At 46.9% G+C, this 71,697-nt stretch overlaps 4 protein-coding genes and 1 long non-coding RNA gene across 8 annotated transcripts; 2 read left to right on the top strand and 3 right to left on the bottom strand.

Annotated features, from left to right (window-relative positions):
• Window positions 1-13,657: 13,657 nt before the first annotated feature.
• On the bottom strand, window positions 13,658-14,274 carry LOC127330491 (uncharacterized). The gene is made up of 2 exons (XM_051356686.2): window positions 13,934-14,274; window positions 13,658-13,849 (listed from the first exon to the last, which is right to left on the bottom strand). Exons 1-2 carry the CDS (start codon window positions 14,234-14,236, stop codon window positions 13,658-13,660), a joined length of 495 nt encoding a protein of 164 aa, XP_051212646.2. The 5' UTR covers window positions 14,237-14,274.
• A 256-nt stretch (window positions 14,275-14,530) lies between these two features.
• LOC127329212 (uncharacterized) lies at window positions 14,531-19,978 on the bottom strand. The gene is made up of 3 exons (XR_011751074.1): window positions 19,839-19,978; window positions 14,811-15,350; window positions 14,531-14,709 (listed from the first exon to the last, which is right to left on the bottom strand). It is a non-coding gene; the product is annotated as an uncharacterized lncRNA (long non-coding RNA).
• Window positions 19,979-33,316: 13,338 nt separating this feature from the next.
• Window positions 33,317-36,329, top strand: LOC127335179 (omega-hydroxypalmitate O-feruloyl transferase). Its single transcript, XM_051361774.2, has 3 exons — window positions 33,317-33,441; window positions 33,548-34,018; window positions 35,289-36,329. The coding sequence occupies exons 1-3, from the start codon at window positions 33,439-33,441 to the stop codon at window positions 36,153-36,155; spliced, it is 1,341 nt and encodes a 446-aa protein (XP_051217734.1). The 5' UTR covers window positions 33,317-33,438; the 3' UTR covers window positions 36,156-36,329.
• Window positions 36,330-40,275: 3,946 nt separating this feature from the next.
• On the top strand, window positions 40,276-50,900 carry LOC127335177 (probable inactive ATP-dependent zinc metalloprotease FTSHI 3, chloroplastic). Of its 4 annotated transcripts, none has more exons than XR_007872634.2 (6): window positions 40,276-41,342; window positions 47,238-47,561; window positions 47,646-47,946; window positions 48,746-48,958; window positions 49,804-49,862; window positions 50,455-50,900. XR_007872634.2 is itself a non-coding variant. In XM_051361771.2 (5 exons), the coding sequence occupies exons 1-4, from the start codon at window positions 40,434-40,436 to the stop codon at window positions 48,940-48,942; spliced, it is 1,731 nt and encodes a 576-aa protein (XP_051217731.1). In that variant the 5' UTR covers window positions 40,277-40,433; the 3' UTR covers window positions 48,943-48,958; window positions 50,455-50,900. The 4 variants fall into 4 exon arrangements, 2 of the variants coding, with proteins under 2 accessions (XP_051217731.1, XP_051217730.1); XR_007872632.2 differs by having other exon boundaries at window positions 50,402-50,900; XM_051361771.2 differs by lacking the exon at window positions 49,804-49,862 and having other exon boundaries at window positions 40,277-41,342.
• Window positions 50,901-55,109: 4,209 nt separating this feature from the next.
• On the bottom strand, window positions 55,110-55,759 carry LOC127330490 (uncharacterized). Its single transcript, XM_051356685.2, has one exon. It carries the CDS (start codon window positions 55,658-55,660, stop codon window positions 55,436-55,438), a length of 225 nt encoding a protein of 74 aa, XP_051212645.1. The 5' UTR covers window positions 55,661-55,759; the 3' UTR covers window positions 55,110-55,435.
• Between the last annotated feature and the right edge of the window lie 15,938 nt (window positions 55,760-71,697).

Here is a 71,697-nt window from a genome sequence, read left to right as displayed (position 1 = left end):
CATAGTGCCTAGTGTCCGTAATTGGTACTTTGATGATATTGTTGCAACTTGTTATGCTTAATGCTTGTCACTAGGGCCCGAGTGCCATGATCTCAGATCTGAACATGTTATTGTTTCATCATGATATTCACTGTTTATTGATCTTACCTGCAAGTTGTATACACATGTCGCTGTCCGGAACCGATGGCCCCGAAGTGACAGAAATCGGGACAACCGGAGGGAATGGTAGCGATGTGAGGATCACATGTGTTCACGGAGTGTTAATGCTTTGCTCCGGTACTCTATTAAAAGGAGTACCTTAATATCCAAAGAGTTTCCTTGAGGCCCGGCTGCCACCGGCTGGTAGGACAAAAGATGTTGTGCAAGTTTCTCATTGCGAGCACGCACGACTATATATGGAACACATGCCTATTGATTGCTTTGTACTTGGACACCGTTTTATTATTATCTGCAAATGCCCTGCTATGATTGTTACATGAGTTTCTCTCATCCATGCAACGCCCGTCATCCGTCCCCGTGCCTACAGTATTTTAATCCTGCTGTTTACTAAAATCACTACTGCTGTCTCGTTACTCGTCGCTGTTATTTCACTATCAAGTATCGCTATAAAATCGTTACTACTGATAAACTCTTGCGAGCAAGTCTGTTTCCAGGTGTAGCTGAATAGACAACTCCGCTGTTAAGGCTTCCAAGTGTTCTTTGTCTCCCCTTGTGTCGAATCAATAAATTGGGTTTTACTTCCCTCGAAGACTATTGCGATCCCCTATACTTGTGGGTCATCAAGACTATTTTCTGGCGCCGTTGTCGGAGCATAGCTTTATTTGGAAGTTCACTTGGATTAATATTGTTTGCTGCAAATTCTCCATCATGGGTAAACCTCGCGATACTAAGATCGCCATATTACCATCCACTACAAGAAAAGGTACAATCCTGAGTACCTCCGCTACACTTGATTCACCATCTGTGATTGATAAACTTGTTTCACCGCCACATGCTTCACATGCGGGTACTTCTGCTGAATCTGAAAACTCTCATAATATTGATAATATTTCTGCTGTGCTTGATGATAGTGGTTCTTTGGGATCTTTTCTAGATGCTACAATTGCTAGGTCTAGACAAATTAAAAATACTGAAACTCCTAATGCTACTACACCTGTTAATTCACCTGAACTTGATTATTTTAGTGATGATCCTGATGAAGATTATGTGGAGCTTAATGATGATTTTATTGAAAAATGCAATGCTACTACTGATGCAAGAAAAATTAAAAAGTTGCTTGCAGAACATGCTGTTAGATATAAACTGTCTCCTGATCCTAAGTTTGCCACATCTCCCATAAACATTAAGGATAAAGATTATGATTTTTCTCTTGATCTATCTCATATAGCTATTGTTGAGAAAACACCCTTTTGTGGTACTGAAAAAGAAAGTGTTGTTGAACACATGACTGAGTTATCTACTCTAAGTAGCTTGTTTTCTGATGATGTCAAGATGCGTACTTACTTTGTTGCTAAAATCTTTCCATTCTCATTAAAGGATGACGCTAAAACTTGGTATAATAGTTTGCCACCTAATTCTATTAAAAGTCCAAAAGAATTGCTTGATGTTTTCTTCCGTAAATACTTTCCTGCTAGTGCTCAACATATTGCTTTGCAGAGAATCTATAATTTTGACCAGGGAGATGGAGAGAAATTGCCTGAGGCTTGGGCGAGATTTTGCTCTCTTATTAGAGCTCGGCCTGATCATGATTTGGAAAAGCATGATTTACTTGATATATTTTATAGCGGACTAACCATTGAGTCTAGGGCATACCTGGATAGTTGTGCTGGTTGTGTTTTCAGGAAAAGAACTCCAGACGACGCTGAAGAATTATTGGCTAAAATAGGCCGGAATCATGATGATTGGACTACGCCTGAACCAACTCCAACGCCAATATTGAAGAAGAGGGGTTTAATTAAATTGAATGATGAAGATATGAGGGAAGCCAAGAAGTCTCTCAAGGAGAAAGGTATTAAATCTGAAGATGTGAAGAATCTTCCTCCCATAGAAGATATACGTGAGATAATTCCCCCTTCATCCATGATTGAGGTAAACTCCCTTCAACGCTTTACTAGGGAAGATATTCCGTATTCGAAACCTCCTGCACAATGCTTAGATGAGTTTGATAATTATATTGTTAAGCAAGAAAATTTTAATATGAGAGTAGAGAATCATTTAATGAAAAATTCTCGAGCTATTAGTGAATTGCATGATATTGTAGAAAGAACCTCCAATGATGTTAAGATGCTTGTTAAACATTTTCATATGATTCAAACTCAAATTGATCAACTCACTAAAGTGCAAAATGATTTATTAGGGAGTAATTCTAAAGAGAAACATGCTTATGAAGTAACAACTAGAGGTGGTGTCTCTACCCAGGATCCTCTATATCCTGAAGGGCATCCCAAAAGAATTGAACAAGATTCTCAACACATTGAACCTAGTGCTCCTTCTAAGAAGAAAAAGAAGAAGAAACATAAAAATATTGTAGAATCCTCTGAACCTGCTAATGATCCTAATAGTATTTTTATTTCTGATGCTGAAACTGAAAGTGGTAATGAACATGATAAAGATAGTGATAAGAATGATACTCCTGATAAAGAAGAGGTTGAAGAAGAACCTGAAAAGCATGCTAAAAATAAAAAGTATACTAAAGAAGATTTTATTGCTGAGAAACATGGTAATGAAAGAGAACCTTGGGTTCAAAAGCAAATGCCTTTTCCTGCTAAGAAACTAAAATCAAAGGAAGAAGAACACTATAATAAATTTTGTGATTGGATGAAACCTTTATTCTTGCAAATCCCTTTGACTGATGCTATTAAATTGCCACCTTATTCAAAGTATATGAAAGATATTGTTACTAACAAAAGGAAAATCCCCAATGAGGAAATTTCCACTATGCTTGCTAATTACTCTTTCAATGGCAAAGTTCCAGAGAAGTTGGGCGACCCAGGTATACCTACTATTCCTTGTTCTATTAAGAATAATTATGTTAAAACTGCTCTATGTGACTTGGGAGCCGGTGTTAGTGTTATGCCTTTTTCTCTTTATAAGAGACTTTACTTAGATAAGTTGATACCTACTGATATATCTTTGCAAATGGCTGATAAATCTACTGCTATTCCTGTTGGTATATGTGAGGATGTTCCTGTTCAAGTTACTACTAACTGCTTGATATTAACTGATTTTGTTGTGTTGGAAATGCCTGAAGATGATAATATGTCTATTATTCTTGGGAGACCTTTTCTTAACACCGCAGGGGCTGTTATTGATTGCAATAAAGGAAAGGTTACTTTCAATGTTGATGATAGGGAGCATACCGTTTATTTTCCCAAGAAGATTGAGAAAGCGTGTGGAGTTAATACTATTTCTAATGTGAGAACTATCAAAGTGGGAACTATTGATTGTCCTATATATGAGCCTAAAGAAGAATATCAAACTCTCGTGATTGGATCCATATCAATACAATTCAAGGTAACATGATTGATTTGAGGTTTATTTCTTCTTATGCTATGTAAAATTTATTTGGTGGCAAGACTTGATCAACCTTGTCAACAAATACTTTTTATATGCATAGAGGCGGTAAACAACATCTCTTTCTCACCCCACTTGTCTTACTTGCTGTAGCACTTTTGATTTGCAAAGTTCCTTAGTTAATTGGAGATTTCAAAAAATTTCCTGGCCAGTAATAATAAATTAAATACCCAGAAATGTGCATTTTTCAAAGTTTTCAAAAATTCACAAAAATTATAACGTTGGTCCTATTTTTCGACGAGGCACCTGGGAGCACCAGAGGATGACCTGTGGGGCACCAGAGGGTGCCACACCACAGGCCGGCGCGGCCAAGGAGGGGGGCGCGCCACCCTGTGGTGTGAGCCCCTCCTTGCCCCACTTTGCCATCTCTTTCTCCCAGCACATTCTCTCTCCCGAAAAAACTCGTACCAGGTTCCTCTCACTCGCGTTTTTGCTCAAGAGCTCCAGATTTTTCGATCTCTTTGTTCAGCCCAGATTTCTTGCTGAAATTTGGCACATTTGCTCCTTGGTATGTGACTCCTCCACCCATCCAAGTAGAATTTTGTTTGGTTGAGTATATCTTGAATATTTTGCTGCTGTAGGTAACATGTTTAGTGAGCTTGCATGCTTGCTCTAAGTTGTATAAACTAGTTTTGATGCATGATTAGTACTCTAGCAAGTTCCTATGGTAGTTTCCCTCAATTATATGTCACCAAATCAAATTTTTTATATTGTTTGTTGAAAATTTCAGAGAAGAGATGAAGAAGTTCAACTTTGGAGAGTTGTTCAAGAAAGGAACAACCAGCACCGGGAGGCCTTCTAGGGCCGCCACCCGGCTTAGGCGATCGTACAACGAGGATATCATCGCGCCTAGCTTCGCACCCGAAGAGGACAACGGGGCTCCTAATGCTTCATCTTTTCCATGCTATGATTTTCTGAGGAATGCAGGGATATTGGAGGATTTCTCCACCCTTGTCAACAGGGCGGGCCTAACCACCTATGTGGGAGATGAAAGGGAGCAATACTACATGCTCACCAAAATCTTCGTTGAGAGCTTCAAGTTCCACAACAAGCAATATGAGCCGACAGTTGCATTCAAGATCTATGGTAATCCTGTTACTATGGGATTGGAAGATTTTTGTCGTGCCTTGGATATTGCCCCTGTAGGTACAGCAAGTAGGATTGATGACAACCCCCGGGACTTGTTGGAGCTCTATCGAGGGATTACCGATGATGATTGTCGCACCATTCAGCGTGGCAAGATAAGGAACATTCAACTCCCCGCCATTAAGTATTTTGCATATTATATTGCTACTAGCATTCTTGGTAGGGAGAACACTAGCAATATTTCTAGTTATCATCTTGCTTTCTTGAATATTGCACTTACTGGTCGGACATCTTATCACCTTGGTTCTCTTATTGCTCGCCGCCTGTCTAATAAAGGGCCTATTTTTGGAGGAACTATTGCACTGCGTGTTTTAACTTATCTAAGGCTTCCTCTTGATCCTAATGATGTGCCATTGGCCCCTAGGAAACTTGATATTGCTGCTATGAAGAGTCATCATTTTGTTACCGCTGATTCTACTGTAGATAATATGGTCTATAGAATGTTGTTTTCTGACGGGGATGAGAAGGAAATCCCTCTTCCCCAACCAGGTTTGTTCAGTATTGACAGGCAATCATGGTCGTGCACCAAGGAGGAGGTGGATGAACATATGAAGATACAAGACTTCCACCAGCAACATGACTCCGAGGACGCCGAGGCCTCCCACGACTACACCGTCACGTATCCGGGTGCTTCTTCTAGCACATACCCGGAATACGATCCATCTTCGTCATAATACGGAGATATTACCTCATGGGATCGATGGGATTGAACTCCACTTAGGCCAAAAGCCTAAGCTTGGGGGGAGGTATACCGGCATCACTCATTCTTTGCATATTATGATTGCTGGATACTTGTACATATTTGTTTTGTTCGTTTGAGTGGTTTTCTAATGAGAGGAAGATGATATTTGGGGAAGTGCTGCCTGAAAACAGATTCTGGACTGTTACTAGAAAAATTCGTGCGCACAGCCAGAGCGTTATTTTGAGCTGCCAATTTTTGTGCAGGTTCCCCAGGTTGTTATCTAACTTTCATTAGTTGGACACTTTTCGAGCTGAGCAACGTAAGATTTTTGTAAAAATCGATTTTTGTACTGCTGTCAGGTTTTGGCAGATTTCTGCCATCTCGCTTTTCTGTGTTTCTTTTGGTTTGCTATTTCTTGTTTTTGCTTTGTTTCTTTTCCAAAACACAAAAAGACCAAAAATATTTCTGTTGTTTCTCTTCACCATTTGTTTGCTTTGGTTTCTTGCATTTGTTTTGCTTTATTTGCTGTTGCTAGTTTGTTATAAGAAAACCCAAAAAGATTTTGCTTTGTTTGTTTGTTTCCTCTTGTTCTTGTTCTTAAATTCGAAAACACCAAAAATATTTGCTGTTCTTCTTTGGTTTTGTAAAGTTCATCTTGAGTTCAATGGTCTTCGGTGGCTGGAGCGTGGTTTTCATTTCATATTATCCAAGCTACACAAGTGAAAAGGCAATAATGACGATCTACGACAATTTGATTGTGGTGAGAGGCTGGTATGAACTCTATTTGTTTTCATTTTTGTACATATACTCATCCATGTGAGCATGCTTAGTTGGTTCATGTGAGGTATATGTTATTTGAGAAAGTCTAGTAGTTTATGATCTCTCATGTTTAGCTCCAATCTATTAATATGAGTGGCATGTCATGGATGTTTGCTTGCATTGTTTTATTCATAAGTAAGTATGGCATTGTGGTATCCTCCTCTGAATAATTCATTTATATCGACTTGGCACATGCTCACGCATGCATATGACTGAACAAAAAGTCAATTAAGCCTCGATGATCTATATTGCTTCAGAGTTCTTGTATCACTTTTATGCCTCCGTTAATTTATTTTGCCGCAAGCATGATTATGACAGTTACTGCTCTCTTGATTTGTCACTCCCTAGTCTATTGCTAACCTTCACTTGTACTGAGCGGGAACGCTGCTCGTGCTTCCAAACACCTGAAAACCAAGTTGTTCCAAAGTGTCCACCATAAATACCTATGCATGGCATTTCAAACCATTCCAAGTAAATTCTCATGCGCTACCTTTAAAACCTTCAAAATGCTTCTCAATTTGTGTTTATGTTCCATAGCTCATGAGGAAGTATGTGGTGTTTAGCTTTCAACCTTGTCATTTACTTTTGACGGACTCTCACATGGACTAGTGGCACATCCGCTTATCCAATAATTTTGCAAAAAGAGCTGGCAATGGGATTCCCAGTCCCGAATTAATTAACTTAAATAGACACTCCTCCATGGTTTGTGATTGTTGGACGGCACCCGAAGGATTCGGTTAGGCATGGCTTGTGTAAGCAAAGGTTGGGGGGAGTGTCATCATCATAATAAAAATAAAATAAAAAGGCACTCCTTCATGGTATGAGATTGTTGGCAGGCACCCGAGGATTCGGTTAGCCATGGTTTGTGTAAGAAAGGTTGGAAGGAGTGCCAAATAAATATGCAATAATTCATGGGAGCCGCTCTTGGAAGTCCGGTTGGCGAGGTAGTTAGTGTACCCATTACCATTCGTTGACAACAACAAACACCTCTCAAAATAATTTTACTCCTGATTTCAAAAATGAAAAGCTCTAGCGCATGTTAATCCCTGCTCTCTCGCGAAGGGTCAATCTTTTACTTTTATGTTGTGTCTCCATTATTTCTTTGAGCACTATCTTGAGAGCACAACTGTCATTCTTAGTATAATATGCTTGTCTCAAAATATGGTTGATTGTGGTATAACTTTGATGCTTTTATCTTTGACAATCACTACTTCTAGTCTTTCTATGAACTCCAGAGGTGCCCGGGCATTTATGTTTTGCCAATCAAATACAGGCAAGCGAGATACCACTTTATCATACTCTCTTATGAACATTGCAATCCTGCTTATATACATGATTCATGATGCTTATTATTAATTGTTGGTACCTCTCCATGATTGACATAGCTGTTAGATGATCTTATTTACATGTATCTCATTATGAACTGCTTAAGTATTAGCCATAGCATGAGAATATATACATCATATGAGCAAATGTGTTCGTGAAAGTTCTTTTATCGCTCAGTTGTTAACTGAATTGCTTGAGGACAAGCAATAAGCTAAGCTTGGGGGGAGTTGATACGTCCAAAACGTATCTACTTTCCCGAACACTTTTGCTATTGTTTTGCCTCTAATTTGTGTATTTTGGATGCAACTAACACGGACTAACGCTGTTTTCAGCAGAACTCGCTCAGTGTCTCGTTTTTGTGCAGAAATCCAACTTTCGGGAAAATCCTCGGAATTTATGCGAAGGCCCTATTTTCCCGCAGAACTGACGGAGCCAGAAGGACAAACCAGGTGGAGGCCCGAGGGCCCCACACCATAGGGCGGCGCGGCCCAGGGGGGGCCCGCGCGGCCATGTGGTGTGGCCCCCTCGGCTGGCCTCCGACGCCCTCCTTCGGACTATTTATCGGCCTCGACCTAAAAACGCACGGGGAGAAGTCGAAGTCGCCAGAAACCCTCCAGAACGCCGCCACATCGCGAAACTCCGTCGCGGGAGCCAGAAGTCTCCGTTCTGGCACTCCGCCGGGATGGGGAATTGGAGGAGATCATCGCCATCATCACCGCCAACGCCTCTACATCAACCAGCCATATTTCCCCCATCCATGTGTGAGTAATTCCCCCGCTGTAGGCCGAAGGGGATGGTAGGGATTGGATGAGATTGGTCATGTAATAGCATAAGATTGTTAGGGCATAGTACCTAGTGTCCGTAATTGGTACTTTGATGATATTGTTGCAACTTGTTATGCTTAATGCTTGTCACTAGGGCCCGAGTGCCATGATCTCAGATATGAACATGTTATTGTTTCATCATGATATTCATTGTTTATTGATCTTACCTACAAGTTGTATACACATGTCGCTGTCCGGAACCGATGGCCCCGAAGTGACAGAAATCGGGACAACCGGAGGGAATGGTAGCGATGTGAGGATCACATGTGTTCACGGAGTGTTAATGCTTTGCTCCGGTACTCTATTAAAAGGAGTACCTTAATATCCAGTAGTTTCCTTTGAGGCCCGGCTGCCACCGGCTGGTAGAACAAAAGATGTTGTGCAAGTTTCTCATTGCGAGCACGCACGACTATATATGGAACACATGCCTATTGATTGCTTTGTACTTGGACACCGTTTTATTATTATCTGCAAATGCCCTGCTATGATTGTTACATGAGTTTCTCTCATCCATGCAACGCCCGTCATCCGTCCCCGTGCCTACAGTATTTTAATCCTGCTGTTTACTAAAATCACTACTGCTGTCTCTGTTACTCTGCTGCTGTTATTTCACTACTGCTACTGCTATAAAACTGTTACTACTGATAAACTCTTGCGAGCAAGTCTGTTTCCAGGTGTAGCTGAATTGACAACTCCGCTGTTAAGGCTTCCAAGTGTTCTTTGTCTCCCCTTGTGTCGAATCAATAAATTGGGTTTTACTTCCCTCGAAGACTGTTGCGATCCCCTATACTTGTGGGTCATCATACCTCTCAAGGAGGCAGCTCAGCCGTTGGATGCGAACCTCGATCAACGGTTGACACATCTTGAACATCTTGGGCTGATGTTGGGCTTCCAACACACCTCCATGTGGAGGGACATGTCCCAACAAACTCCCCTTCCTAACATCATGGAGGGTCTCACTGCCTACCGGTAGTCATGCCGGCGAGACGATGACATATCTTGTGCTTTCCTCTTGTCACCACCATGGTCAACATATCAGCCCCATCGTCATCTGTGTGCATCTTCTCGATCTGCATTTGCTTGAAATTCAGCACATCTCGAATCAAATGAAATCATACCTAAATATGCTTCGATATCGAATGAAAACTTCCATTATTGCTTAGGTGGATGGGACTCTGGTTGTCATAAAACAACACAAACTTGTCTTGCTCAAACCCAAGCTCGCAAGCCAATTGTTTCAGCCACAATAGGTCCTTGATCGCCTCTATTACTGCGATGAACTCAGCTTCAGTTGTGTTCAATGCCACACACTCTTGCAACCTGCTTTGCCATGTCACTCACTACAAAAAAAGTTTCCATGGGCGACGATGTTAGCCTCTGACCGTGGTCGATGATGGTCCATCCCCGACGTTTTTTGCTCTTTCTATGGTACGTAGATGATCCTAAAACTTTTTTTCCTTATTTTTGAGGCCATCTAACGCCACATAATCATGAAAAATGTTGCGCATGGTCTCGCCATGTACATGACGGATGAGGATTTCTCGGGTGCACCTGCCAAGTCAACGCAAATCGCTACCCCCCTGCGGACTCTAGGGCCCGATGGCAGTGTCTCTGGTGCTGATTTTTTTTGGTCGCGCAACTTGCTGATGTTCCCTGATCGAGCTGTTTATACTGTTGGCTGATGAGTTCCCGATGTCAACCTCTCTACACAATAAACGTTATATTTTCTGGATTTACTTTTTACCTGTGATTTCTGGCTACTTGATTTTTTCTTGTGATCTTGTTCTGCCTTTGTAACGTTGGGGACGCAATTGGAAGGTGGGTCCCATATGTCAGCATCTCTGAACAATAAATATTTCCTTTCTTCGATTTTTTTACCGGTGATTTTTGTCTATTTAATTTTTTCTTTCGATCCTCTGTGGCCCTTTTACCGTTGATGATGCAGCTGGAAGATGGGTCTTATATGTCAGCATGTCTAAAAAATGAACGTTTTCTTTCTTAGATTATTTTTTACCCGTGTGGGCTACTTGATTTTTTCTTTTGATCCCTGCCACCTTGTTAAGATTAAGGGACACTGCTGGCTGATGGGTCCCTGATGTAAGCCTCTCAGTATAAGAAACTTGAGATATCTTGATTATTTTTTTACGCTTGATATTGCCGGATACTTACCTTTTCCGTCCCCTTCCATTTAATTATTGTTAACGTTGAGGAACGTTTTGCTGACTAAAGGGTCCTAGATGTTAGCCTCTCTAAACAATAAACATGTGATATTTCGATTATTTTTTACTCGTGATATTGCGGGATACTTGATTTTTTCCGACCCCTTCCGTTTAATTTTACCTTGTTATAACTTTGAAAGACGTTGTTGGCTGATGGTCCCTGTTGACAATCTCTCTTTACAATAAATTTAAGATATTTTGATTATTTTTTACCCGTGATATTGCGGGATACTTGATTTTTTAAAACATTCCGTTTAATTTTACCTTGTTATAACTTTGGGGGACGATACTGGGCAAGGATCCTGGATGTCAGCCTCCATGTATAAGAAACTTGAGATTTCTTGAGAATTTTTTACTAGTGATTTCTTGATCAAGAAGATCTTGTTGGTACCTTCTTTGCGAGCATACAACTCCTCCAATTTCTATCATAAAGTGCGTCTCATCACTGATATGATTCAAAACATTGGCATAAACCCACTGTCGAATGAACCCACAAGCTTGTAGATGAAGTACCTCCCAGTGATATTCTTTCATATCCTCGAGCATCACAGTGAAGAACACGGACTTCCGGTATTCCTTCACATACATCAGATTCTTCATCTTGCTCTTCCAAGCTCGATAATTTGTGACATTCAATGACACCATTCTGTTGGTATTCACTTCCATCTTTCACACAAGAAAATGCACTCAGTCCAAAACACAAACGTGCTGCTCTAAAACTTAATTATAAACTGAACCTCAACTCTGATACCACTTGTGTTGGGAGGCGGGGTACAACAAGGAGAGGGTGATAGACAAACTCACAGCCCACCCAGCCTGTGTGAAATAGATAAATCTCGATGATACCTTCAACTAATAGATATGCAGCGGAAAAGCAAACACAAGCGCACACACAAGTGACACAAGGATTTACGTCAAAAAACTCCTCAACGCGAGGAGGGAAAAACCACGGGCGTGGACCAACTGGTCCACACTAGCTTCACTATGAGCGATCTGGGTACAAATTCTTCTCTAGAACATCTACACTACAACACACTTCATCTCGTTGCCCACCGGCAACAACAACAACAACCACAAGAGGTAAGATATAACAAAGGCACATATATCACAGTTTTCTGTCTTTTTCGATAATTAGCAAACTTCTCTTAAACGTTAGATCCAATCAGCACCAAATTTGGTAAACAAATAGACATGAGTTCCCAACATGCTGACCGAAAATCGGCTCAATCGGATATTGTTTGTCTGGCCAAACTGATCGTCTCCTAAAACTGCTCTGTGCTGAAACTGCAATAGTCTAAACTGACTTAACCACTCTCAAATCTAATTCTCCACTTACCCAAATCTGAAACCAGATCGAAGTACTCAAACTAAGGAACAAGTTCACCGAGTTTGGATCTGATCCAAGAATGTTTGAGCTTTCAAACATTAGCTTGGAGACAGACTGGTCAGATCTTAGAAATCTGGACAGAAATCACCTCTCGTTCTTCTTCATCTCTTTTCACTTGGTTGTGGTGTTCTAGTGTGTTGTCGCACCCTCTCACAGAAGAAACCACATTCTGACTTGCTTCTTGCTCTTTGACACACAACTAGCGAGGTGGACAGGGTCTTCTCCTTTCTACCTCTCAAGGAGGCAACTCAGCTGTTGGATGCAAATCTTGATCAACGGTTGGCACATGTTAAACTTCTTGAACTGATGTTAGGCTACCAACATACCTCCATGTGGAGGGACATAACCCAATACTTACTTGTCACATGGGAAATTTAGACATGCAAATGGAAATAGTTCCAAATAACCGAAGGCAAAGCATAAAAAGGTACGTCTGACAGGACACTACGGGAACCAGCGGAGGGGCCGACGGCCGGCGGCCGTCGGCACAGCATCACCTGCCGTCGGCCCACGTCTGTGCCGACGGCCGCCGTCGGCACACCGCCGTCGGCACAGTATCGCCTCGCACGGGCATCGGCTCGCCGTCGGCCCAGCCTTTGCCGTCGGCACGGACTCCAGCCCGACGGTCAAACGACGCCGTCGGCACAAGAGTCGCCGTCGGCACGGTCAACGTGGGGCCCGCGGAGCGTCTAACGGCCGTTAGGTCAAGGAGGTCTTGTGCCGACGGCCAAGCCGTCGGCCTAGACATCGCCATCGGAGGACCAGAGGCTGCCACGCGTCCACGCTCAGAGGCTGTGCCGACGGCCAAGCCGTCGGCCAGATGCTGCCTTCGGAGGCTCAGATGCTGCCACGCGTCCACGCCGCTCCCGTGCCGACGGCCAAGCCGTCCGGCCCAGGCCCTTCGCCCAGACGCGCCGCCGCCGCTCCGCGCTGCCGCTGGCGCACGTTCTGTGCCGACGGCATAGCCGTCGGCACAGCCCCTGCCATTTGGCACGTCCAGGGGCTGTGCCGACGGCTATGCCGTCGGCACGTGCCATACCATTTGGTTTCCCGCTGCATTTCGGCCCAAGACAAAGCACGCACAGCATATATAGCAAAGTAATATACATTCAAATGCATCACAAATGTTGCACAGCACATAATCATCATCAAATGTAGCAACAACATCATCGTGATACAAATATGTGTCATGTAGCACACATAATCATCATACATCGTCGACACATGGCACACACGTATCGACGCACACCCGCTAGACACCTAGCTAAGGGAAACTAAGATCAGGGGTCCGACTCGTAAATTCGGGCGTCCGGCCTTTGTCGAGGTAGACCGAAGTAGAACCATGGCCTCGAACCATCGCCAACAGGTGAAAACCCCGAAGCACCGGGAGAATGGCGGCCGGGGTGCATCGGTGTGCCCTCGCGCGACGAACCAGGAGAGGGTCGGTTCCGCGAACTTCCCGTGCCCTACATGTTTGACAAGAGTTAGCATCTTACACATGGGAAAGGAAAGCGGTGAGAACTGGTTAGGCACAGGACTTACCGGAGTCCGTGCGTAGTATGTGGCCGCGAAAGCTTCCCTCGATGGGCACACTGGAGTCGGCCCCGGCCTAGGTGGCTCCTCTTCCGGAAGTGCGATCCTCTCTCCACTGGAAGAACGTCCTGACCGCCTGCAAGATAGTTTAGATGTCAATCGCCGCCGATATAAACAAAGGGGAGGTGGGACTTGTCATGGCTTCGAACCATAAAAGATTGGAACTTACACGACTCGTCGCCTCCTGGTACTCTTCCCAAGCCGCTCTCTTGAGGTCCCACTCTGCTACAACCGTCAAATAGTTCTCATAAGCGGCCGCGTAGGCGGCCTCAAAGTGAGCCTACAATTTCCAAGAAAAGGAGTCATGTCACTTTAGCCATTCAGGGATGAATGTTGGAAAGAAGATGGAAATGAGAAAACTTACATCCGTACGACGGTGTCGAGGAGGCGCGACCGGTGGGTCGCCGGCGGTGAGGGTAGACCTGATCTGCGTGAGGGTCCTCTGCGGCTTGATCACCCCACTAAGAAGCTTCGTGCGGCCATGCTCCGAGCCGCTCCCCGCCACCATAATCGCCGTCAAGTCGGTCTCCTGCTCAATAGGATCATCCACCTCCGGATGAAGACCCTTGAACACCGAGCAGTACTTGTCCAACTCCTCTTCGGCAAAGCCGTAGTACTCGGGCAGCGAGGGCTGAGGCTGGCTCAGATCGGGCTGCTTCAGCTTCATCTTCTGCCACCCTCCCACCTCGGTGAGAGGCTCCCCGAGTTCCGCCTCCTGCACAGCAAGATAAATGTTATGTGTATCAAGTAGTAATATGAGGGGAAATAAATGCAAGTTGTTCCATGTATATATGTACCTTGTGCTTCCTGTAGCGCTCGGTGCGGCTTCCCGCACTGTGTGTTCCTCCAGTGCCCCGGTTTGCCTTGTTGCGCGCGCTCTTGGCGTTGAAGTCGGCGTCTTCGCCAACCCACCTCGCTACCAAGGCCTCAAATGCGTCTTCCTTATTCTCGCTCTTGGTGTACACGGCGTCAGAAGCTGTCCCAAAGCCCGGGCAAGGAGCTGCCTCATAGTCCGCCCAAGTCTCGGCTAGCTTCTTCTCGCCGCCGGGGACCGGAGTGTAAAAGCCCGGCCAGTACTGCCTAATAAGAGCTCCAATCATGCTCGACGGCTGGCGAACCCCCTTGTCATATGTCCAATTGCTGCACAATAATCAAAACATTAGTATGCCAATCAGTTATGCACAATAATGAAAACATTAGTACATAGCAAAATGAATCTAAATGTTCAAAATTAAACTTACTCTTTTTCGTTCGGGATGATGAGGGCTTTCGCATCCTGGCTAGTAGGCTCCCTCCTCTCATCAGGGACTTGCGCTTCACCACGAATGCGCAACTTCTTCGGCGCCATCTCCCTCTCCGCCTCCTCGTCCTGCCCCTCCACCTCCATCTCCACCTCCATCTCCACCTCCATCTCCCCCTCAGTGGACTGTGTGTGAGCGGACTGGGAAGCCACGTCGCCAGAAGCAGAGGGTATGTCACCAAGGAAAGGTCCACCTCCACCTCGTCCTCGTCCTCCACCTCCACCTCGTCCTCGTCCTCCACCTCCGCCTCCGCCTCGTCCTCCAGCTCGTCCTCCACCTCCACCTCGTCCTCCACCTCCACCACGTCCTCCACCTCCACCTACACCTCCACCTCCAACTCCACCCGTGTCATCGTCCGCGTAACGCGAGCTGGCACGCGTTGGTCTTCCACTTCTAGTGGTCCCGGTGAACTTCTGTTGGCTCATACTCTTCAAAATGGAGTTCATGGATTGCTTGCTTCCGCTCATATTGATCAATCACCTGCATTGACAAAGAGTAAACAAGTAAGCATTCATGCCTTAATAAAATGTAGACACTAAGCAAAAAATAGATACTAAGCATAAGAAGCATATTGAAAAATAGATACTAAGCATAAGAAGCATATTGAAAAATAGATACTAAGCATAAGAAGCATATTGAAAAATAGATACTAAGCATAAGAAGCATATTGAAAAATAAATACTAAGTATAAGAAGCATATGGAAAAATAGATACTAAGCATAAAGGCATAAAGGACCCTCACCTCGAATCATCACTATCATAATGAGGCATTGGGTTCTCATAACGAGGCATTGGGTTCTCATTTTCACTATCACTATCGTATCATGTGAGTAATGAGGTTGGGTGGGAATGTCCGGTGGAGTCTCATCATTGAACCCATTGCCCTCATGTAACTTGGTGAGCATTTGTATGTCCTTTAGGTCCACCACTGTTTCACCATGAAGATGTGCCTCGTTCTCGAGGTCCTCAAGACCAATTTCTATTTCGAAATCCCCAAAGTTCTCTTGCTCTTGATAAAAAATTCCCTCGTATGTTACAGGGTCAATGTTGTTGTAATCCTCGTCGGAGGGCATGGGTAGCTTACCATGTGGTGATACCTTGAACACGACTTCCCAGCCTTTGAGGTACTCCTTTTGACATGGGTAGGGCAAATAATAAACTTGCTTGGCTTGGTGAGCCACAACAAAGACATCGGCTCCGCTATAGCAGGTTGAAGGCCTAACTTCCACTAACCCAATGGAAGGAGTGCTTCTCTGTCCAACTTGTGGGTCGAACGGTGGCATTTGAACACAACGAGATTGAGTTGTATGTTTGTCCTATTGAATGTCAGCTCGTATACATTCTCTAACCTTCCGTAGTATTCTATGTCATCGGATCCTTTGGTGAAGACCCCGTATTTATAGTTTTTGGGTTAGGCCGATTCTTCCGGTGATACTACGTATGGAAGCGATACCCATTCACATCGTACTTCTCATACATTGAGATTCTACGGTTGCAACCCCTGGGAAACACATCTCAGCTCATCCGTCATCTCAACGTTGGGATCACCTCCCTACAAATTCAGTTCAAATTGTTTCTTTGCATTAGTTACGTGTAATAAGAGGGACAAGTCACGGATTGCAAAAGTATTGGATAAAAGGGACTTGTTAGAAATTACTTTTTCGTAGAACCAATCCAGGAATTTTTTCTTTCCGGACGACTCTCTTTCAAAAGAATCTCCATCTCCGCATCGAGGGATCCGTCGATCTCGTCCAATATTCATCCTTGTATTGGCTAAAAGGAAGAAAAAACGTATTAGACCAAAATCGAGTTACTAATAGCAAAGTAATTTGTTCACCATTTTACCTTATGAATTTGAGCACTTCTTGCATGTTCGTAACCACATAAAACATTATGCAATCTTTCTCTTCCTTTGTCAAGATGCCCTTTTTAGAGGCACCAGCCTTGCCACCGTGACATTTGAAGAGGAGGAGCTTGGGGTCATGCTTGGGCTCGTCGATATTGTACCGAGATATCGGGTTATGCATAGTGGGAACATCATCCGCATAGTACGTTGTCGTGGCGTCTGCCATCTCCCGGAGGATAGTTGCCTCAGCTATGCATGCTTCAATCTTATTTTTGTTGCCACATTTGTTTCGAATATACTTGAACTCTCTCTCAATGCAAAGCGCTAACGATACAGCACCGGTCCACCCAAGAGTGCCTCGTTCGCAAGATGCACAATGAGATGTAACATCGGAGTAAAGAAACCTGGTGGAAAGATCATCTCTAACTTGCATAACAACTCCGGCACTTGATCATGCAACTTCGCAATCACCGACTCACATATCTGCTTAGCACAGACCGTGCGGAAGAAATGGCTCAACTCCGCAAGCACTCGCGGACATGCTCGGGGAGATACCTCGAACCATCACCGGCATCGATCGCTCAATCCATATATGATAGTCGTGACTCTTGAGCCCGTTTACTTTTCTGTTGTAAGATTGACTCCCTTACTCATATTCGAACAATAGCCATCTCGGGAACATAACGGCGTATTTCAGCCACATCATTGCCTCCTTCTTCTGGCGACTATCAAGCACGTAGTTGGCATGCGGCTTGGCCCAATTTGTTCTATTGCCCTCAGGAGGATGCATGTGGAGTCTTTGCCTGTCACATGATTCTCAACATCGACTCTAGCCTTGACATTATCCTTTGTCTTGTCAGGAATGTTCAGGACGGTGTTAAAAACGGACTCCCCCACATTCTTTTCGGTGTGCATCATATCGATGTTATGGGGAAGTTCGAGATCCTTGTAATACTCGAGCTGCGTTAAGCCTGGCACGTGAGTCCAGCTTGTGTGTCTCACCATATCCCACATATGTTTTGCCGGGTTCTTTACTACGCCGCAGCACGTAGCTCACCATCAACAGTTTCACCATTGAACTTTGGTATCGTTTCTTCTTCACGCACAACTTTGCCCTTTGTGAAGTTCTTTTTGTCTCCTCTGAACCGATGCCCTCTTTTGAGGTACTTTCGATGTTTGTCAAATGCGACATATTTGCGACCCGCATTCAGCCAAATGAACTCCAATCGGTGCCTGCACACTGGGCATGGAAACCTACCAGCTGTACAATGCCCGCAAAATAGAGCGTACCCAGGTAGGTCGTGCATGGAATATTGGAACCAAACTTTCATGACAAAGTTTGTCTTCGTTGCTCGGTCGTATGTCAAGGTCCCATGGTGCCAAGAGTGGTGCAAATCATCCACAAGCGGTTGCATGAATACACTCAAATTCTTCCCCGGGTAATCAGGCCCAGGAATGATCATCGACAGGAATATGGTCTTCCTTTGCATAAGGACTCCGGGAGGGAGATTGAGCGGAATAACAAACACGGGCCAACAGCTGTACGCGGATGTCGACATACCATATGGATTGAATCCATCGGTTGCTATCGCAATTCGACATTCCGAGCATCATTTGCCTTATCGTGGTGTTTTGCATCGAAGTTCTGCCATGCTTTACCATCGAGATGGGTGCCCCATGTTTAGTCGTCCCTCCGCGTCCTTGAATCTCAACCCGTTCTTATGCCACGTCATCCGTTTGGCTGACTCCTCGGACATGTAAAGCCGTTGGATTCTTTTTATGAACGGGAGATAACGAAGAATCTTCACGGCGACTTTTGTCCGCACCTTCTCACCATTAGCTACGGTTATCTCATGATACCTAGAGGACCCACACTTGCTACAATATTTGTCATCCGCAAACTCTTTCCAAAACAAAAGACAGTTTTTGGGACAACAATCATACTTCACATAATCCATGCTGAGCGCTTTCAACATTTTCTTTGCTGCATACATGGTTTTAGGCAGACAATGGCCTTCGGGCAACATGTTACCAACAGTTACCAAATTTTTTTCAAAGCATGCACGGGTGTCGTTTAACCTGGGCCTTGTCGGCTAGTACTTGCGCGATGGCATCGAGCTGAGAAATTTTTGCACCCTCGTATAGAGGCCTCTTAGCCGCAGCCATCATATCATAGAAGGCCTTTGCGGTAGGCTCGGTTCCTCCGGTTACGGCGGTTCCTCCGGTTCGGCGGTCCCTCGTGTTACGGCGGTTCCTCCTGTTCAGCGATTCTCGGCATGTAGGCATCGTGGAGATCATCTAGCAAGTATCTAATCCCATCGTCCTCATTGCCATCGATTCGCTGCCTCATCACCTCACCTCTGTCACGTTCGTACTGAGCAAAGTCGACACACGTGACGTAATCAGGCATATACCCATTCAACCAAAGATGTTTAGTCATATCATCCTTTCCGTGACGATGACGCCTCTTGCAACGAGCGCAAGGGCAACTTGGACGAACGCCTGACTTTGAACCACGCGCTAACTCCTTCACTAATAAATTGGTCTTCCATACCCACTCTTCCGTCATTTCATCGAACTAGCACGGCCACCGTACATCCACCCATTATCAGCCATCCTCTCGCTTGATTGGGAGACAAACAACAAATAGTACCATGAAATTAAATGCATCATATTTTTTTATTTTACCGGGCGAAACGCATGCATCAACCTACATCTCTACTAGGTGGGCTCCTAGCAGCCGCCGGATCCGTAGTTGGCCACGTTCTCCATGCTCTACCCCGGTCCAAGTCAGAATTTCGGCAGCACCTCCCCGCTGCTCTCCCGATACACGTCTCGGCAAAAAACCGAGAGGATGTGCATCCGGAGAACAACGGGGAGGCGCCGCCGAAATCCTGACTCGGACCGGAGTAGAACATGGAAAACGTAGACAACTACGCATCCGCCGACTGTCCCGTAAATGCCGCAAGCGTTACGGTTGAAAATATGCCGACCACTAATGCATATTTATCCGCGTAACGCTCGCGGACGGGAAGTGACTCCTAGGTTACGCAACTTTACTTGAAAAATGAATCTAGTGATGTAAAAAAAATGCGGAGAGGGGAGGCGAAGTTTTAGCTCACCCTCGGCGGTGGGAGAGAATCGCCGACGACACGGCGGTCACGACGACACGGCGGTCACGACGACACGGCGGTCACGACGGAGCGGTCGTGGTCACGACGGGGCAGTCACGACGGAGCGGTCACGACGGGGCAATCATGGCGGGGCCTAGTTAAAACAACAACAAAATTAGTTTCCATTTGCTCTATTTCTATTTGCTCTATTTACAACAAAATTATTTGCTCTATTTCTATTTGCTCTATTTACAACAAAATTATTTCTATTTGCTCTATTTACAACTAAATCATCTACAACAAATAGAAATAAAAAAAGGAAAAAATGGGGGGGGGGGAATGCTTACAAAGGAGGCGGGCGGCAGCGGGGACGGGCTCGGGAGGAGGGTGGCAGCGGCGCAGGTGGCTGGCGGCGGCCGGGGAGGAGGGCTGCCGGGGAGGGGGGCGCCGGGGAGGGGGCTGCCGGGGACGGGGCGCAGGGACGGGGCGCCGGGGACGGAGGCGGCCGGGGACGGGGACGGAGGCGGCCGGGAGGAGGGCTGCCGGGGAGGGGGCGCCGGGGACGGGGCGCCGGGGACGGGGCGCCGGCAGTGTGGTCGGGCGGCGCGGCGCGTGGGGAGAGGGCGTGCGGCCGGGCGGCGGCGCGGGCGGTGGTCGGCGGCGGCGAGGGGGCCGGTGGTGGCGCGGGCGGTGGCCGGCGGCGGCCGCAGGGAGTGGCGCGGGCGGTGGTCGGTGGGGCGGGGAGTGGCGCGTGAGGCTCGAGCCGACTCGGTCCCGCCTCGGTCACATAGGGCAGTTCTAGCCGTGGCCGACGGCCCAGCCGTCGGCATTGTGTTTTTTTTTTTTTTTTTTTTTTTAATCTTTTCTGATTTTTTTTCTCTGCAGGACTACAATCAAGTAAAATATAGAATCTGGAAACTGAAAATCTATAGGCATTTTTTTTATTTTCATTTTTTTTCCTTTTAACTGAAAATAAGGTGGTTTTGTGTTAAAAAATGACTTGCGCTAATTACCGTGCAGAAAATCTATAGGCATTATATATTGAAACGGAGGGAGTATTATTATAGGGAGACACACACATTTTGGGGCCATTCCGACCTTTCAATGCTCGATTTCTGACGAAAACCTAATTCTGTTGACCGCGCGATCTACCCCTTTGACTACATCCCACCGGGGCTCCCCTGGTGGGCATATGCCTCTATTTGATCTTGGTTACGTCATAGGTACATGTGATAACAACTATCAGCCCATATGACTTCGTTTGCTTCGCCAACTGTGCAAAACGGGGCCGCCGTATCCCAGTTCGTGAAGGGTTCTCCAAGATAATTGCCGTATCCCAGTTCCGTCTTTTGCAGTGGTTACTAGGACACATAAAATGACGCCACGCGGCTCCGCTCGATTTTTTGGGTCCGTTTGCTTTGCCAACTGCGCAAAACGGGGCCGCCGGGACATGCGGTATGGTCGTACCGGGCGCGCGGTTGCACCCGTCTGCCAACGCGCGAAACGGAAAACATTTAGCACATAAAATGACGCGTCATAGACCTAAAACCATTTTTCCCTCCATTTATTGAGCGAAGGAAAGTGTCGCCCCAGTTCAAATCCGGTCAGTTTCCAGCGGATTCAGCGGGGCACCGCAGGAAGCGGGTGGGATTCCCAGATGGCTTCCGCGCGCATATGGCATGTGATAGGTGGTGCGTAGGAGGTATCCTACCGCTGCGCGGAGGTCCCGCGCGATACTGAAATGCGCACCATGTAGCTGCTTCACAAAAAAAGCCCTTCCGGCACCCCGAAAATGGAAAAACCGTCGCCCGTGGTTCGGATTGGAAATCCGCGACCGGGGCCTTGCTTCCCATCCTAGGGCCCACGCACGTGCCAAATATGGCCTCGTTCCGACAAACTATGTGGTGAAACGGGCCGTTTCCTACTCATTTCCCCTAAAAGCCATAGAACTCCGGACGAGATAGCCCTGTTCGTGAAGGGTTCTCCAAGATAATTGCCGTATCCCAGTTCCGTCTTTTGCAGTGGTTACTAGGACACATAAAATGACGCCACGCGGCTCCGCTCGATTTTTTGGGTCCGTTTGCTTTGCCAACTGCGCAAAACGGGGCCGCCGGGACATGCGGTATGGCCGTACCGGGCGCGCGGTTGCACCCGTCCGCCAACGCGCGAAACGGAAAACATTTAGCACATAAAATGACGCGTCCTAGACCTAAAACCATTTTTCCCTCCATTTATTGAGCGAAGGAAAGTGTCGCCGATTCAAATCCGGTCGGTTTCCGGCGGATTCGGCGGGCACCGCAGAAGCGGGTTGGATTCCCAGATGGCTTCCGCGCGCATATGGCATGTGATAGGTGGTGCGTAGGAGGTATCCTACCGCTGCGCGGAGGTCCCGCGCGATACTGAAATGCGCACCATGTAGCTGCTTCACAAAAAAAAAGCCCTTCCGGCACCCCGAAAATGGAAAAACCGTCGCCCGTGGTTCGGATTGGAAATCCGCGACCGGGGCCTTGCTTCCCATCCTAGGGCCCACGCACGTGCCAAATATGGCCTCGTTCCGACAAACTATGTGGTGAAACGGGCCGTTTCCTACTCATTTCCCCTAAAAGCCATAGAACTCCGGACGAGATAGCCCTGTTCGTGAAGGGTTCTCCAAGATAATTGCCGTATCCCAGTTCCGTCTTTTGCAGTGGTTACTAGGACACATAAAATGACGCCACGCGGCTCCGCTCGATTTTTTGGCTCCGTTTGCTTCGCCAACTGCGCAAAACGGGGCCGCCGGGACATGCGGTATGGCCGTACCGGGCGCGCGGTTGCACCCGTCCGCCAACGCGCGAAACGGAAAACATTTAGCACATAAAATGACGCGTCCTAGACCTAAAACCATTTTTCCCTCCATTTATTGAGCGAAGGAAAGTGTCGCCCCAGTTCAAATCCGGTCAGTTCGGATTCGGCGGGCACCGCAGAAGCGGGTGGGATTCCCAGATGGCTTCCGCGCGCATATGGCATGTGATAGGTGGTGCGTAGGAGGTATCCTACCACCGCGCGGAGGTCCCGCGCGATATCGAAATGCGCACCATGTAGCTGCTTCACAAAAAAAGCCCTTCCGGCACCCCGAAAATGGAAAAACCGTCGCCCGTGGTTCGGATTGGAAATCCGCGACCGGGGCCTTGCTTCCCATCCTAGGGCCCACGCACGTGCCAAATATGGCCTCGTTCCGACAAACTATGTGGTGAAACGGGCCGTTTCCTACTCATTTCCCCTAAAAGCCATAGAACTCCGGACGAGATAGCCCTGTTCGTGAAGGGTTCTCCAAGATAATTGCCGTATCCCGCTCCGTCTTTTGCGGTGGTTACTAGGACACATAAAATGACGCCACGCGGCTCTGCTCGATTTTTTGGCTCCGTTTGCTTTGCCAATCGCGCAAAACGGGCCGCCGGACATGCGGTATGGCCGCACGGCGCGCGGTTGCACCCGTCCGCCAACGCGCGAAACGGAAAACATTTAGCACATAAAATGACGCGTCCTAGACCTAAAACCATTTTTCCCTCCATTTATTGAGCGAAGGAAAGTGTCGCCCCGGTTCAAATCCGGTCGGTTTCACGGATTCGGCGGGGCACCGCAGAAGCGGGTGGGATTCCCAGATGGCTTCCGCGCGCATATGGCATGTGATAGGTGGTGCGTAGGAGGTATCCTACCGCTGCGCGGAGGTCCCGCGCGATACAGAAATGCGCACCATGTAGCTGCTTCACAAAAAAAGCCCTTCCGGCACCCCGAAAATGGAAAAACCGTCGCTCGTGGTTCGGATTGGAAATCCGCGACCGGGGCCTTGCTTCCCATCCTAGGGCCCACGCACGTGCCAAATATGGCCTCGTTCCGACAAACTATGTGGTGAAACGGGCCGTTTCCTACTCATTTCCCCTAAAAGCCATAGAACTCCTGGACGAGATAGCCCTGTTCGTGAAGGGTTCTCCAAGATAATTGCCGTATCCCAGTTCCGTCTTTTGCAAAGTGGTTACTAGGACACATAAAATGACGCCACGCGGCTCCGCTCGATTTTTGGCTCCGTTTGCTTCGCCAACCGCGCAAAACGGGGCCGCCGGGACATGCGGTATGGCCGTGCACGGCGCGCGGTTGCACCCGTCCGCCAACGCGCGAAACGGAAAACATTTAGCACATAAAATGACGCGTCATAGACCTAAAACCATTTTTCCCTCCATTTATTGAGCGAAGGAAAGTGTCGCCCGCTCAAATCCGGTCGGTTTCAAATGGATTCGGCGGGGCACCGCAGAAGCGGGTGGGATTCCCAGATGGCTTCCGCGCGCATATGGCATGTGATAGGTGGTGCGTAGGAGGTATCCTACCGCTGCGCGGAGGTCCCGCGCGATACCGAAATGCGCACCATGTAGCCGCTTCACAAAAAGCCCTTCCGGCACCCCGAAAATGGAAAAACCGTCGCCCGTGGTTCGGATTGGAAATCCGCGACCGGGGCCTTGCTTCCCATCCTAGGGCCCACGCACGTGCCAAATATGGCCTCGTTCCGACAAACTATGTGGTGAAACGGGCCGTTTCCTACTCATTTCCCCTAAAAGCCATAGAACTCCGGACGAGATAGCCCAGTTCGTGAAGGGTTCTCCAAGATAATTGCCGTATCCCAGTTCCGTCTTTTGCAGTGGTTACTAGGACACAGAAAATGACGCCACGCGTTCCGCTCGATTTTTGGCTCCGTTTGCTTCGCCAACCGCGCAAAACGGGGCCGCCGGGACATGCGGTATGGCCGCACGGCGCGCGCGGTTGCACCCGTCCGCCAACGCGCGAAACGGAAAACATTTAGCACATAAAATGACGCGTCCTAGACCTAAAACCATTTTTCCCTCCATTTATTGAGCGAAGGAAAGTGTCGCCGGTTCAAATCCGGTCGGTTTCAATGGATTCGGCGGGCACCGCAGAAGCGGGTGGGATTCCCAGATGGCTTCCGCGCGCATATGGCATGTGATAGGTGGTGCGTAGGAGGTATCCTACCACCGCGCGGAGGTCCCGCGCGATACCGAAATGCGCACCATGTAGCCGCTTCACAAAACAAGCCCTTCCGGCACCCCGAAAATGGAAAAACCGTCGCCCGTGGTTCGGATTGGAAATCCGCGACCGGGGCCTTGCTTCCCATCCTAGGGCCCACGCACGTGCCAAATATGGCCTCGTTCCGACAAACTATGTGGTGAAACGGGCCGTTTCCTACTCATTTCCCCTAAAAGCCATAGAACTCCGACGAGATAGCCCTGTTCGTGAAGGGTTCTCCAAGATAATTGCCGTATCCCGATTCCGTCTTTTGCGGTGGTTACTAGGACACATAAAATGACGCCACGCGGCTCGCTCGATTTTTGGCTCCGTTTGCTTTGCCAATCGCGCAAAACGGGGCCGCCGGACATGCGGTATGGCTGCACGGCGCGCGGTTGCACCCGTCCGCCAACGCGCGAAACGGAAAACATTTAGCACATAAAATGACGCGTCCTAGACCTAAAACCATTTTTCCCTCCATTTATTGAGCGAAGGAAACTGTCGCCCAGTTCAAATCCGGTCGGTTTCCGGCGGATTCGGCGGGGGCACCGCAGAAGCGGGTGGGATTCCCAGATGGCTTCCGCGCGCATCTGGCATGTGATAGGTGGTGCGTATGAGGTATCCTACCGCGGCGCGTAGGTCCCGCGCGATTTTGACATGCGCACCATGTTTCTGATTCACTAAAAAAGCCCTTCCGGCACCCCGAAAATGGAAAAACCGTCGCCCGTGGTTCGGATTGGAAATCCGCGACCGGGGCCTTGCTTCCCATCCTAGGGCCCACGCACGTGCCAAATATGGCCTTGTTCCGACAAACTATGTGGTGAAACGGGCCGTTTCCTACTCATTTCCCCTAAAAGCCATAGAACTCCGGACGAGATAGCCCTGTTCGTGAAGGGTTCTCCAAGATAATTGCCGTATCCCAGTTCCGTCTTTTGCAGTGGTTACTAGGACACATAAAATGACGCCACGCGGCTCCGCTCGATTTTTTGGCTCCGTTTGCTTCGCCAATCGCGCAAAACGGGGCCGCCGGGACATGCGGTATGGCCGCACCGGCGCGCGGTTGCACCCGTCCGCCAACGCGCGAAACGGAAAACATTTAGCACATAAAATGACGCGTCATAGACCTAAAACCATTTTTCCCTCCATTTATTGAGCGAAGGAAAGTGTCGCCCCAGTTCAAATCCGGTCAGTTTCCAGCGGATTCGGCGGGGCACCGCAGGAAGCGGGTGGGATTCCCAGATGGCTTCCGCGCGCATATGGCATGTGATAGGTGGTGCGTAGGAGGTATCCTACCGCTGCGCGGAGGTCCCGAGCTCTAAAGAAAAGCGCACCGTGGAGCCGCGACACAAAAAAAGCACTTCCGGCACCCCGAAAATGGAAAAACCGTCGCCCGTGGTTCGGATTGGAAATCCGCGACCGGGGCCTTGCTTCCCATCCTAGGGCCCACGCACGTGCCAAATATGGCCTCGTTCCGACAAACTATGTGGTGAAACGGGCCGTTTCCTACTCATTTCCCCTAAAAGCCATAGAACTCGGACGAGATAGCCCTGTTCGTGAAGGGTTCTCCAAGATAATTGCCGTATCCCAGTTCCGTCTTTTGCAGTGGTTACTAGGACACATAAAATGACGCCACGCGGCTCCGCTCGATTTTTTGGCTCCGTTTGCTTCGCCAACTGCGCAAAACGGGGCCGCCGGGACATGCGGTATGGCCGTACGGCGCGCGCGGTTGCACCCGTCCGCCAACGCGCGAAACGGAAAACATTTAGCACATAAAATGACGCGTCCTAGACCTAAAACCATTTTTCCCTCCATTTATTGAGCGAAGGAAAGTGTCGCCCGGTTCAAATCCGGTCGGTTTCCGGCGGATTCGGCGGGGCACCGCAGAAGCGGGTGGGATTCCCGGATGGCTTCCGCGCGCATATGGCATGTGATAGGTGGTGCGTAGGAGGTATCCTACCTGCGCGGAGGTCCCGCGCGATATCGAAATGCGCACCATGTAGCCCTTCACAAAAAAAATCCCATACCGCACCCCGAAAATGGAAAAACTGTCGCCCGTGGTTCGGATTGGAAATCCGCGACCGGGCCTTGCTTCCCATCCTAGGGCCCACGCACGTGCCAAATATGGCCTCGTTCCGACAAACTATGTGGTGAAACGGGCCGTTTCCTACTCATTTCCCCTAAAAGCCATAGAACTCGGACGAGATAGCCCCGTTCGTGAAGGGTTCTCCAAGATAATTGCCGTATCCCAGTTCCGTCTTTTGCGGTGGTTACTAGGACACATAAAATGACGCCACGCGGCTCTGCTCGATTTTTGGCTCCGTTTGCTTTGCCAACTGCGCAAAACGGGGCCGCCGGGACATGCGGTATGGCCGTACCGGGCGCGCGGTTGCACCCGTCCGCCAACGCGCGAAACGGAAAACATTTAGCACATAAAATGACGCGTCCTAGACCTAAAACCATTTTTCCCTCCATTTATTGAGCGAAGGAAAGTGTCGCCCCGGTTCAAATCCGGTCGGTTTCAGGCGGATTCGGCGGCACCGCAGAAGCGGGTGGGATTCCCGAGATGGCTTCCGCGCGCATATGGCATGTGATAGGTGGTGCGTAGGAGGTATCCTACCGCTGCGCGGAGGTCCCGCGCGATACATCGAAATGCGCACCATGTAGCCGCTTCACAAAAAAAAGCCCTTCCGGCACCCCGAAAATGGAAAAACCATCGCCCGTGGTTCGGATTGGAAATCCGCGACCGGGGCCTTGCTTCCCATCCTAGGGCCCACGCACGTGCCAAATATGGCCTCGTTCCGACAAACTATGTGGTGAAACGGGCCGTTTCCTACTCATTTCCCCTAAAAGCCATAGAACTCGGACGAGATAGCCCTGTTCGTGAAGGGTTCTCCAAGATAATTGCCGTATCCCAGTTCCGTCTTTTGCGGTGGTTACTAGGACACATAAAATGACGCCACGCGGCTCCGCTCGATTTTGGCTCCGTTTGCTTCGCCAATCGCGCAAAACGGGGCCGCGGGACATGCGGTATGGCCGCACGGCGCGCGCGGTTGCACTCCGTCCGCCAACGCGCGAAACGGAAAACATTTAGCACATAAAATGACGCGTCATAGACCTAAAACCATTTTTCCCTCCATTTATTGAGCGAAGGAAAGTGTCGCCCCGGTTCAAATCCGGTCAGCTTTCAAATGATTCGGCGGGGCACCGCAGAAGCGGGTGGGATTCCCTGATGGCTTCCGCGCGCATATGGCATGTGATAGGTGGTGCGTAGGAGGTATCCTACCGCTGCGCGGAGGTCCCGCGCGACATCGAAATGCGCACCATGTAGCCGCTTCACAAAAAAAGCCCTTCCGGCACTCCCGAAAATGGAAAAACCGTCGCCCGTGGTTCGGATTGGAAATCCGCGACCGGGCCTTGCTTCCCATCCTAGGGCCCACGCACGTGCCAAATATGGCCTCGTTCCGACAAACTATGTGGTGAAACGGGCCGTTTCCTACTCATTTCCCCTAAAAGCCATAGAACTCGGACGAGATAGCCCTGTTCGTGAAGGGTTCTCCAAGATAATTGCCGTATCCAGTTCCGTCTTTTGCGGTGGTTACTAGGACACATAAAATGACGCCACGCGGCTCCGCTCGATTTTTGGCTCCGTTTGCTTCGCCAAGCTGCGCAAAACGGGGCCGCCGGGACATGCGGTATGGCCGCACGGCGCGCGGTTGCACCCGTCCGCCAACGCGCGAAACGGAAAACATTTAGCACATAAAATGACGCGTCATAGACCTAAAACCATTTTTCCCTCCATTTATTGAGCGAAGGAAAGTGTCGCCCCGGGTTCAAATCCGGTCGGTTTCAAATGGATTCGGCGGGGCACCGCAGAAGCGGGTGGGATTCCCGCATGGCTTCCGCGCGCATATGGCATGTGATAGGTGGTGCGTAGGAGGTATCCTACCGCTGCGCGGAGGTCCCGCGCGATACCGAAATGCGCACCATGTAGCCGCTTCACAAAAAAGCCCTTCCGCACCCCGAAAATGGAAAAACCGTCGCCCGTGGTTCGGATTGGAAATCCGCGACCGGGGCCTTGCTTCCCATCCTAGGGCCCACGCACGTGCCAAATATGGCCTCGTTCCGACAAACTATGTGGTGAAACGGGCCGTTTCCTACTCATTTCCCCTAAAAGCCATAGAACTCCGGACGAGATAGCCCTGTTCGTGAAGGGTTCTCCAAGATAATTGCCGTATCCCGATTCCGTCTTTTGCGGTGGTTACTAGGACACATAAAATGACGCCACGCGGCTCCGCTCGATTTTTGGCTCCGTTTGCTTCGCCAACTGCGCAAAACGGGGCCGCCGGACATGCGGTATGGCCGCACGGCGCGCGGTTGCACCCGTCCGCCAACGCGCGAAACGGAAAACATTTAGCACATAAAATGACGCGTCATAGACCTAAAACCCTACATCACACTTGTGCACATATGCTAGGGACATATGCAAGTTTTTAAGCGGTTCCGACGCTCCGCTGATCTGTATCTTCGGAAACCCTAGGGCGGGGACCCCGCAGATCTACCCCTATAGCTTTCTCCGTGTGACGGTGTAACAATGGATTTTTTTATTTGCTTTGGTTTGTTTAGGACATATGTACATGGGAAACCATAGGTTGGGCTTACTTTACCATAAAATAGGCTCCATTTTAGCCGTACCAGGAGTTTGCACATACGTATCCCGGATTTTCACCAAGTGCTGGCCCATGTCTGCGAAAATCGTCAACGCCGGTACATGCAAGGTTAGCCAAACCCTACATCACACTTGTGCACATATGCTAGGGACATATGCAAGTTTTTAAGCGGTTCCGACGCTCCGCCGATCTCGTATCTTATGAAACCCTAGGGCGGGGACCCCGCAGATCTACCCCTATAGCTTTCTCCGTGTGACGGTGTAACAATGGATTTTTTTATTTGCTTTGGTTTGTTTAGGACATATGTACATGGGAAACCATAGGTTGGGCTTACTTTACCATAAAATAGGCTCCATTTTAGCCGTACCAGGAGTTTGCACATACAGATCCTGGATTTTCACCAAGTGCTGGCCCATGTCTGCGAAAATCGTCAACGCCGGGTACATGCAAGGTTAGCCAAACCCTACATCACACTTGTGCACATATGCTAGGGACATATGCAAGTTTTTAAGCGGTTCCGACGCTCCGCTGATCTCGTATCTTCGGAAACCCTAGGGCGGGGACCCCGCAGATCTACCCCTATAGCTTTCTCCGTGTGACGGTGTAACAATGGATTTTTTTATTTGCTTTGGTTTGTTTAGGACATATGTACATGGGAAACCATAGGTTGGGCTTACTTTACCATAAAATAGGCTCCATTTTAGCCGTACCAGGGAGTTTGCACATACGTATCCCGGATTTTCACCAAGTGCTTGGCCCATGTCTGCGAAAATCGTCAACACCGGGTACATGCAAGGTTAGCCAAACCCTACATCACACTTGTGCACATATGCTAGGGACATATGCAAGTTTTTAAGCGGTTCCGACGCTCCGCCGATCTCGTATCTTCGGAAACCCTAGGCGGGGACCCCGCAGATCTACCCCTATAGCTTTCTCCGTGTGACGGTGTAACAATGGATTTTTTTATTTGCTTTGGTTTGTTTAGGACATATGTACATGGGAAACCATAGGTTGGGCTTACTTTACCATAAAATAGGCTCCATTTTAGCCGTACCAGGAGTTTGCACATACAGATCCTGGATTTTCACCAAGTGCTGGCCCATGTCTGCGAAAATCGTCAACACCGGGTACATGCAAGGTTAGCCAAACCCTACATCACACTTGTGCACATATGCTAGGGACATATGCAAGTTTTTAAGCGGTTCCGACGCTCCGCTGATCTGTATCTTCGGAAACCCTAGGGCGGGGACCCCGCAGATCTACCCCTATAGCTTTCTCCGTGTGACGGTGTAACAATGGATTTTTTTATTTGCTTTGGTTTGTTTAGGACATATGTACATGGGAAACCATAGGTTGGGCTTACTTTACCATAAAATAGGCTCCATTTTAGCCGTACTCAGAGTTTGCACATACAGATCCTGGATTTTCACCAAGTGCTGGCCCATGTCTGCGAAAATCGTCAACGCCCGGTACATGCAAGGTTAGCCAAACCCTACATCACACTTGTGCACATATGCTAGGGACATATGCAAGTTTTTAAGCGGTTCCGACGCTCCGCTGATCTCGTATCTTCGGAAACCCTAGGGCGGGGACCCCGCAGATCTACCCCTATAGCTTTCTCCGTGTGACGGTGTAACAATGGATTTTTTTATTTGCTTTGGTTTGTTTAGGACATATGTACATGGGAAACCATAGGTTGGGCTTACCAGGAGTTTCCACATACAAATCCTGGATTTTACCCCTATAGTCTATAATCTGCCTGAGTTTTGGGACCATTCCCACCCTCCGATGCTCGATTTCTGACGACACACAATAATGATACACTTAAGAACTTGAGACCCACACACGTAACTAGACCCACACACAAACCAAAACACTTAAAGAACTAGACCACACACAAACCAAAGCACTTAAAGAACTACACCCACACACGAAGCAAAGCACTTAAAAACTACACTACTAACACACAAACCAAAACACTTAAAAAACTAAACCCACACACGAACAAAGCACTTAACACTGGGTCGACACATGACCCGTTAGACACATGGACTCGACACACACACATACTAATCAGTTCTCGAAATCTTCGTCCTCGCTAGGGGTGTCCTCTGAAGCGGTACTTGAGAGGTACGAAAACCACCGTTCATCATTTTCCCCCATGTCGACGCCTCTCCTTTGGCGTACTCCGCGTCATATTCGGCCCTCCTCTGCCGCTTTCCCGCCCTCCTCTCTCTCCCCGTACGCCGCTTCTCCTTCCGGAATGCGCGCGTGGCCGCGACGTCTCCGGGATGGTCTCTCGCGCCACCGTGCCATGAACCGCTCGTCCGCCTCGGTGGTATCAATCCGCCGCTGGCCATCTACGAACCGCTGCGCTTCACCCTCTCGAGCGAAGTAGCGGCTCGCAGAGAGACTCTCGGCTTCCGCCGAGACCTGACCTCCGGGAAGTTCAATTCGTGGCGCGACCGGCCAAACCTCCAAGCCGCAACGTCGTATGCGCGGGCAGCAGCCTCCTTCGTGTAGAAGGTGCCGAGCCACACACGCACACCACCGGCGGAGATTTCGGACGCGAAATGGCCCGCAGCCCGCTGGCGAACGCCGATGAAGCCCGTGTTGCTACGGCGACGAGGAGCCATCTCGACGGCAGCTGAGCTCAGAGGATTCTGTGGTGTTTTTTGGATGAGGAGAGAAATGTTGTTGCTGATGTTAGTGTTGAGAAGACATAGCTATATATAGGACGACGAGGGCTGAAACGGCGGGAATAATTGGCGGGAGAGAATGGGCGCGGGAAGAATGGCGGGAGGGAAGGAGGGGGAAAAATGGCGGGAACCTGTGCCGACGGCCTGGCCGTCGGCCTACATAGGAAGTGGCGCGAAAAATTGGCGCGAATAAGGGCGGGAAGAAGGAAAATTTGGCGGGGAAGCTGTGCCGACGGCCTGGCCGTCGGCCCACTTCACGCCGTTTGCCACCTGCTGACGCCGTTGTCGGTGGCTGTCTGTGGCCCCACCATATGACCATGTGCCGACGGCTAGGCTACGTGCCGTCGGCACAGATAGTGTTTGTGCCGACGGCCAAAGTGTGCCGACGGCGGCCGTCGGTCCTGGTGGTTCTGTGCCGACGGCCAGGCTGTGCCGACGGCTACTTTGCTGGGCTGACGGCGAGCGAGGCTGTGCCGACGGCGGCCGTCGGCACAGATTCTGGCCGTCGGCACGTCGGCGGGTTCCCGTAGTGGGAGGTTCTTCAAACAATGTTTCTTCACACCATATCCAATCACCCACAATCTCTTCAATGACTAGGCATGGTGAGACCCAAGAAAATAGAGATTCGTCAAGTGAAACAAGCATAGAGACTGGGCTTATATGATCTTTCACCACAAATGAGATGGTAAGGAGCCTGAAGTCTGCAAATGTGAACCTTGATGTGCTGTTGTGTTCAGCTTCTAATGACTAACATAACTATTGAACTTAGTGAGCGCGAGCATGCCTCTTTTTTCACTAAGAATGGATCTCCACATAATATCCACGAGTCATGCTGCTGTACTGAAAGGTCTTTCACATGTTGGTAGGAGGACGAGCTGATTAAGAAAACAAACAGTGTAGCCTTTGTCCAGATTCTCCGGCACTACAAGTCAATTGATTTGATTTAATTGAAGTCCCAGACAAAACAACATTGGTTGTTAGGCAACCCCTCCAACCCCAACTGTTCTTGCATCAACCCCTCCTAACATTGACAACCTGAAGCAAGCTCCCCTTTCCTATATAAACACTTTGCCACAACCCCATCTCTTCAGAACACACAAACCCCACTCTACCCTCTCCCTGCTTTTCTCCGTCTAAACCCATCAACCTCTCGCTTCTCATCGATACGCCAAGAGAAGAGAGATCATCAACATGGTGAGTGTCCTCAACGCCAACCTGATTGCTCCCTGCTGATTACTTACATGGTACTGATCTACATTTCGTTTGTTGCGTCACGCTATGCGTGCGTGCGCTCGTGCAGGGTGCGGAGGCGAAGCATATCGGCGTGGCCATGGCGGAGAGCAAGGCGCAGCTGATGTCGGTGAAGCGCGGCGAGCCGACGCTGGTGGCGCCTGCGTCGGCGACGCCTACGGGGGAGCAGTACTACCTATCGAACCTGGACCAGAACATCGCGGTGATCGTGCAGACGGTGTACTGCTTCAAGTGCCCATCGGGCCGCGGCCACGAGGGCGCCGCCGACGCGCTCCGCGCCGCGCTGGCCCGGGTGCTCGTGCACTACCACCCGCTGGCCGGCCGCCTCGGCATCAGCCCGGAGATGAAGCTCACCGTGGAGTGCACCGGCGAGGGCGCGCCGTTCGTGGAGGCCGACGCCGCCTGCGACCTGGCCGACGTCGGCGACCTCTCCACCCCGGACCCCGCCGCGCTGGGCCAGCTCGTCTACTCCGTCCCCGGCGCCAAGAACATCCTGGAGATGCCGCCCATCACGGCGCAGGTACGTGCGCCACAGGCATTCACTGCGTTCTGAGCGTCGCCCTCCATGATACGTTGCGCGCGTTGCATCTTTTTGGGGCGCTTTCCGGTGCCCGAGGCGGCCTTGCCGATCCCTGGTTGGGTTGCCCTGAGCTGCGCGTTTAATGGCGGCATGGTGCAGCGCGCCATTCCCTTTTGGTGAAAGGGAGAAGATAAAGTTTTGTGGATGCACGTAGGACTATTCACTCCCTCGTGTTACTGTGCGTTTGCCTTGCACTAGCACGGAACGTTCGTGAGTCGAATAATTGGAGTTTGGCATTGGTTGGTTGGGGGTAGAGTAGTGTTAAGAGAGAATTGACCTGTGTTTGAAAAAATGACTTCAATGCGGCAGCTAAAGATAATAATCCTAGACGGAACAGCGCGTCGCCGCCAAACGAGCTCGAGAAATAAAATGATAGTAGTTGCCAAACGAGCTCTTAGAGCATCCCCACTCGTTGGCGCTCCCCACGCCCAAATCCGGCGAAATTTTCGTCCGGATTAGAGGAAGATTTGGCGTGGGGAGGAGTAGTTTCCCAGTCGTGTGCTCCCCAAGCGGCGTTTCTCGGGGAAAAAGAGGATGGCTCGGGGAATCCGGACGAAAGAGGAGACACGTGGGCGTGGGCGGTTGGTTTAGCTTCATCCGGAGTCCCCGAGCGCTCCCCGGGGGGCCGGGGATGGCGTGGGATCGCCGGATGAAAATAGACCCAAATCCGGACCAAAACGAGGAACCGGGGGCGTGACTGGGCCGAATTTCGCCGTCCGGATGGAAAAAAGTGGCCGTGGGGGGCTCTGTGGGGAGACGAGTGGAGATGCTCTTAGAGACATCAAAATATGTTTTCTTCCTTCATAGTTAGCCCAACAACTTCTACCTATAAATCAACCAAACCATCACCATCCGTTTTTTCTTCTAACTACCTCATGACAACCACATGTGTCATTCACCAAGTAATCCAATCATCCAACATGCAGTACCAGTAGCTAGGATTCAAATTTCAGATCAAGATCAATTGTGCACCAAATTAGCTGTTAACCTCTATACATCAAATTAGTCAAAGAGCGCTGCTACAGGTTCGACAAATATGTCCGATCTTTGAACAGGAACCCTAGACTGCACACCTAGGATGGCCCATCGTCTCGTCGAACCAAACTTGGACGGATACACATCTGCTGAAAATTTAATGAACTTGACTGCTTCAGTCAGTAGCACTACTAGCAATAACTAACTTCATTTACCTGGTCAATTTAACTCGCAGGTGACCAGGTTCAAGTGTGGCGGCTTCAGCCTCGGCCTGGCCATGAACCACTGCATGTTCGACGGCCTGGGCGCCATGGAGTTCGTCAACTCCTGGGCCGAGATGGCGCGCGGCGCCGCGGAGCTCACGGTGCCACCGTTCATGGACCGCACCGTGCTGCGCGCTCGCGACCCTCCGGTCATCTCCTTCCCGCACCGCGAGTTCGACGAGATCGCCGACGTCTCGGGAATGGCGGCGCTGTACGGAGCGCAGGAGCTGATCTACCGCTCCTTCTGCTTCGACCCGGACAGGCTGGAGCGCGTGCGCGCCCTCGCCCTCGCCGGCGGCGACCTCGAGCGCTGCACCACCTTCGAGGCGCTCTCGGGCCTCGTCTGGCGCGCGCGCACCGCCGCGCTGGGGCTCGCCCCGGAGCAGCAGACGAAGCTGCTCTTCGCCGTGGACGGGCGCCGCCGCTTCGTGCCCCCGCTCCCGAAGGGCTACTTTGGGAACGGCATCGTGCTGACCAACGCGCTGGCGACGGCCGGTGACCTGCTGGCGTCGCCGGTGTCGCGCGCCGCGGGGATGGTGCAGGAGGCTGTGCGGATGGTGACGGACGAGTACATGCGGTCGGCGGTGGACTACTTCGAGGCGACGCGCGCGCGGCCGTCGCTGGCGTCGACGCTGCTCATCACGACGTGGTCGAGGCTCGCGTTCGACGGCGCCGACTTCGGCTGGGGAGAGCCGGCCATGTCCGGGCCCGTGATGCTGCCGGAGAAGGAGGTCATACTATTCCTCGCGCACGGCAAGGAGAGGAAGAGCATTAACGTCCTGCTCGGCCTGCCGGCGTCCGCCATGGATGCCTTCAAAGAGCTCATGGACGAGATATGATGAGCTGCCGTGTGTCCGTGCCATGGAATACGTGTTCGTGTTGGGGCCTTCGTTTATGTGTTAGCTGATTTGTGTGATACCGGTCAATGATTTTCCAATATTGCTTGCCAAACCAGTGATTTTATAGTCATATTGTAAGAAGACTTATAATAGTAATCCATACTCTATTGCCAAAAAAACTTATGAGTGACTAATTCTCAAGAGTTAACTTAATTCTTAGTTAGTGACATCATCAAATCCCAATTGCAACACATTTTACAACTCACAACTTGAACGAATTACAAAATAATCTAACAGCTTGTGGTATTTTTCTTAGTTGCAACTGATTTTACAATTCAAAATTAGCACGAATCACTAAGCAATCCATTAGCCGGAAGGCATTTTTCTCAGCTGCAATCCTACGTGCAAGTGAAAAGATGTCAGTTGTAAGCCATGTTACAACTCAGTCATCTAAGAATTAGCAAAACCGATAACTTATCACGTTTTTTGCTCCTATTATTCTATACTTGTAATTGGTTGTAATGTTTTTTTCTTTATTAATGTGCACGTTGTTGCCTCATTTTGACTGCCCATGATCATGTTGGTAATCATGGAGTGAGGCTAAATATTTGAACTTGAGCAAGTACCACACTTATCATGTTTTGTAAATATTTTTTTGTTAAAGGTTGAAAAGGCGCTAAGCGTAGGCAAGGTGCTTGGCATTCTCCTAATGCCTAGCCCAGGGGAAACATATTTTTACCATAAAGTGTGTATATAAGTTATTATATGTAAATAAATATTAATTTATAGCATGTAAATGGCTATAGTGCTAGTATCTTAGGTAGTATAATGCATCCTAGTCCCAAAAAATTGCTGATGTGGCATATAATTAAGAAGGAGAGATATGATTAAAATAACATAGGTGGATACTGTATCATATCGCACGGTACGAGAAAAATAAGTGCTAAATAGATCTTGTACACATATTTATACTAGGACTTATTGTACTTGCTCTTATAAAGGTTTAACTTTGTCTAGATACGAAAGTATATAGATATGTTTTAGCTATGATTCATGAGTATCTAGAAAAAGTTGTGAAACTTTTTTTTAAACCGAGGGAGTACTTTTTAATGCACACTGCAAAATTTATGTACCTATTCTTTGTTCACACTTCGGCAAACTCAGAAAAAATACAATAACTTTTTTACCAGTGGGACCCACATATTTAGTTCTCTACTCCTACTGTGCATTCTCTAATTGTTTTTGAGGGTATATACTTTCATTCTAATTCTCTCCCGCATGCCATCTCTTGAGCTCAACACATATTTTCCGCTCATGCTGCAACATGGCCCACGGGGCATCACACATTGATGAGCTTTGGTTTAACAGAAGGGTGGCACGATTGTTCTAGAGTAGTGTGGAGGCAGCTAGCCAGCTGTGATGTAGCGACACTGTTCATGACGAATCCGGCTGCAGTCAGCCATTCGATTTACTACTCCAACGGTTAGGATTGATGCTCCAAGTTCAATTCAAAACTCGTACACTATATAGGATATAGATTTAGATTCTACAAAACAATAAATTTAGAAGATTATGATACTACCCTATAATACCACCTACTATAGAGATAGTATCATAGACAAGTATCATATACATGATACTACTATATAATACAATGCACTATGACCAGCCTAACTACCAACAACTACCACTGAGATGTGACTCATTCGGCCCATTGGTGCAATATGGCATGAATTTTTGTTGGAGAAGATATTTTTGGTTACCATGCCTAGCCTTCCGGTTATGCCATAGGCGAGCCGTTTGTTCATCTCTTAGTGTCTAAGCCTGCTAAAGCGTTACCTAGGCGTGGCCTTGTCTAACAAAGGTTAATTATGAAAAAATCGCTAATAATTATGAACTAGAACTGCTAATTGTAAACTGTGGATTTGTTCTCTTGTCATTCTCTTGAAACTCTCTCATCATCTTATCTTTACCACATTTTTTAAAATCCAACCACCTGAATTTTAAATCCCGCTTATTTTTTAGCCGTGTCCAAGAAGTCGGTGTCAATTAACACCAGTCATTATATTGTAGCTCCGCCTGTGAAATTATTATATTTTATAGCTTAGTTTTAAACGTGTTGGTTATTAGACCGACTATAAATTAGTTTAAAGGGGATAAAAACCTAACCACTACATCGATTGATGTATATAGTTGCATTATTTTAGTTCAGGTCTCAAAACAGGTAGTACAATTTCTAAAAGCTATACACATATATACATGACATGACAATACTATGGTCGCGTTTGGTAGCCCGGGCTTGATCTGTGTATATCTGGCGCATGGAGATGGAAGTCTCTGCGCGTTGCAAACAGACCACGGGCTATAAAAGCCATGTCATTTGGTTGCCCGTGAAGATATCTTCTGCACGGGAGAGGGAAGACAACCCCAATTGTTTGGGTGCCTGCACATAAGCCTTTCTGCCCTGGTGATGCAACACACATCTTGTTTGGTTGCAGATATAAGCGTGTTGTGGTAACCCCTGCCATTTAAATGGTGAGGTTACCCAATAGTGCAAACTGAATAACAACACATTCAACAACATTCAGTTCATCAAAAGGTGCTGGTAATACACATCAAGTAGTTACCCTACTGGGCGTGCCATCATACTTCGTGATGTATCACAAGTTCATCACACGATGGTTAGTATATATCACCTCAAACAAGTTCATCATTACAGACCGTGCATCAGATTCAAGCAAGTCATAGCTAATAAAGTAAAATGAGACCACCTCCCAAAATATGCACGATCTCTTCAGCAGATCATGACCATTGTCGAGAGGATGATGAAGAACGAAGTACAAGCACTACGCAGCAAACTGCTTGCGTAGCCAGTTCTAAGCCAGGTCCTCCTCTCCGATGGTTGCAGCTCAAGGTACTCGTCATACTGTATTTTGTTGTCTGCAATGAAGTTGAGTGCCCTGACCAGCAAGTGAGGTTGGTACAACTGCTCCTTGCAGACAACTCGGGGCGTGAAGATTGTCTTCATGTGAGCATAGTTCGTAATCGGGTGTTGACGAAGTCACTATGCCTCGGGTAGCACTCCAATTTACAAGGAGCAAGTGTCGAAGCGGATGGCGATGAGCTACTGCGAGACCAAGAATGGAACTCCATGAAGCTTATTACCTTCAGGTACTCTTGCATAAGCATTTGCACATCAATGAACCATCATAAGCTATAACCACAAAAGAAGGAGCCTCCTTACAGTCAGAGGATCCACAGGCAACACCGAGGCCGGGGAAGAAGGAGACCATGGCGCAGAAGCAGGCAGCACAACCGTCCCCCGCGCGTGCTAGAGTCAGGTCCACCCACGACAACCGTGGAAGTGCGAGACAGGAGATCTTGTCACGACGACCGACGACGAACGAAAGACCTACAATGGAGGCTCTCGGATCTCCATGTGTACCTACAAATTATAACTGATCTAAGGCTTGAGTTTCAGAAGCTTACAATAACCGTAGGGATCGACGCAGAGGAAGAAGACAACAAGCCATTGCCAGTCACCGCCGCCACAACTAACGTCACCTATGTCAACCTCGCCGACCTTGTGGGTGAGGACAAGCCGGCTATGTTGCTAGATCTTGAAGGTTGGATATACTCGAAATAAGGGGTGATGGGGATTTGAAATTGACGGTCACCACCCCTATATATGGTGGCATTTTTACAGTAGTGTATGAAAGACGGTGGAAACGTCAAGCATTTGACTTTTTTTCTGCGAATCATATGCAACTTTGACTTTCATTCCTCCAATGAGTGCGCCTGCTGAGTGCTGACTGCTGCAGAGACCTCGATACGGCTGCTTCCTGGTCTAACGATTTCGTCGGTGAAGAAGATACAGCAAGTCAGCAACGGGGGCATTATCTTTTTTCTTCTTCTGAGAATTCGCAACGAGGGCATGTACAACACGAGAGATTTACCAAGGCCCATGGACAAACATTTCGTGTCACAGGCCTCCCCCACTGTTTATAACTATGAGAGCCCATTCTCATGGGGCAGCCGAAAGCCCATGACCACCAATTCCATTTCCAGGATAAAAAAAATCTGTTCGGCCATCCTCCGTCCACGCATCATCACCAGGCCACGCCGGCACCACGCCAGTTCACTAGTACTCCTACAGGCCAAGCTTGCTGCTTTCTTCTCCGACCAATTCCCTCCAACACCTCGCGCGCGCGGTCGATTCCGGCCGAATGGCGGCAACGAACTGAGCGAGGAGAGTCGACGGGTCCGCGGCTCCCTCCAATGGCCTCTCTCCCCACCTTATCCGCTTCCCTCCCGCGGCCCCACGTCCGCCTCATGTTCAGGACCCCCGCTCCCTCCTGGGGCTGCTTCACCGACCACAATGGCCGCTGCGGCGGGTCGCTCGACACGAGGCTCCGGCTGCGGTGGAGGAGCCCGGTCCGCGCCAAGGTCGGCGAGGCGGACAAGGACAAGGGCGCCGCCGATTCGGGGCTCCGCGTGGACCAGCAGCGCAAGACCCTGCGGCGCCGCCTGCGGCTGCGGCTCCGGCCCCGGCTCCGCGTGCTGCGGTGGCGGCTCCGGCGGCTGCTGTCGCCGCGGGAGCTCGCGGGCGACGCGGCGGCGGCGCTGCGGCGGGCCGCCCGCCGCGTGCCGCTCCCCGCCGCCGCGTCCGTCGTCCTGGGCGCCCTCCTCCTCGCCGCGCGGCTCACGGTGCCCAAGAACGCGGCCCGGGAGGTGGCCTACTCGGACCTCCTCGCGGGGCTCCGCGCGGGCGCCGTCACCGCCGCCGCGTTCGAGGAGGACTCGCGCCGCATCTACTTCAGCAAGGCCGAGGAGGACGTCGGCAGCGGCGGCGACGACGAGCGCGAGGCCGGCGGAGGCGGCGCCGCCGGTGCGACGAAGTGGGCGTACTACGCGAGGAGGGTGCCGCACGACGAGGGTTTCCTGCTGGGCCTCATGCGGGACGGCGGGGTGGACTACCGGTCCGCTCCCAGGCCCGCGGGGAGGCTGCTGGTGGACATGCTCACCACGCTGCTCACGCTCTGGTTCTCGCTGCTGCCCATGATGTGGTTCATACAGAGGCAGATGTCCGCTGCGGGCAGCGCGGACAAGCGCCGCAAGCCCCGGAAGCAGCGAGTAGGGTTTGAAGATGTCCAGGGCGTGGATGAAGCCAAGGAGGAGCTTGTTGAGGTGAATATGCCTTCTCTACTGCTTACTCATGATTGTTTTCTCTGATGTTGATGACATGCTGGCCACTAGACACTACTACCTCCGTTCACGTTTAATTGACGCAAGGAATGTGCATGCATAAGCTATTTTCTGTGCACAACTCGCGTCGATTTAAACCGAACGGAGGGAGTAGACACTAGACATACTGGAAGAGGAAACAGTAGAGTACATTACCATTGCAAGTTAGCAACACGTCAATCAAGTATCAGGAATAATATCCAACTCAATTCTGCATAGGGTCTCACACTTGACTGCTCAGTGAAACCGTTGGATGGTTTAAAAAGAAAATGGAAATGAATTGATTATTTACTTTAGAGCTATACATAGAAAAATCCTACCCATGTATGAATCAAGGAAACCTCTGTGGACTAAGAGTTAGCAGTTCTGATATGAACATACCAAAAACGCTCTATTCTTGCCAAGTAAACTTTGTTTGCCTTACCTCATGGCATCCTATTGAAAATGCAAATAGCAAGGGTATGAGGAGGAATTTGAAATTCTACAATAAGGTTGGATCAAAGTTTCATTCAGAACCACTTAAGCGGTAAGGCTGCTTACCCTATTGAATCATTGTGGAATTACAGTGTGGTTATTGTAGGAAATCCTATGTTAGCTATGCTCTTACTTACAAAGCCCCATATCAAGAAAATACCGGGAGCATGTCTGGAAGTCTAGGAGTAAGCATAATAATTGGTACTTTTATCTATCGAAGTATTAATTCTGCAGTATTGACTGTTAGGCAACGTATCACGAAGATCTCTTCCTCTAGATACTTCTGGCGGTTAGGATCTAGATTTCTTGGTTATCAAGTTTACTTGTAACACAATGTAACTTGTCTATATATATATGAGAGGGATTGAGAGGCAGGCCATCGAGCCGCCCTTGCTTGCACAATTTCATGGTATCAGAGCAGGCTTTCCTGCCCCTGCCCTCCCACCGTAACCCTCTCCTAAAACCCTAGCCGCCGCCTACCCTCCTCTCTCTACTCCATCACCATGACGCCCGACGAGATCGCTGCCAAGGAGCGCGAACTTGATGAACGCACCAAAGCCCTCGACGCCCGCGAAGCTACTCTCACCCAACAACTTGCGGCCACCACTGCCAATCCCAACGCCGGCGCCGCCACCCCACCAAACCCTAATCCCAGCCTCGCCATCACCACCGTCCCAAACCCTCCCAACCCCTCCACCTACGCACCCTCCATCAAAACCCACGTCCCAATTACTCTCAGCCTCAACGACGGCCACTACACCAGCTGGAGGGAACTCTTCCTTGTGGCGCTCGGTCGCTACGGGCTCACTGCCCACATCCTCTCCGACGAGACGCCCTCCGACACCGGCCCCAACTCTGACTGGGGCCGTGATGACTACACCGTTCTGTCGTGGATCTACGGCTCCATCTCCACCGAGCTTCTCAACATCGTCATGCGCCCTGGCTCCACCGCCCGGGCGATCTGGAAGGCCATCGAGAACCTCTTCCGCGACAACAAGATGCACCGTGCCCTGCAACTCGAGGCTGACTTCCGCAACACACCTCAGGGTGATCTCTCGATCCACGACTACTGCGCCAAGCTGAAGGCCCTCGCCGACTCCCTCGGCGATGTCGGCCAACCTGTCTCCGATGAGACTCTCGTCCTCACCGTGCTTCGTGGCCTCAATGAGAGCTACGCACATCTGCGCTCTTTTCTTCCGTTTCAGGCACCCTTCCCCTCGTTCCTGCAGACAAGATCAGCCCTCCTCCTCGAGGAATCTCAGAAGAAGCTGGACACCAAGAACGCGGCTGGGACGGCTCTATGGGCGAGCGGTCAGAGCGTGCAGCCCAACCCTGGCGGCCCGCGTCCCCCTCCACCACCACCATCGTCGCCCGGGGGCGCGTCGTACGGGGGCGCTGGCCGTGGCTCGGGCCAATCCACCCTCTTTGCGCCGTACCGTGGCAGCCGCGGTCGTGGACGTGGCGGCCGTGGTCGTGGCCGCGACTCGCCCTTGCAGTTCAACCCTTGGACAGGCGCGCCGACTCGCGCCAATCTTCAGCAACAGCAGGCTCCCTGGCAGCCTGCCCCCTGGTCGCCGCGTCCCTGGACTCCTCCCACACACGGCCTCCTCGGACCACGCCCCGGCATCGCTTCTCCACAGGCCTACACTGCATACGGCCAACCCTCCACCAGTTATGGTCCGCAGCCGCCTCCGCCACCGCCGGGTCATCACCAGCCTCCCCTGGACCCGGCCCTCGTCAACGCCCTAACCAACATGCAGCTCTCCGGCAGTGAATGGTACATGGACTCCGGTGCATCCTCCCACATGGCATCCGACCCCGGTATACTCTCCTCTCTTCAACCTTCCTCTTCCAAATTTGTCACAGTCGGCAACGGCTCCTCTATTCCTATCACCCACACCGGCTCTCACACACTTTCTTCTCCATCCAAACCACTCCACCTTAATAATATTTTTGTCGTTCCTCACATCATCAAAAACCTTATTTCTGTCCGACAATTCACTATTGATAATTATTGTTCTATCCAATTTGACCCATATGGTTTTTCTGTGAAGGATCTTCTCACCGGGACCGTGATCATTCGATGCAATAGCTCCGGTCCTCTCTACCCGCTCTGTTAAGCCCTCCACCATGTCGCCCTCAATGTCTCCCACCATCCAGACCTTTGGCATCGTCGACTCGGCCATCCCGGACACCACACCATGAAGCGTCTCCTCAAGCATCCCTCCACCAATAAACCAGGGTCATCCCTGTGCCATGCATGTCAATTAGGAAAACATATCAGGTTGCCATTTTATCCGTCACATTCTAGTACTAGTCGTCCGTTTGAGCGTCTTCATTGTGATCTTTGGACATCACCTGTACCCAGCACTTCTGGTTTTTGCTATTACCTCATTATAGTCGATGATTTCACTCATTATTTCTGGAGCTTTCCTTTACGCAAAAAGTCTGAGGTTTATGCTAATTTCACTGCTTTCCATGCCTTAGTCCGCACCCAGTTCAACCTCCCTATTCTCTCCATCCAATGTGACAACGGCAAAGAATTTGACAACTGCAAACTCGATGCGTTTTGTTCCACCCATGGCATCCTCCACAGATACTCCTGTCCCTATACCTCTCAACAAAACGGTAAAGCCGAACGCGCCATACGCACCACCAATGATGTTATTCGGACCCTTCTCTTTCAGGCGTCCATGCCACCCTCCCTGTGGGCTGAAGCTCTCCACATAGCAACCTACCTACTCAATATTCGCCCCACCTCCCTCCATCCAGCCACCACCCCATACTTCTCCCTACATGGCATTACTCCTCGATACAATGACCTACGTGTTTTTGGCTGCCTTTGTTACGTAAACACCTTCTCCACAGCCCCAAACAAACTCTCCCCTAGATCAACTCGTTGTGTTTTCCTAGGCTACCCTTCTAACCACCGGGGCTACCGCTGTCTTGATCTCAACACTCGCAAAATAATAATCTCCCGCCATGTCACCTTCGACGAAAATAGTTTTCCATACTCCACAATCAACACCCCATCCCCCGCCGCCTCTCCCAATGCCCCACAACCTGATTACCTCCCTCCCCCTATCCTTCACTTCCCCACTACCGCCTCCCACCCAAATTCTGTCGAGGGCACAGAATTGCTGCCCCGGCAGCCTAACCCGCTGCCCTCTCCTGCCGCGGGCACAGCCTCGCTGCCCCGGCAGCATTCTCCGCCCCTGTCGCCTGCCACGGCAGCGACACCACCTCCTGACCCAACTCCCGCACCTGCACCACCCCAGCCCAAAATCACTCGCGTCTACACTCGTCGCACTCCAGCTGTGCCTACCCACCCTCCTCCTACACCACCACCCCCTATTCTCCACCGCACACGCAGCACCACCGGCAGTATCCCTCCCCCCATCGACAGACTTAACCTCTCGGCCGTCGTGTCCTCTCCTCTCCCTCACAATTACCTTACTGCACTTCGTGATCCTACTTGGCGCCGGGCCATGCAGGACGAATACGATGCCCTCATCCAGAACAATACCTGGTCCCTCGTCCCTCCTCCTCCTGGTGCCAACATCGTTTCTGGCAAGTGGATTTTTCGTCACAAACACAACTCCGACGGCTCCCTGGCTCGACACAAGGCCCGTTGGGTCGTCCGGGGCTTCACTCAGCAGCCGGGCATCGATTTCGATGAAACCTTCAGCCCCGTAGTAAAACCAGCTACGATTCGCATTGTCCTATCTCTTGCTCTCTCTCAACAGTGGCCCATCAACCAACTTGATGTCAAAAACGCTTTTCTCCATGGTGATCTCACCGAAGATGTCTATAGCCAACAACCCTCGGGTTTTATTGACCCTCGTTTTCCCACCCATGTTTGCAAACTTCAAAAGTCTCTCTATGGTCTAAAACAAGCACCCCGTGCTTGGTTTCAACGCTTTGCCACCCATGCCCGCACCATTGGCTTCCTTGCCTCCAAATCTGATGCCTCTCTCTTTACATACCACCATGGCCCCCACACTGCCTATCTACTTCTCTATGTCGATGACATTATTCTTACAGCTTCCTCCTCCACTCTCCTCACATCCATCATCAACACTCTTAGCTCCGCGTTTGCTATGAAGGACCTCGGTCCTCTTCATCACTTTCTAGGAATTTCTGTCACCCGCACAACCTCAACCCTCCACTTGTCCCAACGTCAGTACATCCTAGACGTCCTCTCTCGTGCTGGTATGCGTGACTGCCATCCTGTACCTACACCAATTGACACAAAGTCTAAACTTTCTGCTTCTAGTGGTTCTCCTTATCCTGATCCTTTCCACTACCGCAGTCTAGCTGGTGCCCTACAATACATCACCCTCACACGTCCCGACATCTCCTATGCTGTCCAACAAATTTGCCTTCATATGCACGATCCTCGTGACTCTCACTATCAACTCATTAAACGCATTCTTCGCTACCTTCACGGCACTCTAGATTTAGGCCTTACTCTACACTCCACCTCCTCTCATGCTCTCACTGCTTACTCGGATGCTGATTGGGCCGGCTGCCCGGATACACGTCGATCCACTTCCGGTTTCTGTGTGTACTTGGGTGATAATCTTGTGTCCTGGTCTTCCCGCCGACAGCCTACTGTCTCTCGCTCGAGCGCTGAAGCGGAGTACCGCGGTGTTGCTGCTGTGGTTGCTGAAACTTGTTGGATGCGTCACCTTCTGCAGGAGCTTCAGCGGCCTGTGCACAAAGCTACAGTGGTCTATTGTGACAATGTCAGTGCAGTTTACCTCTCAGCCAACCCAGTTCAGCATCGTCGCACAAAGCACATTGAGATTGATATCCACTTCGTGCGGGAGAAGGTCGCCATTGGTGCTGTTCGCGTTCTGCACGTGCCATCGACCTCTCAATATGCGTATATTTTCACTAAAGGGTTGCCTACAGCTTTGTTCCAAGAATTTCAATCCAGTCTTCACGTCTCTCCCGCTCCTCGTTCAGACTGCGGGGGCGTGTTAGGCAACGTATCACGAAGATCTCTTCCTCTAGATACTTCTGGCGGTTAGGATCTAGATTTCTTGGTTATCAAGTTTACTTGTAACACAATGTAACTTGTCTATATATATATGAGAGGGATTGAGAGGCAGGCCATCGAGCCGCCCTTGCTTGCACAATTTCATTGACAGCTGAAGTTTGTCGGCACTAGGAATTATATTTGTTCTAGCCTTCCCCCAACTTGCTTGGGAAAAACCGAAAAAGGCTCTGATGTTGTTGTTGTTAACCAGTGTTTTGTTTTTATTCTTCATACATGAATTACTTCTGTACTGGTGTTGACTGAATATCAATATAAGACTAATAATATTTCTTGTACATTATGACAATTTCCTAATGTAGATAGTGAGCTGCTTGCGTGGTTCACTGAACTACAAGAAGCTGGGAGCAAGATTACCTAGGGGCGTTCTGCTTGCTGGTCCTCCAGGAACTGGGAAAACTCTGCTGGCTAAGGCAGTTGCAGGAGAGGCTGGAATTCCATTCTTCTCTGTTTCTGCTAGTGAATTTGTTGAAATGTTTGTTGGAAGAGGAGCAGCACGTGTCAGAGATTTGTTCAAGGAAGCCAAAGAAGCTGCTCCGTCAATCATTTTTATTGATGAACTTGATGCTGTTGGTGGAAGCAGGGGTAGAAGTTTTAATGATGAGAGGGACCAAACTCTAAATCAGGTATGACTTGGCTCTCTCACTATCTTTTATTTTTTGTCAATCCATATTAACCGATGAAGATATTATTGCTTTGTCTATGAACAGCTGCTTACTGAAATGGATGGTTTTGACTCAGACGTGAAAGTTATTGTCATGGCTGCTACTAATAGACCTAAAGCTCTTGATTCTGCTCTTTGTCGGCCTGGTCGTTTCTCAAGAAAGGTTTTTGTCGGTGTGCCTGATTTGGAGGGCCGCAGAAAGATTTTGGCTGTTCATTTCAGAGAAGTTCCTTTAGAAGAGGATTCTGAAACAATTTGCGATCTGATTGCTAACTTGACCCCAGGATTGGTTGGTGCAGATCTAGCAAACATTGTCAATGAGGCTGCTCTACTAGCTGCTCGAAGAGGTAGGTTAAAGTCATCTTATATCCTCATATACATACAACTACAGAGCAAGTCAGTTGGTTCCTTATGCTTTAAATATCATTTGTAATGCAAGGGAACTTAATTAATTGCTATTCGAAGGAATAGTTGGAGTTCAACGTTGAGTGTAAAAACTGCTAATGCATTCTCCTACCAGTGCCTTGACTCCACCATCTTATAATTTTTTACTGGGAAACAAAAAGAGAGGACTTTCAGAGCAGCTGCTTAGTGTGCACTCATCTGGACCGTCTAAACTGCATCGAGATCCATGCTACCTCTTTTTTTTCCTCTCAAACAAACTTCTCATTTTGTATCTCTCACACCACATAATCTTTGAACTTGACGATTTGCATATCACCTAAACATAACAACTAGAATGTGGGAAAAATATTTCGGATTTTTTATATCATTAAGTATATTTATATTTCAACAATTTAATTTGAATTTAAATAATTTAAAATTTAAATTTGCACAACAAAATTCCGAACTATTCCCCCCCTGTCTATTTGTTATTTTTGAGTGACTTGTAAAAAAATCTGAATAAAAAATATTATATAATTTGAGAGATATGAAAAAGAAAAAGTCAAAAAAAGCATGGGTGCGTGGTGCGCACCTGCTCCATTGCACTTTTTCCCGGAAACAAACCATAATGTTACATACATTTATGTTTTGTGTATTTCCCTCTTTTTGAAAGAGAGTTCTTCTTTAGATGGTTAAGTTGATGAAATGTATGTTAATTAAGAAGTTATGTAAATGCAAGATTCATGATTGTGATCTGTACAGGTGGCAATACAGTGGCTAGGGAAGATGTTATGGATGCCATTGAGAGGGAGAAATATGGGGTCAATGGTAGACAAAAGAGTCCTGATTCTGAAAGACAAGGCCTTACCAAATTATTTCCATGGTTACCTAAACCTGGAAATAAACCACCAAACCCAGATGATTTCCAGGGACTTATGGGTTATCATACATTAAGCTAACTGGCGTTTTTGCAAGGTATCCTCAGATTTTGCCTATTCTACCGATTTTGTTCATCACATTGTTCCTAACAAATTCCAATAAGTAGCTTCAGAAGCTGGCCACCTTTTGACTGAAACGGTATATGTGCTAAAGGTAACAAAATTGACAATGCCAAATTTGAAGGTTGCTTCATTTTGCTGTCCTGCTGCCCACTGTATGTCATGTTAAGCAAAAACATAAAATTGAATATCAAGTGGCTATGGAAGAAAATAAAATCTTCTTTTGTCTAGAAAAGTGCCACGGAAGCTATCATTTCGTTTTTCTCTAATGCTGAATTTAGGAGGACCCATTCAATTGATGCTTACAGGAAATGGAAGAAGTGAATTAATCAATAGGTTGGACATTTAGATATTTTATACAACAAGAAACTTATCCTTCCACTTGTCCTCTCCTCTCTTAATGTGGGAAAATATTTCAATGACTAAGTATGTGTAGATACACATCATGGACCCAATATGCTAATGCTGATGTATTATTTACTCATTTTGTTTGTTCATGAAACTCATCATGGTATTGAAATGTATAGATTTTCAATTTGAAATACACCTGACATGTTATCTGAGAAAATGATTCCTTGCACTCGATGTAAGGTATTGTGTTGAGATCTGGAGGTAAGGAGGCATCCAGATCCTGCCAGATTGCACGCTGTAGTTCTGGTTGATCCTATTAGTAAGGACACTACGAAGTAGGGGTAGATTCTCTGCTCAACACTTAAAACTTTTGACCGTGTTTTTGCGTGCAACTCAACAGGATTCAGAATTGCTAGACATGTCAGAGTGAACTATTTATAGTAATTTTTGATATTATCCATTCCCATGCAGTGTACATATCTTAATTCTTCTTACGGGTGGACCTGTGATTATGTTAACTTTGAGATCTTGTAAGACACCACACCATCCTGATATTTTCTATACCAAGACATTCAAGTTTGGAACAAGTCAAATGTTCCTGCAAATTTATACTAAAAGAGCAACTTATGATGTTTCATACGGAGTAGCATCTTTTCTTTCCATAAAAAACTCGTAATATTCCATCTGATCGAATCTTATTGAATTAGTGAATTTCGCAACATTACTAGTTCAATGTACGAATTATCTGAAAATTGTAGGTTTTGAAAAATAATTTCATAGAACTGCGGGCGTAAGGCCAATCATATATTAATATCTCACAAAACTCTATATTTAGAGACAATATGAAATTACAAGTTCTGGGACCAATAATATCACACAACTAGAGTCTGTGAATTGGGATGCATTTTCACAAAACCCAGGCCATCCTAGCAAATTATATGATTGATCATAATATATGTGGTTCTGTGAAAGTATATGTAGATTTGTGGTATTTTCAACATTGATTTTTGTTCTATCAAAACTGCAATATAACTATTTTCCCTTTTGTTTATTCTTTGTTGATTCATAGGGGAGATAAGCATCAACTGACATGGTATAAAATTGTCCGTGTACGAGGTGCAGGGTACAATTGTAAGGCAGCAAATATACAATTCAACTCTTACCTGTGAAGGAGACTGCACTGTGCGCTAAGTGGGACGGGGAACTGTGACGCATTACTCGATGAATTTTGATGCAGTTCGATCAGCAGAAAGCTGCTACCCGATTACAATAGCTTAGCATGTGAATGTGCAACACAAGGTCCACGAATTTTCTAGTGATTCGGATTAATCTTGCGGTCCGTAATTTTGATACAAGCACTTAAACATGGTTTTTTGGGTAGCTCATATTGTTAATAGAATAGTCTGTGCTAGTTTACAAGATAGGGTCAACCCTGATTCTGATGTACATGAATTTGCCACTTGGCTAATTTTTTAGCATACATGAGCTCTGCGGCAGTTGGATCCACAGCAATGTGTAAGATTGGAAGTAGACAGAATTACTTGGGAGCTCAGCTATTTTTCACGCCATACCTCATTTCCGGTCATGTTATTTTCATTGTCTGTTGCTTAGTAAATTCACTGTTATGGATAGATTTATTAGCTTTCAAATATGACAGCTTTCATCATTTTTATATTCCATGGTAGTTATTTTTCTTCAGCATTTGCCTGATGAGCCCTTGCTTGATTTGAAGAGTGAGGATTGGGCAAGAAGCCTGCTTGGTGCAGGAGTAAGTGGATTCCCTGACAGTTGGTCGGAGAACGACCCTGTCTGCTTGACCCAGAAAAGCAGCCTGCTGTCCGAGACACACATCCTGTCGCAAGCTCGCAACGCTGATATATGACCTTAATAATTGGAAAGCCATACAGGGGCTGCAGAATCAGGACATATACCCGTTACATAGGGGAAGTTTCTTCTGCTCTTCCCCAGCAAGAGACTGGTTTGTCTTTTGGCGTTCCTTCTTCTGGGCTCTATGTGCTGTTGTGACCACGTTCTGCTTCGACGTGCTTGTCTGTGGGACCAATTCTCAGGCTTAAAAAAGGAAGGAAAGAAAGTATTTTTCCAACTGATTTGTTGCTTTCGTTCGTTTGTTCTTAGCATCTGTAGCTCTCGATGAATTTTACCTTCTGTTTCAAGGCAGTTTTGTGTCCGTCTCAGTTTGCAAAACTGGTGCAGTGTGCCTGCTCAAGTCATATTCTCGCTGATAGGCGCATCATTAGAAGTTCATAATTAAGGCTAGTAGTTGGAGAAGAGAGAGAGTCATCTGGTGGTTAATCTTTATCGAAAAAATCTGGTGGTTAATACTGTAGTCTTTAGCTATGGGTTTTGCAGAACGGTTCCTGATAGTTTCATGTTAATTTGCGCAGTCACGCAGAGGAGCCGGGGAAATGCTTCTACGAACCCTGTGTAGAGTAGATGCTAGGTATATCAATTACTCAATGAAGAGACTCGTATAAGTAAAGATGATGCGTGGCATGTCATTTTTGCACCCAAGTTGCAATGCGCGTGCTATGGATTTAGGACATGACCTGATGCTGCCACCATTGATAAGAATGATGTAATGTTAATTTCTGCTACTTCTCTCAAGCAATCGGAAACATCCAGAGGTCTCCAAAACCAAGGAAGGGCTTGTAGCGTATGTCGCTAGGGTACAATACCAAATAGTATCTTACTAGTTTGGTATATTTTGCACAGAATATCCAGACAAAAGACATACACACATGAATGACTATGGTTTATGTTTCGTATCTGATTACACCGAAAAGGAGGAGAAGAGATCGACGAGAATAAGGAAAAGACGAAGGCCAGTGAGATGACGAAGAATATTTTCGAGACAAGAAGATAAAGCTAGAAGAAAGCATTGCATGCACTGACAAGTGACTTTCAGGAGCTGATCGAATAGTTATAGCCTTATAGTTGAGTTGCTTTCCTAGCAAAAAAAGGCTCATTCTCCCCATGTAGACGCCATTTGAAGTGATGTCCTCTCATCATCAAATCCTGGACCGATAGTCAGGCATAGGTATCGATAGCTAACGACGCAATTACGCACCAAACGCATGTACTAATTTATGTGTTTAGCTGGACCGTTTGAGCATGTGCCGTCTAGCCTTACGAAAAATTTCCAGTGATCAAATTCTAGAAATCAAACGACATGTACGTATGAAACATTCTTAAGGGCTAAGGATCCAAAATGCTCAAAAGACCTGTGGAATTCTTTTGAATTAATTGAACCCTTAGCAACTGAACAATGAGCATGTTTATGCTTCCAACCAGTCAGTGGAAAAAGTATCCGAGGGATAATCATGAATCATGGGTAGTTGTGTATCTGTACACCGAGAGTAATCAGGCATTTGAGCTGAATCTACTGATCTCTCTTATTAACTCACCATGATTTGTGCACTCTACTGAATAGATATGCAAGCTTTAAGCTAATGGTTGTTGAACTGTGATATGTTGAACTCGTTTTGATTGAGTTTTGAAAAAAAAACAGTGCGATAATGAAAAGTGTTGACCTGCCAAAGGGAAAAACAATGAAAATAACTTCATGGAAAACACGACAATTGTAACCCATCCCAAGTCCAGACTATATTTAGAGATGATGAACTCGAGAACACACGACACGTCCATATATATGTAAAGGCATATGCAAACGCATGAGTAGTGTAACATCGGTTGGCTCTTCCTCTTGACACACAAAATTACTGTTGGTGCATGAAGGATATATAATATAACCGGCTTAAGAGTTAGACACTATGAATGAGAGAATCTTAAGAGTGAACTTCGGTGCCTTTGTAGGCCATCGCATTTTATGCCAAATTGTTTTTTTTTGTAGAATTAGACACAATACACTATTGTAAAAATAGTTTACTATTCTCTACATGGAGTGGAGATCCTAGAGTACAGGAGTTCATGACTTGCTCTAGTGGTCTACAGGTTATAAACATGACAAGCAAAAGAAAGAAGACCGAACAAACCAAAACACATGAGATACAAGCATTTTAATGTAGAAACCCCCCCCCCCCCCCCCCCCCCCCCCCCCCCCCCCCAGCAAGAGGAAAAAACCACATGCATCAGCCATCAAATCTTCACCATGTTGAGAGTGCTTACACAACACTGTGGGTTTTCAATGAAGCGATGAACCGTAGCCAATGGCTTACAAGAGCTATTTATAAACCGGGGCAACGATCCGTACCGAGGCGGTGGAGGGAGGAGGGGACGGAGGGCCTCACTCAGCTTGCTAGAAGTTAGCAACATTTATATGAATTTAGATCAGAACATAACAAGTTAGGACCGCAAACCTAGGGGGTAACAGGTTCATAAAGAAAACAAGTCTTTAACGGATATCCATTTTTTTTTTGAGAATGGGGATATCCACTTTTGATCTTAGGTGCATATGTTTCCTTTACCTAAAAAATGTTTAAATGCAAAAAAAATTAAAAACACTATTTCACGCGTATCGACTTCTATGTGCGGATGCAAAGTTTTCTGAAAAATTGACAACTTTATTGCCCCGTGTAAAAAGACAAAAAGTGTCACTTGTAAACAAGCCTTATTTTAGCATTGAATTTTGTCTTTTTACACATGCCACATAACTTTTTTTCTTTCATAAAACGACTTGGTGCACACAGAGTTTGTGAAGATGTCCAGTGATATATTTTTTGGAACTCTGTAGCATTAATTTCGAAATTTGTTGAAAATATATTTTAAACAAAAGGGAGCATATGCACCTAGAACCAAATCGTTGTTCCCTTTCTTATCTAAAATGCACAACACAACAAGACACTCGCCCTTTTATTTTAACAATGTGAACACACAAAATTTATGTAGAAGTCGCAAACCTTCAAACATGAGGGCTGTAGTGTACATGTATATATGACAATATGAGAAAGCATACTTCTAGTGTTGATCGTTGAATTTCGGGACAACATTGCATATCTTGCATTGCAAAAAGTGCACTTGTACACTTAATATTGCAAGGGTCAAAATTGTTATGACAACCTCGCAAAAGGGAAATAAGTTTTAGTTGCTTCTGTTGTTCATGATGACGCCATCATTCTGCTAGCCCAAAATTTGAAAACAGAAGCTCAGGCTACCTTTAAAACGAAAAAAATGATGAGATAAAGTATAAGAACATATTAAAGGAGTTATGAAACTTTGCAAACATCCTGGATGTGCAAATTTCGAGATGAATGATGGACTGTGAATTTTGGGCAAAGGTGTGGTAGAAATTAATTTATACAAGGCCGGAGCTGGAGGAGAGTATAAAAGCAAATGTGTATAATGCATGCAGTTCCTTTATTTACAATGCCTGGATATATTTTTCGCCAAACATTCCATATATATAATCTTACTTCGTTTGACAATATGGACCTGCAATTTTTTTCTAAAAAAACTTAGAGGTATTATATTGCATTATTGAATATCTTAAAACACACTTTTTTGTGAAGGCAGTATGCCATTATATAACCATCTTGATCATGGCCGAAAATTCTTCTCATACACAAATTAATCACATTCATTCCTCTACACAGTAAATTGTATCACATGTTTGCGTTGACAAATACTACATTATACACCCTCTTTACTAATTGCAATGGTAGAGGTAGATGTGCAATATATTTTCCTAGAATTTTCAACATGTATGTAAACAATTCTTACATGAGTGCATGCATGAGTAGTTTGAACAGTACGTAACGTACATACGTATATCAATCTATTATATGTATACACAAGAACGCTTAAGCAAAACCACATGTATTTCAAGTCATACTCATTCATATATATACGAACAACTTGGACAGTTGTGCAGTGCTACAGAAATAGTATCTCATCGGCCAGCATTATTTCACACGATACGTACGTACATACTTGTACATTGAACATATACACATACCACACAGCATACTGACACACACTTATATATATGTGTCTACATAAATACTAGTTCATCGACAAGCTAGCTAGGTATAGCTCCGGTCGATAACCTGGACGCGCGTACGTATACGTACGGCGCCCGCCGGAAATAGCTCGAGGTAGCAGCTGGGTTGGCGTCGTTGATATAGCTTCAGGCGACAAGGCTCCTCTGGTGGAAGCTGGCGATGAAGTCGGCGGCCTTCTGGTCGACGTCGCGCTCGCCGACCCACCACCCGGAGTCCTCGTCGCTGGACCTGACCTTGCGCAGCGCCGGCGCGGGCGGCCACTCCCAGTCGCCCTCGTCGTCGACCTGGAACCGCCTAGACTTCCGTGAGAAGCTGAATATGGCGCAGAAGAACGACGATTTTCTTCCCATATACTAGCTAGCTCTCTCTTGTTAATTTAACTTGTTCTAGAGATAGAGAGGTATAGAGAATTAGCTAGCTCTAGCGCTTAAGCAGTGGTTGGAGAGTGGCTGTCTCGCTTGGGCTTAAGGAAGGTGAGAAGAGGCCACACCTCTATTTATAGCCGGAGAGGCGACCTTGCATGCCATGGTGGCTTGTGCGTATGCGGGGAGAGCTAACCCTAGACTGGTGGTTGCGAGTCCGCATGCGAGCTAGCTAAGGTTCTTCGCGATATAACCTAAAGGCCACCCGATCTCCGGAGATCGAGACCGGACGGCCCGGATTTACCTAAGTCGACGGAGATCGAGATCAAACGGCCCAGGCTGCGCGATGTGATAAGATGCTAATATAAAGCGTTGTTCGTACATGTTCCATCTGTAGTGCATGATCGTGGTTGGTGAAACACTGAAACCGTCCTTGCAAGGGAAAGCGGATGTGGGTTTGATCCCTCGGCTCGGGGTATATATACGTATCTTTCCATCTCTCTACCTACACAAGGGGTGTTTGGTTAAGTACGTCAGTAGAACAACATATCCCGCATGGGAGTACATGATGTTTAGTTGTTGTTTGGATTCGTGGAAGACTGGGGTTATCGTACGGAAAGGTTTTAGGAGGATTTTTAAGAAGACTATAGTTTTGTTTGGGCATTATACCTGCATAACTAAGATGTATACAGCCGCACAACATCTAAAATACAAATACGAAAAATAGAAGAAGTCGTGACAGAACATGCAACTGTAATGGCCCCTAAGGCGGTGGAGGTCCAATCCTGAGATTATGTTGCCACCTATGTTGGATAATAAATTTCTTTGTTGTATCCTCTAACCGTGTGGACACATTCGTAAAGAGGTCGTTGTCCTCCATACATTGAAGAGACGACCATGAATGAAGCAAAGTGGTGCACCAATAGATTACCTGCATAAGAGCATCTCTAGCAGAGCCCGTAAACCCGCGAACTGAAAATACCGAGTTCAATTCACCGAATTCGTGTTTACAAGTCGAAAAGTTGATGGCGTAGAACAGACCCCAACCCCGTAAACGAAAACTGTAAAACAGCATATTCCCTAATTATGGCCCACCTATCAGCTTTTTCTCTTTTCCCCCTATTTTTCATTTTTTTCTACTCTTCTTCTTCCCTGAGACGTCCTCCTCCCGAGCTCTCCCTGCCTGGCCACCAAGGCGCCAGCCCACGCCGCACTGCCCCCCGCCGCACCCCGGCTCCGCGCCCGGCCGCCGCGCTGTTCTCGGCCGGCGCTGCCGCGCCGCACTCGCCTCTGCGCCGCCCGCGTCGGCCACCCCCTCGCGCCGCCCAGCCTCGCGCCATCCCGACCCGCCCCGCCCCGCGCCACCCCGCGCTGCAGCGAGCTCGCCCAGCCCCGAGCTCGCCCCGCGCTGCGCCACCTACCGCCGGCCATCCTGCTGTAGTCCAGCAACGTCGCGATGCTACATCTCGGTCAGATTAGGTTGAGATTCGCCGGAATTTGGCTGGACTCCAGCGAATGTACTGGCGGAAGCAGTTGGCCTGATCTGTAGTTTCAGCGCGCCATGAGTAGGGGCTTGTGTTCAGTTCACCCTTTCAGCGCCTACAAATACATGCCGAGTTGGGTTTTCGGACTCGATCTGAAAACTTTTTTTCGGTTTTGGCTCGTTTACGGTAACTGATATGCGCCGCTTTTCGAACCAAACTCGTAAATTAGCGGTTATTATTTGGTTTTCGGCTGTTCACGGGCTCTGCTAGAGATGCTCTAAATAGGATATTTTATCGTTAAAAACCTTATCATTTCTATATAGCAAAAGCAACCAAATAACGACAAGCGTTAATTTCCATCATAAGTATTTTAAACCTATAATCCACCATATTAAGCTAATTGCCAAAAATATTGACAACACTATGCGAAAGGTATAAGGTAGATTCTATTTAGATGATTGATCATGTAGATCTTGCAAAATGACAATGAAAAAATAAATGTTTAATTGTCTTATCATGATGATAAAATACACACTTTTTTACTTCCTTGCCATTTATGCTTTGCAAGGTTATCCTTAGTGATAATAAACCCTCAAGGAATATACCATGCGAAAACCTTCATCTTGAATTGTATCTCCATCTTCGAATTCTTCTTATTATTAGCTACCGGTTCAATATGCTAGATCAATTCTCTATACATGGAGTCCACGGAGAATTTACCATTCTTATTTAGGTTCCAACGAAACTCATCCGCCCCTTGCGCCAAATGGACAAAAGCTAAACACTTAAGCAATGCATTCCATGATACAAGTGTAGGATTCGTTGCATAGAAAACAAAAAATTTCCTACCGCGAGAACGCAATCCAAGCCAAGATGCAATCTAGAAGACGGGAGCAACGAGGGGATGATCAAGACTAACCCTTGAAGATTTCCAAAGCCTATAAGAGTAGGCTCTTATTGCTGCGGTAGACGATCACTTGCCACTTGCAAAAGCGCGTAGAAGATCTTGATCACGGTGCCACAATCGGGCAGCACCTCCGTACTCGGTCACACGTTCGGTGTTGATGAAGATGACGTCCTTCTCCCCGTTCCAGCGGGCAGCGGAAGTAGTAGCTCCTCCTTGAATCCGGCAGCACGACGGCGTGGTGGCGGTGGTGGTGGAGAACTCCGGCAGGGCTTCGCCTATGCGCTGCGGGAGTATTATGTGGAGGAGGAGAGGCTAGGGTTTGGAGAGAGGGGGAGGCTAGGGCGCCGGCCAAGGGCAGCCCTACGTGGTGCGGCCAAGAGTGGGCAGCCCCTCCCTCTCCTCCTCATTATATAGGTGGAAATCCCCAAGTGTTGGTATCCAAGTCTTCGAATAAGACCACAACAATGAAACCTCCCATAGGTGGAAAACCTACTCAAGGGGGGAAACCCCACTCAAGGTGGGACTCCCACCCCTTCCTTGGGGGGTTGGCCGGCCACCCTTTGGGGAGTCCACCTTGGACTCCTCCCCTTTAGGGTTGGCTGGTCATGCAAGGTGGAGTCCCTCCGGGACTCCACTTTCCATGGTGATTTCTTCCGGACTTTTCTAGAACCTTCTAGAACCTGCCATAAATGCACCGGATCATTTCCAAACTTGGAATATGACTTCCTATATATGAATCTTATTCTCCGGACCATTCCGGAACTCCTCGTGATGTCCGGGATCTCATCCGGGACTCCGAACAAATATTCGAACTCCATTCCATATTCAAGTCAACATCAAACCTTAAGTGTGTCACCCTACGGTTCGCGAACTATGCGGACATGGTTGAGTACTCACTCCGACCAATAACCAATAGCGGGATCTGGAGATCCATAATGGCTCCCACATATTCAACGATGACTTCAGTGATCGAATGAACCATTCACATACGATACCAATTCCCTTTGTCACGCGATATTTTACTTGTCCGAGGTTTGATCATCGGTATCACTCTATACCTTGTTCAACCTCGTCTCCTGACAAGTACTCTTTACTCGTACCGTGGTATGTGGTCTCTTATGAACTTATCATATGCTTGCAAGACATTAGACGACATTCCACCGAGAGGGCCCAGAGTATATCTATCCGTCATCGGGATGGACAAATCCCACTGTTGATCCATATGCCTCAACTCATACTTTCCGGATACTTAATCCCACCTTTATAACCACCCATTTACGCAGTGGCGTTTGGTGTAATCAAAGTACCTTTCCGGTATAAGTGATTTACATGATCTCATGGTCATAAGGACTAGGTAACTATGTATCGAAAGCTTATAGCAAATAACTCAATGACGTGATCTTATGCTATGCTTAATTGGGTGTGTCCATTACATCATTCATATAATGATATAACCTTGTTATTAATGACATCCAATGTTCATGATTATGAAACTAATCATCCATTAATCAACAAGCTAGTTAAGAGGCATACTAGGGACTCTTTGTTGTCTACATATCACACATGTACTAATGTTTCAGTTAATACAATTATAGCATGATATATAAACATTTATCATAAACATAAAGATATATAATAACCACTTTTATTATTGCCTCTTGGGCATATCTCCTTCAGTCTCCCACTTGCACTAGAGTCAATAATCTAGTTTACATTTGTAAAGATATAACACCTTGGCCTTCTGGTGTTTTATCATGTTTTGCTCATGGGAGAGGTTTTAGTCAACGGATCTGACATGCTCAGAAACGTATGTATTTTGTAATTCATTTGCGTCTCAACGCATCACTCATTTCCAAATGAGTCGGCATTAAATATGTTTGGTCTTCTGGTGGAACCTTAATTCCGCGGTCTGAAACATGTTACTAGTATTGTCACACACAATATAGCTTCAAAGTTCTGACTCTGTCGGAACTACACCAAGTTCTCAAAGAACCTCTTGACTTTAACATCCTTTGTCATTGTCAAAACAATGACATATTCTGCCTTTTTTTGTAGAATCCGTCATAATATTTAGAACTCTTCTAAATCTAGCATAGACAACTTCTAGCTCATCGTGCTACCTTTAAAACAACACTTAGTCTAATTTGAGATTGAAATTCTATTTTTTTATATGTGACAAAACAAATATCGGTGTAATCACCTTACATCGATTTGTTTGTCATTTCTCCATACAAAACTATATATATATATCCTTGGTTTCTTCTAAAGTACTCAAGGATACTCTTACTGTCGTCCAATGATCATCATATGAATCATTCTGGTATATGCTCATAACACTTTATAGCACATGACATCTGATTGTGTACATATTATTCGTGATCTATAATCACTCATGTGTTTTTACTCATTGAGTGTCAGATACACTCAAGTCTTGTTAAAACTTAACATGACAATAATATTTTCTATATTGAACTATTTCAATATCTATTCTATGTACTTTGACTTAAACATATTATGTGTTTTAATCTATCTTTATAGATCTTGACACAAAATTTGTTTATGTCTATATCCTTTCATTGAAGTTAATTTCTCAATGAAATCTTTTAATCAAGTATATAATTACATCATTTATAACCAACTATATGTCATCTACATAAGTATTATCAATATGTCTCAGCGCTCCCACTTAATTTCTTGCAAATGCAAGTCATCCAATTGAAGTTCGTATACCTATCTAGTATTCTACGGACTAGCGAATCAATTGGTTGTATCTTGTATACACCTTTAATACACACTTCTGTTAAGTAGTGTATTTTGCCATCCTACTAGCATATCTCATAAAAGAAATATGTAGTGATTACTAGAATAATCCACATAGACTATAAGTATTGATACGGAAAATATAATCTTATCGTAGTCAACTCTTTGAACTTTGTTGTAAACAAATTTTCAACAAATCGAGCTTCTTCAAGGATATTCCATCCAAGTCCATCAATTTTATAGATCCATTTACTTTCAAAAAGTATTCATCTATTTTGGATTTCATGGCGTATAGCCATTTTTAACGGAGTTAGGGCCCATCATAACTTCTTTGTTTGTAGTTGGTTTATCATTGTTTCAAAATCAATCCTTTGTCCACAAATCATTTATTTGATCACAAAGTAAACCATACCTACAAGGTTCAATATGTACTTCGATCTCCATGGCTAAAACACTTTGTAGTCATGGGAGCCATGATCGTCGTGGCCGCTTCCGAAACAAATTCCGATGCTGCGCTACTCTGATCATTATGCTCAGGTTCATAAACCTTATCTAATTATATTGTCCTCCCACTCAAATACTTCACTAGAAACAATTTTCTCGGAAATAAGAAACATTGACAAACATTTTTGTCTTTGTCTCGTGGGAAGAATTCCCAAAATATCTGGGATAACCAACAAAGACATTCATCCGATTTTGGTTGTAAACTCTTAGACCAAAATTTAAAGAAAAGACTATTAGGGTTTATACCCATACCATAACTCGTATGGTGTCATTTCAACGGATCATGATGATGCTCTATTCAGTGTAAAAGCGGTAGTCACTAAAGCATAATCCACAAAATATAATGGCATCAATATTTTATCTCATCATTGATCCAACAAGGTTTGGATACATCTCTCGGATACTATATCATCATTATGATACTCCAAGAAATGTGAGTTGTAGAACAATTTCATGACTCTCTTAGATGTTCGCTAAAACTCGTAATTCAAATATTTCCACCATGATCCAATCATAGATATTTGACTTTTCTATTACGATGATTTCCACTTCATGCTGAAATTTATTTGAACCCATTCAAATGTTTCAAACTTCTTCCTTATCGAATATATCCACATATATATACTCAATTCATTGTTGAAAGTTTTCATGAAGTAGAAGAATCTCCCGCACACAACTATGCTCAGTGAACCATATACATCATTATGTATTTTTCCACTAAGTTTGTTGCCCGTTCAACTCTTGGCCTATAAACGGTATTTTAATCATTCTCTTTAGAAAAGATTTGCAAGCGCCAAATGATTCAAAAATCAAATGACTCCAAAAATCCATTTGCATGGAGTTCCTTCATGCGTTCCTTTCTAACATGACCTAAATGGCGGTTCCACAAATAAGTGGAATTCAAATCATTTGCCTTATGGCATTTTAGCGTCAGTGTTATGTATGTGTGTTTCACCATTAAGATTTATAATAACTTATCCATCATACATGGAGTAATGTCATAATTTGAACAACTCATTGTTTTCATTTGACCAGAGCAAAATAACAATTATTAAGTTCTTTATTATAAATTCTAAGGGCTAGATAGAATGCCAACGACGAACATAATAACACTTTATTTTGTTCTAGACGTGCATTCCTATCATATTCCTTGTCAGTCACTTAGGCCATTGTATTCTTGTATTGCGTTGTTTTGTATGACACTTCATACCAACCAATATAGTACTAATACCCAAGAATTTCATAGTGTGACCTAACTAGGAATACAACCATAACATGTATATCATTTATATACACCTGAGCTAGACTTTCTAGTCTTTTCTTTCTTTCTGCCAAAATATCTTTTGCAGTTTCTCTTTTAGTTTTCCTCATTATTCAGAAAAACACTTCAACGTCAATAACTTCTAGGTTTGTTGGTCTAATACCAATAACCTTGAGGTTTTTATTTTGAAGTTGATCATCATATGACAAGTGTTCTAGATTTCACTATTAGTAACTTTGTAATACGATGAACAATTTCACTCATAATTTTATCCATCAATTCATGACAACTTTCTGAGACCATGTCTGTACATGCTAGGCTCATAAAGTTTAACCTTAGTATTCGCATGTGCAAATCTGGCTTGCACCCGTTGTATGCACACGTAGAATCTATCACACCCGATCATCACGTGATGCTTCAATACGACGAGTCTTAGCAACGGTGCATACTAAGGATGATAACTTCATGGATATGCGAATATCGTTAGTGCCCCAATAGTTGGAGGATTGTGACGCCTGGCGTCTTCAACCTTCATACATTCCTATAAAACTTATGAGTTTATGTAGTCTCACCAAATTATATTCTATCATCTTGCAATAAGGTCTTAGATATCACATATATCTTATACCTTGATTATTTCTGAAAAATAAATTTTTAGCTCCTTACTTTTCAAACAGATTTGAACTTCAAGTTTTACGGAGACAAGATAACTTTAGTTACTAATTGAAACCATAGCTCTTTGAATCAATAATGTGAGGTTTACTAAAAGTTTGCAGTATGACTTAATCAATTCTTGATTCTTTAACAATACGGTACCAATCCGTAAAGTTTCTTGTCAGATTTTAACACTATTTCTATCTCAATAACAAGACTAGCGCATAGTAGAAAACGGATGCCAATACTACAAAATTAATTCAAAATACTACTCAGACTATGTTTATGATAATTAGTTCATGTTCTAATCTAATTACTAATGAACTCCCACTTAATACAACATCCCTCATAGTTGTTAAGTGGTACACGATCCAAATCCACTACACCAAAACCGATCATCACGTGAGATGATGTAGCTTCAATGGTGAACATCAACATGTTGATCATATCATCCATATGACTCGTGTTCAACCTTTCGGTTTCCGTTGTCCCGAGGCCATGTCTGTACATGCTAGGCTCGTCAAGCAAACCCAAGTATTCCGCGTGTGCAACATGGCTTACACCCGTTGTATATGAACGTTGAATCTATCACATCCGATCACCACGAGATGCTTCGAAACGACGAACTTTGGCAACGGTGCATACGAGGGGAGAACACTTTATTATCTTGATATTAATGTGAGGGATCATCTTATAATGCTACCGCCGCGTTCTAAGCAAAATAAGATGCATAAAAGGATTAACATCACATGCAGTTCATATGTGATATGATATAGCCCTTTTGTCTTTGCGGCTTCGATCTTCATCTCCAAAGCACGGACATGATCTCCATCATCAACGGGCATGATCTCCATCATTGTCGGCGTAGCGTCAAGGTCCATGGCGCCGTCTTCATGGTTGTTCACCTCATGTAGCAACTATTACAACTACTTTGAAATACTACTCAACATGAAATTTAAAGACAACCATAAGGCTCCTGCCGGTTGCCACAATACAATAATGATCATCTCATACATATTCATCATCACATTATGGCCATATCATATCACCAAACCCTGCAAAAACAAGTTAGACGTCTCTAATTTGGTTTGCATATTTTACGTGGTTTAGGGTTTTCGAGAGAGATCTAATCTACCTACGAACATGAACCACAACGTTGATACTAATGTTTTCAATAGAAGAGTAAGTTGAATCTTCACTATAGTAGGAGAGACAGACACCCGCAAAGTCTCTTATGCAATACAAGTTGCATGTCGAACGAGGAACAAGTCTCATGAACGCGGTCATGTAAAGTTAGTCCGGGCCGCTTCATCCCACTATGCCACAAAGATGCAAAGTACTCAAACCAAAGATAACAAGAGCATCAACGCCCACAAAACCATTGTGTTCTACTCGTGCAACCATCTATGCATAGACACGGCTCTGATACCACTATAGGGATTCGTTGCATAGAAAACAAAAAATTTCCTACCGCGAGAACGCAATCCAAGCCAAGATGCAATCTAGAAGACGGGAGCAACGAGGGGATGATCAAGACTAACCCTTGAAGATTTTCAAAGCCTATAAGAGTAGGCTCTTATTGCTGCGGTAGATGATCACTTGCCACTTGCAAAAGCGCGTAGAAGATCTTGATCACGGTGCCACAATCGGGCAGCACCTCCGTACTCGGTCACACGTTCGGTGTTGATGAAGATGACATCCTTCTCCCCGTTCCAGCGGGCAGCGGAAGTAGTAGCTCCTCCTTGAATCCGGCAGCACGACGACGTGGTGGCGGTGGTGGTGGAGAACTCCGGCAGGGCTTCGCCTATGCGCTGCGGGAGTATTATGTGGAGGAGGAGAGGCTAGGGTTTGGAGAGAGGGGGAGGCTAGGGCGCCGGCCAAGGGCAGCCCTAGGTGGTGCGGCCAAGAGTGGGCAGCCCCCTCCCTCTCCTCCTCATTATATAGGTGGAAATCCCCAAGTGTTGGTATCCAAGTCTTCGAATAAGACCCCAACAATGAAACCTCCCATAGGTGGGAAACCTACTCAAGGGGGGAAACCCCACTCAAGGTGGGACTCCCACCCCTTCCTTGGGGGGTTGGCCGGCCACCCTTTGGGGAGTCCACCTTGGACTCCTCCCCTTTAGGGTTGGCTGGTCATGCAAGGTGGAGTCCCTCCGGGACTCCACTTTCCATGGTGATTTCTTCCGGACTTTTCTAGAACCTTCTAGAACCTGCCATAAATGCACCGGATCATTTCCAAACTTGGAATATGACTTCCTATATATGAATCTTATTCTCCGGACCATTCCGGAACTCCTCGTGATATCCGGGATCTCATCCGGGACTCCGAACAAATATTCGAACTCCATTCCATATTCAAGTTCTACCATTTCAACATCAAACCTTAAGTGTGTCACCCTACGGTTCGCGAACTATGCGGACATGGTTGAGTACTCACTCCGACCAATAACCAATAGCGGGATCTGGAGATCCATAATGGCTCCCACATATTCAACGATGACTTCAGTGATCGAATGAACCATTCACATACGATACCAATTCCCTTTGTCACGCGATATTTTACTTGTCCGAGGTTTGATCATCGGTATCACTCTATACCTTGTTCAACCTCGTTTCCTGACAAGTACTCTTTACTCGTACCGTGGTATGTGGTCTCTTATGAACTTATTCATATGCTTGCAAGACATTAGACGACATTCCACCTTGAGGGCCCAGAGTATATCTATCCGTCATCGGGATGGACAAATCCCACTGTTGATCCATATGCCTCAACTCATACTTTCCGGATACTTAATCCCACCTTTATAACCACCCATTTACGCAGTGGCGTTTGGTGTAATCAAAGTACCTTTCCGGTATAAGTGATTTACATGATCTCATGGTCATAAGGACTAGGTAACTATGTATCGAAAGCTTATAGCAAATAACTCAATGACGTGATCTTATGCTATGCTTAATTGGGTGTGTCCATTACATCATTCATATAATGATATAACCTTGTTATTAATAACATCCAATGTTCATGATTATGAAACTAATCATCCATTAATCAACAAGCTAGTTAAGAGGCATACTAGGGACTCTTTGTTGTCTACATATCACACATGTACTAATGTTTCGGTTAATACAATTATAGCATGATATATAAACATTTATCATAAACATAAAGATATATAATAACCACTTTTATTATTGCCTCTTGGGCATATCTCCTTCAACAAGACGGGTCCGACAAGGTCACGTATGGACGCCAGAGTTGAGATGACTCCAGCACCTTAGCTAAGGTATCACCTTTGTGATGCACACTATAATACAAAGCCAAATATTGTTTATGGAGTGTGGTATTTCCTAACCACTTATTCTCCTGATCCATCCTTAATAGAGAAATAACCATGTGGGAAGAAATATTTCTTCGTTTCCATTAGTCCAGCTAAAAAATGTGAATCCACATGTTTCCAATAAATTTGGGATATTGCACGTGAGCCCACATATTTTCTACTAAGAATGGTTTACCAAGCCCCCTCTTCGGTAAGCAGTTTGGCCAGTCATTTAGCCAACAAAGACCATGTTTTTAGCCTCAAGGTCATGAACTCCAAGTTCTCCTTGATCTTGCAAACAATACTCCATTCAGTAAGACGATACTTCCTTTCCTCACTATCTTCTTGCCAAAAGAATTTTGATCGGATATAATCCAACCGATGTAAGGGCATGTACAATGGTAAAGAAGACATGTTTTCCCTTACCCCGCCACATCAGCTAGAGAAGGCATTAGATATAAGTCATACAATGCATTATCTCTTATATCCATCTCTAGCAATTAATATACATAATTAAATTTTGGTAGGAAATTTGTTGCTAAGGGAAGACATATGTGATACAATGGAGAAAATAGACTTACCTTATTTTCTAAGAAATGATCACTTAGCTAAGGGAAGACAACCTTCTCTCTCTTCATTCTCTCTCCTCGAACTAAGCAAAAATCTGACGTGACATCTCTAAGGAAAGGCTGACATCATCTCATTGCATGTGCCCTAAGACTCTTTTGGGTAATTGAAAGAAGGAAATCATGTACGATACCATATTTGTAAACACTGGATTTATGACAGTCGGTCTTCCACCTAAAATAGAAATTTTCCTTTTCAACTACTCGTATGTTTTTGCAGTCTCTCCTCGACATGCTTTAATTCAACATGTGTAAGCCTCCAAAAAATAAATCGGGATGCCTTAATAACTAATTGAAAACTGATCCAAAAAATAAATCAGAATGCCTTAATAACTAATTGAAAACTGATCCAACCCACAGCCAAAAAACTCGACATATAGGTTGACATGTCTTAACCCGAAACAGAGCAATTCCAACAATTCACTTTTGTGGGTATTCAACACATGAGTGGGACGTTGGCTGATTTGCGTGCCTGCGTCAAAGTGTAGTTACTCGTGGCCTAGGGGCATCTCCAACCGCGCGACCCAAACCGCGCCCGCGTGTCCGTTTGGGTCGAGCCGGACAAAAACGCGGCCCAGCGCGCGGACCTATCCCTAAAACGGACGGCCGCGGCGTCCGGGACGACCCAAACCCGGCCCAAATCTGGGACGAGTTGCGTGGCCGCGGACGCCGGATGTTGGTCGCTCGCGTCCTCTTCTTGTCCGCCCCTGGCCCACCTGTCTGTCTCCCAAAACACAAACCCCTCGCACACATCTCCCGCCGCTCCGCCGCCAGCCAAGGACCGGCGATTTGGGAGAGGCGTCGACGCCGGCCACCGTCGCCGACACGCCGGAAAGCGGGGCGGAAGCATAGGTCGCGGCCCCGCGCTGCTTTCGCCGCGTCGTAGCAGAGTCGGAGGACGCCGTCGCCGCTGTCCTCCCACTGTCGCGAGACCTCCCGCCGTTCGCAGCTGCGCTGTTGCCGCCGGAGGTGAGCTCTCGTGCACCGTGTTTGCAGACCGCAAGTCGGCCGAGACGGCCATGGCCTGCAGGTCCGTACGGACGCACCAGATGGCCTCCGCGTGCGACGTGTTCGATGAAATGGGCATACTAAAATTTGTCCATTTTCATCTGTAGATCATGGTGGACAGCGACGACGACTACTTCTTCAAGAACTTCATCGACACGTCGTCCGACGAGGACTCGGACGACGAATTTTTCACGGATGCTGCGCTGATCGTCCACGATCACATTGTCTCGCAGATCCCCGTGCACCGGGGGTCCTTGCCGGGGCGCGCCGCCGCCTTGGACCGCAAAAGAGAACGCAGCCAGGACCAGCTCTTCACCGATTACTTCCACCCCAAGGCATTGTACACGCCGGTCCTGTTTCGCCGTCGTTTTCGGTTGTCCAGACCGTTGTTCCGCCGGATAATGGATGGCGTCAAGCTCTACGACGACTACTTCCACGCGAAAGTGGATGCAATTGGCAAGGTAGGCCTCTCTTCATACCAGAAATGCACGACAGCGATTAGGATGCTTGCATATGGCGTTGCCGGTGATTTCGTAGATGAGTACACGCGCATGAGTGAGTCTACCGGCTTGGAATCGATGTACAGGTTTTGCAGAGCTGTGATCGGTTCGTTCGGAGAACAGTACCTCCGGCAACCTAATGCAGAGGACACAGCTCGTCTGTTGTCAATCAACGCTTCCAGGGGGTTTCCTGGGATGCTTGGCAGCATAGACTGCATGCACTGGGAGTGGAAGAACTGCCCCTTTGGTCGGCAGGGGGCATACAGTGGCCATTCTGAGGGGTGCACAGTCATTCTTGAAGATGTTGCTTCACAGGATACATGGATTTGGCACTCATTCTTCGGAATGGCTGGCTCGCACAATGACATCAATGTGCTTCAGCGCTCTCGGGTGTTTGATAGGCTAACGTACGGTCAGTCCCCTGATGTGGATTTTGAGATCAATGGCCACCACTACACCAAGGGGTACTACCTTGCTGATGGTATCTATCCACCTTGGGCTACACTCGTGAAGACAATCCGAAAACCCAACTCAGTGCAGGAGGCAAGGTTTGCCAAAGAGCAGGAGGCAGCCCGGAAAGATGTCGAGCGGGCGTTTGGCATCCTCCAAGCTCGTTGGGCTATCGTCAGACACCCTGCCAGAGCCTGGGATGTGCAAACTCTGTGGGAGGTGATGACCGCATGTGTAATCATGCATAACATGATTGTTGAGGTAGAGCGGGATGATTCACTCTATGATAATGACTGGGAGGGCCAGGGAGAGTTGGTTACTCCTCAACGTGGCCCGGCATCATTCCAGGAAGTTCTTCATGCACACCATGAAATTCGAGATCTAGCTGTACACAACCAGCTGCAGGCAGATTTGATCGAGCACGTCTGGCAGCATGTAGGCAACAATGCTGCAAACAACGATGATGAAGGAAATCCGGAAGCCTAGATCATTTGTATCGTTTTTTCATTTTTTTTTGAATAATACTTTATCCTTCATTACGTGGACAATGTAACGTGTAATAAATTTTGAGCATTTCAACTATTTTATATATTTTCAACAATTTATTTTGTGTTTTTATAGTGGATTTATAAGATAAAGTACTGTACGGGGCCGCGACCCAAACCTGCCGCGTTGGGCGCAGGGCGCGACCCAAACGGACACGCGGACGCGGGGCTCCATCCGCGCGTCCGCTCGGCCACCCAAACGGCCCAAAACGGACGGCCCAGCGCGTCCGTTTGGGTCGCGCGGTTGGAGATGCCCTAGATACCAGTTAGTGGAGTGAGCTTGACCGTAGTGTGTGTGTGCATGCTAGCAAGTTGGGGTGCGTGTTAGTTGTGTGAGTTGGCTATATAAGCCCATGTAATCTGTTGAGATCTTAAGGAGAGAAAATACTAAAAAAGGTACAAGTTGTGTGCGGTGAAGCTGTGTGCTTCTCTTCCACCTTGTGAATGTGTGAGAGATAAGAGAGCGAGGGAGCTACATGTGTCAGCTCTAACAATGGAGCGTCCCGATCTCTGCATCGAATGATCTACATAAATTTTTACTATTTAAATTGTGAAATTCGGCAACCAAATAAGTTTGACTCCGGAAAGAAAATCGGAGACCGTATGTCTCGCGAGAAAATTAACAACTCCAACCACTATCCATATGGTAGAAAAACAGAATCAATCGAAAAATTGCCATATGGATAGTGCACCGATGGTGAGAAGTCTAGCCTTAGGCCGATCTTGATTTTTGTCCCCAAAGTCGAGCTTGATCCACCACCTTTAGAAAGAACACGACGTTGACACTCGTCGCCGGATCATTGCCACCATCATCATCAAGCTTACAGGTGTTTAACAATAAAAAAAATCCTCTCGATCTTATGTAGGTTATCTACCGATGCACCACTTTGCTATGTGCATGGTCATCTTTTCAGCGTATGGAGAATCACAACCTATTTACGGAGGTGTTTACATTTTAGAGGACACGGCGAAGAACTTTATTTCCCATTTGTTTACACGATGGATGTTGAGCGGCTTCAGAAAACCTTTTGAGTAATAAATCGTCATTTACCGAAAAATATGTTATTGGGAAGCTTGCTTCGATTTGATCGATGTATTACTTATATAGTGTTGTTGAATAATATAATAAAGTTTATGTGTATGTATGCATCATTTTGATGCAGAGGTCAGGAAGTTTCAGCCTTCTTTTTGAATAAAAAGCTATGAACAATTGATTAAAGAGTAGAAGCTTCCAAGTCAATTGAGTTATAGCTCGTCCGAACTTATGTCTTTGTGAATCTGGTGCTTTTTATTTTGTTACCTTTCCTTCTGTTGTGTGCCTTCAGAAAAGCTGGCCCAAGTGACCTGTGGTCAAGCGTAAGAAAAAGGGAAAATAAATTAGGCAGCTATGACCTATGGGTAAGAGTTAGAAAAGGGAAAATAAGAAAAAAAAGGAGCTTTTATTTTCTCCGGCGAATGTAGATGACTACAAAGTACGAGCAAATAAATACTCACTTTCAAATCATGCAAGAATCAATTGTATTCCTAAAAACAAATCCTTTTATAGATAACAAGAGAATGGTGTGTCAATGACTAGCACACATCCTTAATCTCTTAGGGCATGTTTGGTAGCCTATATACCCCTTGGTTCGCATCGGCCCAGCTATTTTCGGCCCGTGGTTACCTGGTTGAGGCCGCGTTCTTGCAGGAACCGCTTCTCAAAGCACCCTCCGTCCAGGCTCTGGAGGAACGCCCGGTTTGGCCGTTTCTAGCGAGCCACCCTCGTTTCCGCACAAGTGGAGAACACGGTGTCCTCGCAGAGCCACCGCGGGAGATGGCAGGAGCTCGCGCGGGACGGCGAAATCTTGGCGGGCTGAATTCGGTCACCGCGCTTGAATTTTTGCCACCGTATATAGGGGCAACTCTCTCACCGGCAAATCCAAATCCCCCATTTCGCCCAATTTCGAGCTCATCCACCGCCCCTGATCTAGCGACATGGCCGGCTCTACCTCATCCGCACGGTCCGCGAG

The sequence above is a fragment of the Lolium perenne genome, chromosome 2, assembly GCF_019359855.2.
Source record: "Lolium perenne isolate Kyuss_39 chromosome 2, Kyuss_2.0, whole genome shotgun sequence".
NCBI lineage: Eukaryota > Viridiplantae > Streptophyta > Magnoliopsida > Poales > Poaceae > Lolium > Lolium perenne.
Note: the sequence above shows the minus strand (reverse complement) of the source record. Positions and strands in the feature narration are given on the sequence as shown.

What these genes read in the sequence shown, in the direction of transcription:
- LOC127330491 (XM_051356686.2), bottom strand. Translation starts at nt 14,236, where the DNA reads ATGAAGCTGAAGCAGCCCGATCTGAGCCAGCCTCAGCCCTCGCTGCCC. An exon ending in CTCGACACCGTCGTACGGAT is followed by an intron (nt 13,850 to 13,933) that starts GTAAGTTTTCTC and finishes TGGAAATTGTAG; the next exon opens with GCTCACTTTGAGGCCGCCTA.
- LOC127335179 (XM_051361774.2), top strand. An exon ending in TGCCGCCCATCACGGCGCAG is followed by an intron (nt 34,019 to 35,288) that starts GTACGTGCGCCA and finishes TTTAACTCGCAG; the next exon opens with GTGACCAGGTTCAAGTGTGG.
- LOC127335177 (XM_051361771.2), top strand. Translation starts at nt 40,434, where the DNA reads ATGGCCTCTCTCCCCACCTTATCCGCTTCCCTCCCGCGGCCCCACGTC. An exon ending in CCAAGGAGGAGCTTGTTGAG is followed by an intron (nt 41,343 to 47,237) that starts GTGAATATGCCT and finishes TTCCTAATGTAG; the next exon opens with ATAGTGAGCTGCTTGCGTGG. An exon ending in TCTACTAGCTGCTCGAAGAG is followed by an intron (nt 47,947 to 48,745) that starts GTAGGTTAAAGT and finishes TGATCTGTACAG; the next exon opens with GTGGCAATACAGTGGCTAGG.
- LOC127330490 (XM_051356685.2), bottom strand. Translation starts at nt 55,660, where the DNA reads ATGGGAAGAAAATCGTCGTTCTTCTGCGCCATATTCAGCTTCTCACGG.